Source organism: Boleophthalmus pectinirostris, unplaced genomic scaffold (assembly GCF_026225935.1).
Source record: "Boleophthalmus pectinirostris isolate CB_2022bp ecotype Guang Dong unplaced genomic scaffold, ASM2622593v1 HiC_scaffold_1, whole genome shotgun sequence".
NCBI lineage: Eukaryota > Metazoa > Chordata > Actinopteri > Gobiiformes > Gobiidae > Boleophthalmus > Boleophthalmus pectinirostris.
Window position 1 is genome coordinate 3,975,545 of NW_026570970.1, and position 72,089 is coordinate 4,047,633.

Consider the following 72,089-nt stretch of genomic DNA (forward strand, 5'->3'; position numbering starts at 1 on the left):
AGTTTCAGGAGCACATATCCAAGTGTCCTGGGTCACATTTGAAAAAATCTGATCTGTGTCGTTCAGACTGACATTAAAAGATCAGATACAGGAACATAGGCCAAAAAATCTGATTTGTGTCACTTCAGGCTGCAGTCTGAACGCAGCCTAAGGGAGACGCCCAGACACCCTGTGGAGGAAACTCATTTCGAGCGCTTGTATCCACGATCTGGTCCTTTCGGTCATGACCAGAGGTGAGGGGAGGAACAGAGACTGATGGTAAATCGAGAGATTGATCTTTCGGCTCAGCTCCTCTTCACCTCAACGATCCGATACAGCGACCGCATCACTGCAGACGCTGCACCTGTCCACCTGTCCAGCATATTTTTGAGCACCGTGTACCACATAAATTGGTTCAAGGTCAGTAAACACAACCAGAATAATACATTAACATTAACAATGTCGATTTTTGACATTCACATTGAAATCTGATTAGATTTTACTTCTACAAGACACTGAACCCACCTCACACTCTGCTGTATGAACGAGTGAGTGGTTCATACTCGCGCTCTCCTCGGGGTCACATTGACCTGAAGACATTTTTTTTCCCTTCTTTTTAGGGTCTGATTGACCCGCCCCAAGAGAGCGGGAAGGAAAAAAAAAATTCTTCAGATCAATGTGACCCAGAGGAGAGCGTGAGGGTAAAATAGGCGAGTTTCAGCTGACGTCATTGTTATTAAAAGCCCGCGTTGCTGCTGGGAAATATTTTGGTCGGAGGCAAGAAACACGGTAGCGTCAAACACAGTGCGTAACCTCGTGTATTTATCCCCGATAATGGTAAATTCCTGCTGCATTATCGGATGCACAAATAGAAGCACGAAAGAAGGAAAATGTCTTTTTCGTATTCTGAGTGAAAAGAACCACTAACGGTGAATTAAACGACTTTCAAACATCCGCAGAGCAAACGTAGAAGATCCTAACAAACCGTGGACTCCAACAAGTTCAACAACACATCGAGACTCTTGGAGGTTTTCATCTTTTCTGCTGTGAATGGCCCAGGAGTTTCCACCAAGTCATTGTGGATATCACCCAACGTGAATATTTGTCCAGGTAGTTGGAGATTCTGACCAGAAATTTGGTTTGGTCCACCTTTTGTCGGGGTTGAAAAGGGTGATTTGTCGTCCGTCGATGTTTATGACCAATTTCTGGTCAAATGGTCTTGGGTCCTCTGCCGTTAGAGTGGATAAATAACCAAAATAATTCCCAGCAGGCAACACGCGCTTCTGTCAACAATGAAACTCGCCTATAAGTAAAGCGTTTTGAGTCTTGAAGGCGGAAAAGCGCTGTATGAAAATGTGACTATTTACCTTTTATAAGCTTCGTAAAACAAAGTCAGCACGTTACAACAGCTGTTTAATGTTGATCTGTTATATTTTCAATCTTAATACTCAAAAAATATCAAAAAATGATTGCAAATATAATATTTACAGAGCAGCTTATAATTACAAGAATAATTTCATTTCATTTATTTCTTTGTTTGAGTCAGGTACAACAAAATTAAAAACAAAAACAAAAATAGTGATATGTACATGAACATATTTGGGACCTGGTGCTCAAAAGGAGGACGAGTCCTGCCCCAATTGTTTTACATGATCACATGGTTCACTTTTTAAAATTTATTTATTTTTTATTTTAATCACCTTTGGAGTGCTTACCTGTCATTTGCCAAAAAAAATATACCCACATATATACAAAAACATATCCACATATACTTACATACATATACAAGTACACACACTTGTACACACATATGTACATACAAACACACATATACACACATGCAGAAACATATTTCCATTTGTAGTCGTACAAACTAATAATAATGTTAATGTAGGCACAAAGTTTATCATTTTTGATCATATAAAACAGGAGAGTCAAACTCATTTTGTTCCGGGGGTCGTGTCCAACCGACTTTGATCCCAAAGTGTCCGGATCAGAAAACTCATGTCATATAAACCCCAAAAATAACAATAAGTTGAAATATTTGTGCAGAGAAACACAAATCTATTACAGAAATCTTTTTTAATTGATGAACTCTTTCATTTACAAAATATTATAATATGAACAACCTGAAACTTTAAGAAAAATTCAATCTCAACACAAAGTTTTAACATGAACTTGTATGTAAACAGGAATAAGTTCATTTTTGTTGTAAAATCCTGCACTCGGCTCCACTTTTCTCATGTTGGACATTTTTCTGATGAGGGTGTCACGGTCAACAGTCAAAACGATCGTCCTTTAAGAGCGTTTGGAAAGAGACAAGTCTTCATTTGTGCTGCTCTGGTGGGAGGGGCCACGTACAGAGACGCTGGAGACGCTGCTGTGATAAACACCACAGAAAATTAACACGATTTTAATAGAAAATAGAATTACAACACCTTTAATCTGGCCCTCAGATGACTTTCTACTAAAATAGAAAGTCAGCTGAGGGCCAGATTATAGGTCTTGGAGGGCCGGATCTGGCCCCCGGGCCTTATGTTTGACACCTGTGATATAAAATAAACAGCAATGAGAATGAAAAATGAAAGGATTTTTTGTTTTTGTTTATGGTCGTACAAACTAATAATAGTAATAAAGAAGGCACAAAGTTTATTGTTTACGGTCGTACAAAATCAACAGTAATGAGAATGAAAAATTTAAGGATTTAATTCATATGACTTAGATTTGGTTTATGAAGAAAACCTCTCAGCTGCAGTTTAAAGGTTGTATAGAGGATTTTTTTAAGGGAAGTGAAATACAGCAACAGTCCTTTTTCAAATGTTGTGCATGTGTGACACCACCTTCCTCCTCCACAGCTCCACAAGTAGAAACACCTCCTCCTCCCGCCTCTTTACTCTAGAAATCACGTTTGTTTACAGTCAGTGCGTGTTCAGATTTACCGTTGAAGTGACCTGTTTAGAAATAATTTAGCGACCGACGCGTCTTCAGTTTTTAGACCCTTCGTCTGCTTCAGTCGCGCCATCGCTGGAAGAAATCTCCAAGAATCACCTCAGTTTGTCTTCGCTCCTTTTCCCCTTCTCTTCTTCTTTCAGCGACCTCAAAAACCGACTTTCTTTTGCGGCGAACTGGTCGTGGATTCTCGTCCGACATCTCAACAAACTTTGTGCGAACTGCGAGGAAGCGACAGTTTGAAAAAGCCTCTAAGAACCGCTGCATAAACCACGTGATCCGATAAAACGAGTCAGTTACATTAGAAACGTAGGGAGTTTGACTGACAACCTAACAGCCAATAGAAAATGAGGGAGCCTCGTTTTCTATTGGCTGATGTTTATCTGGCCTCAACAGTTGATGGATTTTCATTCTTTTTTTTTTTTTTTTTGGTCATCATAATTACAAAGCTGCTGCGTCTCTGTAATGGTATTTTAAACTTTCATTCACAATTTGAAACTAAAACAAAAAAAAATCCTCCATACAACCTTTAAAGACGGACTCCCAGACTTCCCTCACCCCAGACACTTCCTCCAGCTCTTCTTCATCTGTTTTTTTTTTTTTTTTTTTTTTTTACTTTGTCACTTCATATTTGGGTTTTTCTGTAAATCCTCCGTGACCTGTGACTGGAAACGTAAATCGAGAGTGTGATCTCAGTGTCTTGTCTGAGGCCGGGATGGTTTGACCGACGACCCCTCCTCCTCCTCCTCCTCCTCCTCCTCCCTCCATCCATCCTCTGGTCCCGCCCCCCCCTCCTGGTCCCCGGGGCTGGTGGGAAGAACACATGTGCGGTGTGAGTGGAGCTGTATAATAAGAAGCTGCGGTCGCCTCTGGTCCGTGCGCGATCGTCCACGACCACATGAAGGGCCCCGGGTATTAAAGGACAAGCCTGGAACGAGAGGAACGAGAGAGAGGACGAGAGAGGACGAGAGAGGAGAGAGGAGAGAGGAGAGAGAGAGGAGAGGAGAGGAGAGAGAGAGGAGAGAGGAGAGGGAGGAAAGGGAAAGGACGGGAGAAGAGAGAGAGGGAGTGAGGAAAGGAGAGGGGAGGGAGGAGACAGAGAGAAGGGAGAGAGAAAGAGGGAGGAGAGGACAGAGGACAGGGCGAGAGAAGGAGGGAAAGAGGGATAGAGAGAGGGAGGAGAGAGAGAGGGAGAGAGAGGAAAGGAGAGAGAGGAAGGGAGGAGAGGGAGAGAGAGGGAAGGCGGGAGAGAGAGAGAGAGCGAGTGGAAGGAGAGGGAAAGGAGGGAGGAGAGAGAGAGAGAGAGAGAGAGGGATAGAGAGAGAGGGAAGGAGAAGAGAGAGAGAGGGAGATGGAGGGAGGAGAGAGGAGTAGAGGAGAGAAGGACGAGGGGAGGAGAAAGAAAGGGGGGGAGAGAGAGGGCAAGGTAGTGGAGAGAGAGAGAGGGAAAGAGACAGAGGGGCAGAGGAGAGAGAAAAGAAGGAGGAGGAGAGGGAAAGAGGGAGAGTGAGGGTGGAGAGGAGGAGAGAGAGAGAGAGGAGAAGAGAGAGCAAAGAGAGGGTGGGAGAAAGAGGGAAGAGGGAGGGAGAGAGAGAGTGAGGAGAGGGGAAGGGAAAGATGGATAGAGAGAGAAAGAGGAAAAGAGGCATACAGAGAGAGAGAGAGAGAGAGAGAGAGGAACAGAGAAAGAGAGGGAGAGCATGGATAAGAGGAGAGAGGGAGGGAAGGAGAGAGAGAGAGGGAGAAAAGAGGGTGAGAGGAAAGGAGGGAGAGAAAGAGGAGAAGGACAGAGGAGGGAATGAAGGAGAGTGAGAGAGAGGAAGGAGAAAGGGAGCAAGAGGGAGGTGGTAGAGAAAGGATAGAGAGAGGGGAAGAAGAGAGAGAAAGAGGAGATGAAGGAGGAAGAGAGCGGGGGAGAGGAGAGATGGAGGGAAAGGAGGATGGAGAGAGGGAGCAAAGAGGGTGAGAGGAAGGGAGGGAGAGAAAGAGGAGAAGGAGAGGGAGAGAGGGAAAGAAGAGAGGGAGAGAGGAGGGAGGAGAGAGGGAGAGAGGGAGAGAGAGAGGGATGGTCATGGAACAGGAAAACACTTTGCACCCATTTTTCCATTTCCACTTTGTGTTTCACTGCAAAAAAACAAAACAAAACAACAACAAAAAAAAACCCCAAAACCCTGAACTTGATGCTGTTTTCACTCAAGCAACAAGAAACAAAACAAAACACGACTCTACAACTCATTTCACTAAACGCAGGGATGGAACAATAACCGAAATATCGTGATATCGTATCGTCAAAAAGTCTCACAATAATATCGTGGACTGTCACAATATATCGAATTGTTAGTTTCTTTGCTTAAATGCAGGTTTTGTCGAAGGAACAACTTATAAACATCAGGAACTACATTTCCCATGATTCATTTCAGCTCAAACAACATGAAGAAATACGTTTTTGACTCGAATTCTTGGGATTATGACGGAAATAATTCACCCCAAAATCTTGTCAAGGTATTTTAAAAGCAAAAAATTATATCAGCCACTTCAAAATATCGCAATAAATATCGTATCGTAGATTTGGATATCGTTACAGCCCCACTGAAAGGTCAAAGGTCCATGTTATGTTATTTATTTTTGTCAATTTTAATTTATTTTTTCACAAACAGAGCTGGAGTTGTGTTTTTGTTGTTGTTTTGTTTTAGTCCTGTTTTAGTCCAGTTTTAGTCCTGGTTTAGTCCAGTTTTAATCCTGGTTTCGTCCAGTTTTAGTCCAGTTTTAGTCCTGTTTTAGTCCAGTTTTAGTCCAGTTTTAGTTTAGTTTTAGTCCAGTTTTAGTCCTGTTTTAGTCCAGTTTTAGTCCAGTTTTAATCCTGTTTTAGTCCAGTTTTAGTCCAGTTTTAGTCCTGTTTTAGTCCAGTTTTAGTCCAGTTTTAGTTTAGTTTTAGTCCAGTTTTAGTCCTGTTTTAGTCCAGTTTTAGTCCTGTTTTAGTCCAGTTTTAGTCCTGTTTTAGTCCAGTTTTAGTCCAGTTTTAGTCCAGTTTTAGTCCTGTTTTAGTCCAGTTTTAGTCCAGTTTTAGTCCAGTTTTAGTTTTTAGTCCAGTTTTAGTCCAGTTTTAGTCCTGTTTTAGTCCAGTTTTAGTCCTGTTTTAGTCCAGTTTTAGTCCAGTTTTAGTCCTGTTTTAGTCTTGTTTTAGTCCAGTTTTAGACCAGTTTTAGTCCAGTTTTAGTTCTGTTTTAGTCCAGTTTTAGTCCAGTTTTAGTCCAGTTTTAGTCCTGTTTTAGTCCTGTTTTAGTCCAGTTTTAGTCCAGTGTTTTAGTCCAGTTTTAGTCCTGTTTTAGTCCAGTTTAGTCCAGTTTTAGTCCTGTTTTAGTCCAGTTTTAGTCCAGTTTTAGTCCAGTTTTAGTCCTGTTTTAGTCCAGTTTTAGTCCTGTTTTAGTAGTTTTAGTCCTGTTTTAGTCCAGTTTTAGTCCAGTTTTAGTTTTAGTCCAGTTTTAGTCCAGTTTTAGTCCAGTTTTAGTCCAGTTTTAGTCCAGTTTTAGTCCAGTTTTAGTCCAGTTTTAGTCCTGTTTTAGTTCAGTTTTAGTCCAGTTTTAGTCCAGTTTTAGTCCTGTTTTAGTCCAGTTTTAGTTTTAGTCCTGTTTTAGTCCAGTTTTAGTCCTGTTTTAGTCCAGTTTTAGTCCAGTTTTAGTCCAGTTTTAGTCCAGTTTTAGTCCAGTTTTAGTCCTGTTTTAGTCCTGTTTTAGTCCAGTTTTAGTCCAGTTTTAGTCCAGTTTTAGTTTTAGTCCAGTTTTAGTTCAGTTTTAGTCCTGTTTTAGTCCTGTTTTAGTCCAGTTTTAGTCCTGTTTTAGTCCAGTTTTAGTCCAGTTTTAGTCCAGTTTTAGTCCTGTTTTAGTTTTAGTCCAGTTTTAGTCCAGTTTTAGTCCAGTTTTAGTTCAGTTTTAGTCAGTTTTAGTCCTGTTTTAGTCCAGTTTTAGTCCAGTTTTAGTTTTAGTCCTGTTTTAGTCCAGTTTTAGTCCAGTTTTAGTCCTGTTTTTAGTTTTAGTCCAGTTTTAGTCCAGTTTTAGTCCTGTTTTCAGTTTTAGTCCTGTTTTAGTCCAGTTTTAGTCCAGTTTTAGTCCAGTTTTAGTCCTGTTTTAGTCCAGTTTTAGTCCTGTTTTAGTCCAGTTTTAGTCCAGTTTTAGTCCAGTTTTAGTTTTAGTCCTGTTTTAGTCCTGTTTTAGTCCAGTTTTAGTCCTGTTTTAGTCCAGTTTTAGTCCAGTTTTAGTCCAGTTTTAGTCCAGTTTTAGTTCAGTTTTAGTCCAGTTTTAGTCCAGTTTTAGTCCAGTTTTAGTCCTGTTTTAGTCCAGTTTTAGTTTTAGTCCAGTTTTAGTCCAGTTTTAGTCCAGTTTTAGTCCTGTTTTAGTCCAGTTTTAGTCCTGTTTTAGTCCAGTTTTAGTCCAGTTTTAGTCCAGTTTTAGTCCAGTTTTAGTCCTGTTTTAGTCCAGTTTTAGTCCTGTTTTAGTCCAGTTTTAGTCCTGTTTTAGTCCAGTTTTAGTCCTGTTTTAGTCCAGTTTTAGTTCCAGTTTTAGTCCAGTTTTAGTCCAGTTTTAGTCCTGTTTTTAGTCCAGTTTTAGTTTAGTCCAGTTTTAGTCCTGTTTTAGTCCAGTTTTAGTCCAGTTTAGTCCAGTTTAGTCCAGTTTTAGTCCAGTTTTTAGTCCAGTTTTAGTCCAGTTTTAGTCCAGTTTTAGTCCATTTTAGTCCAGTTTTAGTCCAGTTTTAGTAGTTTTAGTCCAGTTTTAGTTTTTAGTCCAGTTTTAGTCCTGTTTTAGTCCAGTTTTAGTCCAGTTTTAGTCCAGTTTTAGTCCATTTTAGTCCAGTTTTAGTCCAGTTTTAGTTTTAGTCCAGTTTTAGTTCCAGTTTTAGTCCTGTTTTAGTCCAGTTTTAGTCCAGTTTTAGTCCAGTTTTAGTCCAGTTTTAGTCCAGTTTTAGTCCTGTTTTAGTCCAGTTTTAGTCCAGTTTTAGTCCAGTTTTAGTCCTGTTTTAGTTCAGTTTTAGTCCTGTTTTAGTCCAGTTTTAGTCCAGTTTTAGTCAGTTTTAGTTTTAGTTTTTCCAGTTTTAGTCCAGTTTTAGTCCAGTTTTAGTCCTGTTTTAGTCCAGTTTTAGTCCAGTTTAGTCCTGTTTTAGTCCAGTTTTAGTCCAGTTTTAGTCCTGTTTTTAGTCCAGTTTTAGTCCAGTTTTAGTCCTGTTTTAGTCCAGTTTTAGTCCAGTTTAGTCCAGTTTTAGTCCAGTTTTAGTCCTGTTTTAGTCCAGTTTTAGTCCAGTTTTAGTCCAGTTTTAGTCCTGTTTTAGTCCAGTTTTAGTCCAGTTTTTAGTTTTAGTCCAGTTTTAGTCCAGTTTTAGTCCAGTTTTAGTCCTGTTTTAGTCCAGTTTTAGTCCAGTTTTAGTCCTGTTTTAGTCCAGTTTTAGTCCAGTTTTAGTCCAGTTTTAGTCCTGTTTTAGTCCTATTTTAGTCCAGTTTTAGTCCAGTTTTAGTCCTGTTTTAGTCCAGTTTTAGTCCAGTTTTAGTCCAGTTTTAGTCCTGTTTTAGTCCAGTTTTAGTCCAGTTTTAGTCCAGTTTTAGTCCAGTTTTAGTCCTGTTTTAGTCCAGTTTTAGTCCTGTTTAGTCCAGTTTTAGTTCAGTTTTAGTCCTGTTTTAGTCCTGTTTTAGTCCAGTTTTAGTCCTGTTTTAGTCCTGTTTTAGTCCAGTTTTAGTCCAGTTTTAGTCCAGTTTTTTAGTTTTAGTCCAGTTTTAGTCCAGTTTTAGTTCCAGTTTTAGTTTAGTCCAGTTTTAGTCCAGTTTTAGTCCAGTTTTTAGTCCAGTTTTAGTCCTGTTTTAGTCCAGTTTTAGTCCAGTTTTAGTCCAGTTTTAGTCCATTTTAGTCCAGTTTTAGTCCTTTTTAGTTTTAGTCCTCAGTTTTAGTCCAGTTTTAGTCCATCCTGTTTTAGTCCTGTTTTAGTCCAGTTTTAGTCCAGTTTTTAGTCCAGTTTTAGTCCAGTTTTAGTCCAGTTTTAGTCCTGTTTTAGTCCAGTTTTAGTCCTGTTTTAGTCCAGTTTTAGTCCAGTTTTAGTCCTCAGTTTTAGTCCAGTTTTAGTTTTAGTCCAGTTTTAGTCCAGTTTTAGTCCTGTTTTAGTCCAGTTTTAGTCCTGTTTTAGTCCTGTTTTAGTCCAGTTTTAGTCCTGTTTTAGTCCAGTTTTAGTCCAGTTTTAGTCCAGTTTTAGTCCTGTTTTAGTTCAGTTTTAGTCCTGTTTTAGTGCAGTTTTAGTTCAGTTTTAGTCCTGTTTTAGTCCTGTTTTAGTCCAGTTTTAGTCCAGTTTTAGTCCTGTTTTAGTCCAGTTTTAGTCCTGTTTTAGTCCTGTTTTAGTCCAGTTTTAGTCCAGTTTTAGTCCGTTTGTCAGTTTTAGTCCAGTTTTAGTTTTAGTCCAGTTTTAGTTTTAGTCCAGTTTTAGTCCGTTTTTAGTTTTAGTCCAGTTTTAGTCCTTTTAGTCCAGTTTTAGTCCAGTTTTAGTCCAGTTTTTAGTAGTTTAGTCCTAGTTTTAGTCCTGTTTTAGTCCAGTTTTAGTCCTGTTTTAGTCCAGGTTTAGTCCAGTTTTAGGTCCAGTTTTTCCAGTTTAGTCAGTTTTAGTCCTGTTTTAGTCCAGTTTTAGTCAGTTTTAGTCCTGTTTTAGTTCCAGTTTTAGTCCCAGTTTTAGTCCAGTTTTGTCCAGTTTTAGTCCTGTTTTAGTTCCAGTTTTAGTCCTGTCCAGTTTTAGTCCAGTTTTAGTCCTGTTTTTAGCCAGTTTTAGTCAGTTTTAGTCCAGTTTTAGTCCAGTTTTAGTCCATGTTTTAGTCCAGTTTTAGTCCTGTTTTAGTCCAGTTTTAGTCCAGTTTTAGTCCAGTTTTAGTCCTGTTTTAGTCCAGTTTTAGTCCAGTTTTAGTCCAGTTTTAGTCCTGTTTTAGTCCAGTTTTAGTCCAGTTTTAGTTCAGTTTTAGTTCAGTTTTAGTCCAGTTTTAGTCCTGTTTTAGTCCAGTTTTAGTCCAGTTTTAGTCCAGTTTTAGTCCATTTTAGTCCAGTTTTAGTAGTCCAGTTTTAGTCCAGTTTTAGTCCAGTTTTAGTCCAGTTTTAGTCAGTTTATTTTTGTTTTTAGTCCAGTTTTAGTCCAGTTTTAGTCCAGTTTTAGTCCTTTAGTCCAGTTTTAGTCCAGTTTTAGTCCTGTTTTAGTCCAGTTTTAGTCCAAGTTTTAGTCCTGTTTTTAGTTTAGTCCTTTAGTCAGTTTTAGTCCAGTTTTAGTCCAGTTTTTAGTTCAGTTTTAGTCCAGTTTTAGTCCTGTTTTAGTCCAGTTTTAGTCTTAGTCCTTTTAGTCCTGTTTTTAGTCCAGCAGTTTTTGTCCTGTTTAGTCCAGTTTTAGTCCAGTTTTTAAGTCCAGTTTTTAGTCCAGTTTTAGTCCAGTTTTAGTCCAGTTTAGTCCAGTTTTAGTCCAGTTTTAGTCCAGTTTTAGTTTTTAGTCCAGTCCTTTTTAGTCCAGTTTTAGTCCAGTTTATCCAGTTTTAGTCCAGTTTTAGTCCAGTTTTAGTCCTGTCTTAGTCCAGTTTTAGTCCAGTTTTAGTCCAGTTTTAGTCCAGTTTTAAGTTTAGTCCAGTTTTTAGTCCTGTTTTAGTGTTTTTAGTCCAGTTTTAGTCCTTGTTTTAGTCCAGTTTTAGTCCAGTTTTAGTCCTGTTTTAGTCAGTTTTAGTCCAGTTTTAGTCCAGTTTAGTCCAGTTTTAGTCCAGTTTTAGTCCTGTTTAGTCCAGTTTTGTCCAGTTTTAGTATAGTTCTTTGTTTTAGTTCCAGTTTTAGTCCTTTTTAGTCCAGTTTTAGTCCAGTTTTAGTCCTGTTTTAGTCCTGTTTTTATCCCAGTTTTAGTCTTGTTTTAGTCCAGTTTTAGTTTTAGTCCAGTTTTAGTCCAGTTTAGTTAGTTTAGTCCTGTTNCAGAATCCTGCGACTGGAAACGTAAATCGAGAGTGTGATCTCAGTGTCTTGTCTGAGGCCGGGATGGTTTGACCGACGGCCCCTCCTCCTCCTCCTCCTCCTCCTCCCTCCATCCATCCTCTGGTCCTGCCCCCCCCCCCCCCCCCCCTCTGGTCCCCCCCCCCCTCTGGTCCCCGGGGCTGGTGGGAAGAACACATGTGCGGTGTGAGTGGAGCTGTATAATAAGAAGCTGCGGTCGCCTCTGGTCCGTGCGCGATCGTCCACGACCACATGAAGGGCCCCGGGTATTAAAGGACAAGCCTGGAACGAGGGAACGAGGGAGGAGAGGAGAGAGGAGAGAGGGAGGAAAGGGAAAGGACGGAGAAGAGAGAGAGGGAGTGAGGAAAGGAGAGGGGAGGGAGGAGACAGAGAGAAGGGAGAGAGAACGAGGGAGGAGAGGACAGAGGACAGGGCGAGAGAAGGAGGGAAAGAGGGATAGAGAGAGGGGAGGAGAGAGAGAGGGAGAGAGGAAAAGAGAGAGAGGAAGGGAGGAGAGGAGAGAGGGAAGGCGGGGAGAGAGAGAGAGCGAGTGGAAGGAGAGGGAAAGGAGGGAGGAGAGAGAGGAGAGAGGAGAGGACGAGAGGAGAGAGGGAAGAAAGGGAAAGGACGGAGAAGAGAGAGAGGGAGTGAGGAAAGGAGAGAGGAGGGAGGAGACAGAGAGGAGGGAGGAGACAGAGAGAAGGGAGGAGAGAGAGAAGGGAGAGAGAAAGAGGGAGGAGAGGAGAGAGGACAGGGCGAGAGAAGGAGGGAAAGAGGGATAGAGAGAGGGGAGGGAGAGAGAGGGAGAGAGGAAAGGAGAGAGAGAGAGAGGGAAAGGAGGGAGGAGAGGAAGGGAGGAGAGAGGGGAGGAGAGAGAGGAAGGGAGAGAGAGGAGAGAGGGAAGGCGGGGAGAGAGAGAGAGCGAGTGGAAGGAGAGGGAAAGGAGGGAGGAGAGAGGAGAGAGAAGAAAGAGAGAGGGATAGAGAGAGAGGGAAGGAGAAGAGAGAGAGAGAGAGGAGATGGAGGGAGGAGAGAGGAGTAGAGGAGAGAAGGACGAGGGGGGAGAGAGGGCAAGGTAGTGGAGAGAGAGAGAGGGAAAGAGACAGAGGGGCAGAGGAGAGAGAAAAGAAGGAGGAGAGAGGGAAAGAGGGAGAGTTAGGTTGGAGAGGAGGAGAGAGAGAGAGAGGAGAAGAGAGAGCAAAGAGAGGGTGGGAGAAAGAGGGAAGAGGGAGGGAGAGAGAGAGGGAGGAGAGGGGAAGGGAAAGATGGATAGAGAGAGAAAGAGGAAAAGAGGCATACAGAGAGAGAGAGAGAGAGAGGAACAGAGAAAGAGAGGGAGAGCATGGATAAGAGGAGAGAGGGAGGGAGGGAAGGAGAGAGAGAGAGGGAGAAAAGAGGGTGAGAGGAAGGGAGGGAGAGAAAGAGGAGAAGGACAGAGGAGGGAATGAAGGATAGTGAGAGAGAGGAAGGAGAAAGGGAGCAAGAGGGAGGTGGTAGAGAAAGGATAGAGAGAGGGGAAGAAGAGAGAGAAAGAGGAGATGAAGGAGGAAGAGAGAGGGGGAGAGGAGAGATGGAGGGAAAGGAGGATGGAGAGAGGGAGCAAAGAGGGTGAGAGGAAGGGAGGGAGAGAAAGAGGAGAAGGAGAGGGAGAGAGGGAAAGAAGAGAGGGAGAGAGGAGGGAGGAGAGAGGGATGGTCATGGAACAGGAAAACACTTTGCACCCATTTTTCCACTTCCACTTTGTGTTTCACTGCAAAAAAAACAAACAACAACAACAACAAAAAACCCAAAAAACCTGAACTTGATGCTGTTTTCACTCAAGCAACAAGAAACAAAACAAAACACGACTCTACAACTCATTTCACTAAACGCAGGGATGGAACAATAACCGAAATATCGTGATATCGTATCGTCAAAAAGTCTCACAATAATATCGTGGACTGTCACAATATATCGAATTGTTAGTTTCTTTGCTTAAATGCAGGTTTTGTCGAAGGAACAACTTATAAACATCAGGAACTACATTTCCCATGATTCATTTCAGCTCAAACAACATGAAGAAATACGTTTTTGACTCGAATTCTTGGGATTATGACGGAAATAATTCACCCCAAAATCTTGTCAAGGTATTTTAAAAGCAAAAAATTATATCAGCCACTTCAAAATATCGCAATAAATATCGTATCGTAGATTTGGATATCGTTACAGCCCCACTGAAAGGTCAAAGGTCCATGTTCTGTTATTTATTTTTGTCAATTTTTATTTATTTTTTCACAAACAGAGCTGGAGTTGTGTTTTTGTTGTTGTTTTGTTTTAGTCCTGTTTTAGTCCAGTTTTAGTCCTGGTTTTAGTCCTGTTTTAGTCCAGTTTTAGTCCAGTTTTAGTCCAGTTTTCCTGTTTTAGTCCAGTTTTAGTCCAGTTTTAGTTTTTTTAGTCCAGTTTTAGTCCAGTTTTAGTCCAGTTTTAGTCCTGTTTTAGTCCAGTTTTAGTCCAGTTTTAGTCCAGTTTTAGTCCTGTTTTTAGTCCAGTTTTAGTCCAGTTTTTAGTCCTGTTTTAGTCCAGTTTTAGTCCAGTTTTAGTCCAGTTTTAGTCCAGTTTTAGTCCAGTTTTAGTCCAGTTTTAGTCCAGTTTTAGTCCTGTTTTTGTCCAGTTTTAGTCCAGTTTTAGTCCTGTTTTAGTCCAGTTTTAGTCCTTTTAGTTTTTAGTCCTTTTAGTCCAGTTTTAGTTTTAGTCCAGTTTTAGTCCAGTTTTTAGTCCAGTTTTTAGTCCTTTTTAGTCCAGTTTTAGTTTTAGTCCAGTTTTAGTCCAGTTTTAGTCCAGTTTTAGTCCAGTTTTAGTCCAGTTTTAGTCCTGTTTTTTTTAGTCCAGTTTTAGTCCAGTTTTAGTCCAGTTTTTAGTCCTTTTTAGTCCAGTTTTAGTCCAGTTTTAGTCCAGTTTTAGTTTTTAGTCCAGTTTTAGTCCAGTTTTTTAGTCCTGTTTTAGTCCAGTTTTAGTCCTGTTTTAGTTTTTTAGTCCAGTTTTTCCAGTCCAGTTTTAGTCCAGTTTTTAGTCCAGTTTTAGCCAGTTTTAGTCCAGTTTTAGTCCAGTTTTTTGTCCAGTTTTAGTCCAGTTTTAGTCCAGTTTTAGTCCAGTTTTAGTCCTTTAGTTTTTAGTCCAGTTTTAGTCCTTTAGTCCAGTTTTAGTCCTTTTAGTCCAGTTTTAGTCCAGTTTTAGTCCAGTTTTAGTTTTAGTCCAGTTTTAGTCCAGTTTTCCTGTTTTAGTCCAGTTTTAGTCCAGTTTTTAGTCCAGTTTTAGTTCCAGTTTTAGTCCTTTTAGTTTTTAGTCCTGTTTTAGTTTTAGTCCAGTTTTAGTCCAGTTTTAGTCCAGTCCAGTTTTAGTGTCCTTTTAGTCCAGTTTTAGTCCAGTTTTAGTCCAGTTTTAGTCCTTTTAGTCCTTTTTAGTCCAGTTTTAGTCCCCAGTTTTAGTCCAGTTTTAGTCCTTTTAGTCCAGTTTTAGTCCAGTTTTAGTTTTTAGTCCAGTTTTAGTCCAGTTTTAGTCCAGTTTTAGTCCAGTTTTAGTTTTTAGTCCAGTCCAGTTTTAGTCCTGTTTTAGTCCAGTTTTAGTTTTTTAGTCCAGTTTTAGTCCTGTTTTAGTCCAGTTTTAGTCCAGTTTTTAGTCCAGTTTTAGTCCAGTTTTAGTCCAGTTTTAGTTTTTAGTCCAGTTTTAGTCCAGTTTTAGTCCAGTTTTAGTCCAGTTTTAGTCCAGTTTTAGTCCAGTTTTTAGTTTTAGTCCTTTTTAGTTTTTAGTCCAGTTTTGTCCTTTTTAGTCCAGTTTTTTAGTCCAGTTTTAGTCCAGTTTTAGTCCTTTTAGTCCTTTTTAGTCCAGTTTTAGTTCCAGTTTTAGTCCAGTTTTAGTCCAGTTTTAGTCCAGTTTTAGTCCAGTCCAGTTTTAGTCCAGTTTTAGTCCAGTTTTAGTCCAGTTTTAGTCCAGTTTTAGTCCTGTCCAGTTTTAGTCCAGTTTTAGTCCTTTTAGTCCAGTTTTAGTCCAGTTTTAGTCCAGTTTTTAGTCCTGTTTTAGTTTTTAGTCCAGTTTTTAGTCCAGTTTTAGTCCAGTTTTAGTCCAGTTTTAGTCCAGTCCAGTTTTAGTCCTTTTAGTCCAGTTTTAGTCCAGTTTTTAGTCCAGTTTTAGTCCCCAGTTTTAGTCCAGTCCAGTTTTAGTCCAGTGTCGTTTTTTAGTCCAGTGTTTTTAGTCCAGTTTTAGTCCAGTTTTTAGTCCAGTTTTAGTCCAGTTTTAGTCCAGTTTTAGTCCTGTTTTAGTCCAGTTTTAGTCCAGTTTTAGTCCTGTTTTAGTCCAGTTTTAGTCCAGTTTTTAGTCCAGTTTTAGTCCAGTTTTAGTCCAGTTTTAGTCCAGTTTTAGTCCAGTTTTTTAGTCCAGTTTTAGTCCTTTTAGTCCAGTTTTAGTCCAGTTTTAGTCCTTTTAGTTTTAGTCCAGTTTTAGTCCAGTTTTAGTCCAGTTTTTAGTCCTTTAGTCCAGTTTTAGTCCAGTTTTAGTAGTCCCAGTTTTAGTTTTAGTCCAGTTTTAGTCCAGTTTTAGTTTTTAGTCCAGTTTTAGTCCTTTTAGTCCAGTTTTAGTCCAGTTTTAGTCCAGTTTTAGTCCTGTTTTAGTCCAGTTTTAGTCCTGTTTTAGTCCAGTTTTAGTCCAGTTTTAGTCCAGTTTTAGTCCAGTTTTAGTCCAGTCCAGTTTTTCCAGTCCAGTTTTAGTCCTGTCTTAGTCCAGTTTTAGTCCAGTTTTAGTCCTGTTTTAGTCCAGTTTTAGTCCAGTTTTAGTTTTTAGTCCTTTAGTCCAGTTTTAGTCCAGTTTTAGTCCAGTTTTAGTCCAGTTTTAGTCCAGTTTTAGTCCAGTTTTAGTCCAGTCCAGTTTTTAGTCAGTTTTAGTCCAGTTTTAGTCCAGTTTTAGTCCTGTTTTAGTTTTTAGTCCAGTTTTAGTCCTTTTTAGTCCAGTTTTAGTCCAGTTTTAGTCCCCAGTTTTAGTCCAGTTTTAGTCCAGTTTTAGTCCAGTTTTAGTCCAGTTTAGTCCAGTTTTAGTCCAGTCCAGTTTTAGTCCTGTTTTAGTTTTAGTCCAGTTTTAGTCCTGTTTTAGTCCATTTTTAGTCCAGTTTTAGTCCAGTTTTAGTCCTGGTACAGTCCTAGTTTAGTCCTGTTGTGTTTCTCACTATCTCATGTGTAAAAAAATAAATAATAATTTGTAAAAATATTAAGGCTGTAACGGTACAATATTTATTGCGATATTTTGAAGAGGCTGATTTATTTGTAGATGTGACACTTTTTTGTTTTTAAAATACCCTGACAAGATTTTAGTGTGAATTATTTCCGTCATAATCCCAAGAATTCAAATCATATTTCTTCATGTTGTTTGAGCTGAAATGAATCATGGGAAATGTAGTTCTTGATGTTTTTAAGCTGTAGCTTCTATAAAACCTGCATCTAAGCAAATAAACTCACAATTCGATATATTGTGACAGTCTGCGATATTATTGTGAGACTTTTGACGATACGATATCACGATATTTCGGTTTTTGTTACACTCCTAGTAAATAATGCAAAAACACAAGAGACACATGCTGCGCTCATGGTGGCATTTTGGGCAAGTTTTATTTCATAATTTATTTATTACACATGTGAATAAAACAAAAACTCTAAACCCAAATACAGTTACATTTTAAAAACGCTCATGACGCTATTTTCTGATCTATTCTAATGTCGTTTCCTCGTCACAAACAGACCTGGAGTTGTGTTTTGTTTCATTCACACATGTTTAAAGGTTGTATGGAGGATTTTTTTTTGTTTCAAACTGTCAGTGAAAGATTAAAATATCATTACAGAGACGCAGCAGCTTTGTAATTATGATGACCAAAAAAAAAAAAAAAAAAGAAAATCTATCAACTGTGGACGTGTTGAGGCCAGATAAACATCAGCCAATAGAAAACGAGGCTCCCTCATTTTCTATTGGCTGTTGAGGTTGTCAATCAAACTCCCTAGTGTAACTGACTCGTCGGAGCGCGGGGATTACGTGGTTTACGCAGCGGTTCTTAGAGGCTTTTTCGAACTGTCGCTTCCTCGCAATTCACACAAAGTTTGTCGCGACGGCGGACGAGAATCCACGACCGGTTCGCCCCAAAAGAAAGTCCGTTTTTTGAGGTCACTGAATGAAGAAGAGAAGGGGAAAAGGAGCAAAGCCAAACTGAGGTGATTCTTGGAGATCTCGTCCAGCGATGGCGCGACCGAAGCAGACGAAGGGTCTAAAAACTGACGCGTCGGTCGCTGAATTACTTCTAAACAGGAAACTTCAACAGTCATTCTGAATGCGCACAAGGACTGTCGCTGTATTTCTCTTCCCTTAAAAAAAATCCTCTATACAACCTTTAACTCACAAACCCTCAGACGTGTGTAAAGTCACTCAGTCATCGAGGTAGAATCCAAGGCAAAAGAGAAATTCAGTTTGTCAGCCGGACAAAGTTGACAAAGGACGAAACACCGAGGCACAAACAAAGCAACGTGAAGACGGCAGCGAGCGCGAAACTGGAGAAACGAAACAGACGCTTCACAAGAGGATGAACCAGCACAGACGAGAGCGCAACACAGGACCACAGTCTGATGTTCATCTTCATCTGAAAAAACACGGGTCGCTCCTCTGAGGACAGTGAGGAACAGATCTGAGCCAAAGAAAATATAACTGGTTTGAGAGGAGAGTTAAAGAAGCTGTTTTTGTCAAGAAAGAGAATCCAACATTGAACAGAAACGGACTCAGACGACATTTATCTCCTATTTACAACTCCATCCTCAAACCTAAATCAAAACAAAACAAAAAACAAAAACAAAACAGCTGTAGCCAGGTCAGGCCTGAACCAGGACTAAACCAGGTCTAAACCAGTATAACTCGACCCAACACTCAGTCCTGTTCAGTCCTGGTTTAGACCTGGTTTAGACCTGGTTTAGACCTGGTTTAGATCTGGTTTAGATCTGGTTTCTAATCCTGTTTTAGTCCTGGTTTATTCCTAGTTTAGACCTATTTTAGTCCTGATTTAGACTTGGTTTAGTCTTAGTTTAGTCCTAGTTTAGACCTGGTTTAGACTTGGTTTATTCCTGTTTTAGTCCTCCTGGTTCAGTTCTGGTTTAGTCCTGGCGTAGACCTGGTTTAGTCTTGGTTTAGTTCTGGTTTAGTCCTCCTGGTTTAGTCCTGGTTTAGTCCTGGTTTAGTTCTGGTTCAGTCTTGGTTTAGTCTTGGTTTAGTTCTGGTTTAGTCCTCCTGGTTTAGTCCTGGTTTAGTCCTGGTTCAGTTTTGGTTCAGTCCTGGTTTAGTCCTGGTTTAGTTCTGGTTTAGTCCTGGTTTAGTCCTGGTTTAGTCCTGGTTCAGTTCTGGTTCAGTCCTGGTTCAGTCCTGGTTCAGTTCTGGTTCAGTCCTGGTTTAGTCCTGGTTCAGTTCTGGTTCAGTTCTGGTTCAGTCCTGGTTTAGTCCTGGTGTAGACCTGGTTCAGTCTTGGTTCATGTGTTTTTTGTTCTGTATCTGATTATAAACAACATTCACATTAATAACACAATAATAATAATAATTCTCTTTTATTTATTTATTTTTTACAGTGCATGTTCTCATCTCTTCTTCTTCTCTCATCCGCTTCCTACTTTTTTTTTTTTTTCCCCTTTTCCATCGTTTCTTTCATTTCATCGAGCGCCGTCGTAATCCCGCGCAGCCCCAAAATGCCCCAAACCGCCGGAATGCGCCGTCCAAAGGAGGAAAAAGGGGGGGTGGGCGGGGCCGGCCGGCGGGGGGGGCGGGGCTAACCAACATAACCAATTAAGGAGGAGATTGAGGTGAGACGGACAGCTCGGTAAATGGTGTAATAACAACCTACTAAAATGTAATTACAACTCCACGGCAATAGACACGTGTAATGAGAGGATGGTGGGGCCAGTGCGAGTGCTTAATGAGGGCCCTGGGACGGAGCGAGCCTGTTAACATGCACCCAGATTATAGAGAGGTGTCTGGGACCGGCGCTCCGGCCACAAAACCTTGTAACGCCGGGCGAGGGAGCGGGAGGAGGAGCGGAGAGAGAGGGCCCAGGCACCGCGGAAAAAACATGAGACGACTGTTTAAATTGTGATTAGACGAGAGTTTTTGTTGTTGTTGTTGTTGTTGTTTGTTACGTTTGGGTGAGAGTTTTGTTGTTGGCTTGAAAACGATGGGGACATGAAGTGAAACTGAGGCTGGTCTGAGTGTTGAGGATCCATGTGTTGTTTGTTTTTCAAAATAAAAGTAAAAATAAGAAAATGACTATATATACATATATATATATATATATACATACATATATATATATTATATATATACATACATATATATATTATATATATACATACATATATATACATATATATATATATATATATATATATATATATATATATATATATATATATATATATATATATATATATATATATATATATATATATATATATATATATATATATATATATATATATATAGGTATAGCTGGAGGGACCATCATGGCAGGACAAGCCTCTACATGGGGCAAACCACTGGAACAGAACTGAAGAAATCCTCCCAATGTCTTGAGAGGGTCTGAAGGACACACAGAGACACTGATCCTGGAGCTCAGGAGCAGGACCTGGGTACTCGAGTAACAGAGGCCCAGATCCACCACACCAGACCAGAGCCACAGTGTCGACTGTGCACAGAGGCTCCTGAGACTCTCCAGCACAGACCTGCAGGTGTGAGACGCTGCAGGGAAACAAACATGGAACCACAGAACCAAGTGGAGCCATAGTGTACAGAAACATCTGTGTGTGTGTGTGTGTGTGTGTGTGTGTGGAGTACTGAGGCTGGAGACCCCAGGATCAAGGTGGAAAACACCTCCAAAGGTTGTGGAGAACGACTGAACCAAGACCCTGTGGGACTTCAGATACAGACGGACAGGATGGAGATGGACCAACCACACATAGAGGAGGTGGAGAAGAAACAGAGCAGAGCCGTGGTGGAACATCACAACACTGAGAGAAGGAACATCAGGAAAAAGGAACACGAGAAACTAAAGAAATACCAGGGGCTCAAGGAGGAGCTGGAGAAGGTCTGGAAAGTGAAGGCATCAGTGGTGCCTGTATATATATATATATATATATATATATATATATATATATATATATATATATATAGTATATATATTATAGAATTGATTTTTTAAGATTTTATTGTTTGTTTTTAAAGCTTTGAATGGACTGGCTCCACAGTACGTCTCGGACCTCATCCAAATGTATCCCTGCGCCCCGTTCTGAGGTCCGAGGTCCAGCTCCAGCTCAGGGCCTAAGACGAGACTTAAAACCAGGAGGACAGGAGCTTCTCTGTGGTCGACCCTAAACTCTGGAACGATCTGCCGCTTCACGTTGGAGCAGCTCCACACTGGAGAGTTTTAAATCTCGTCTGAAGACTTTTACTCTCTGGCTTTTAACACCGCGGGAGTCGTGTGCCTCTGTGTTATTGGTTTTACTGATTTCATTTATTTATTGGTTTATTTATTTCTATTCTATGATTTTGTTTTTATTTTTATTTTACTGGTTTTATTATTTTAAGACTAGTATTATTTTAGTAGTTTACTTTATCATCTTATTGTTGTTATTTTTTTTATGTATTTGTGCAGCACTTTGGAAACAGTTTGTTTGTGAAATGTGCTATAGAAATAAAGTGGATTGAATTGGATATATATATATATATATATATATATATATATATATATATATATATATATATATATATATATATATATATATATATATATATATATATATATATATATATATTCTTTGTTATTTGTCTCCAAAACCAAAATGTTTCAGGTTTCGATTTTGTCTTTAAATGAATGATGGAAGTTTACCTGCCGTTAAGCAGCACGGTGGCTGAGTGATTAGCACTCATGCCTCACAGCGACCTGGGGATCAAATCCAGAAACTTCTTTCTGATTGTCACGGCAGCTGCTCTTCTGTCAGTCGTTTACATCAGCCAGGTACAGAGTGAATGAAAAATGCTCTGTACAGTGTCTTTGTGACAAAAAAAAAAAAGCACTATAGAAATAAAGAGTTACTCACGTGACTTAAACTGGACTGAACCTGAACCGTTTCCCTGGTTCAGTCCCACATCTCAGTCACAGAAGTCACGTAAACGGGAAAAAAGGATGTTATCCGTTTTTTCCATTTTTCATTTAAACACAAAATCGAAAACATTATCTGTTTTTTTCATTTTGGTTTTGGAAGACAAATAATTTTTCATTTTCTTATTTTTGGTTTTATATTGAAAAATAAATGAACGAAACGACACACAGATTCATTCCCTCCATCAGAAAAGTTACACAATGCACCTTTAAGAACGTTTCAGACTGAGGAACTACTTAATTAAAGGTACCAGTTTAAAAACCTCGTCCTTCTCCTTCTCAATCTCCTCCTTAAAACAAGTAAGTTGTTCATGTTCTGGCTCCGGTACGAGAGGAACTTTAAAATCTCCAGGTGCTCGATGCTGCGTCCATGTTTGGACAACTTCCGTAAACACAGAGACGCTCGCTGCGGTTGACGTCGTCGTGTCTCCAGTGTCACATGTGGGACACTTTTGGACTGTTTAATGTTCACACTGGAGTCACATACAAGTCACATTTAACTGGAAATGTGAACGACCTCGAAAAAACATCGGATTTCACAATAAAAGAAAAGCTCTGAGCGTCAAAACTTCAACAGGAACGTCCACAACAGCTTCCGGAGCTCCAAACTCAGCTGTCCGTCAAACATAAATGAGCCAATAGGAATGAACCCGTGGAAATCCCGCCCACCGGACTTATTTGTGCCAAAACTGGAACCAAAAAGTCGTCGAGCGCAAACGAGAGAACTGGAACAGAACCAAAAACAAAAACTGAGAAAGGTGTGGAACAGAAACAAAAGAGGCAAAGACAGATGTTTTACACAAATAATTTGATAGCAGTTTTATCTATTTTATTTATTTATTTTTTGGTTGTTTTTTAAAATTTGGTATTTTGATTTATAATGTTATTCTTGATGTTTTAAAAGCAAAATCCACCTGAAATCAGTGTAAGAAGAGACTACATCTACACACGGCAACAAGACCCACAGAGACAAGCAGGAGGAAGAACCTGAACCTGAACTGAGACTTAGACCTGGTTTAGACCTGGTTTAGACCTGGTTTAGACCTGGTTTAGACCTGGTTTAGACCTGGTTTAGACCTGGTTTAGACCTGGTTTAGACCTGGTTTAGACCTAGTTTAGACCTGGTTTAGTCCTGATTTAGACCTGGTTTAGACCTGTTTTAGTCCTAGTTTAATCCTGGTTTAGTCCTGGTTTAGTTCTGGTTCAGTCCTGGTTTAGACCTGTTCAGTCCTGGTTTAGTTCTGGTTTAGTCCTGGTTTAGTTCTGGTTTAGTTCTGGTTTAGTTCTGGTTTAGTCCAGATTTAGACCTGGTTTAGTTCTGGTTTAGACCTGGTTTAGATCTGGTTTAGTCCTGGTTTAGTCCTCTTTTAGACCTGGTTTAGTCCTGGTTTAGACCTGGTTTAGTCCTCTTTTAGACCTGGTTTAGATCTGGTTTAGTCCTGGTTTAGACCTGGTTTAGACCTGGTTTAGACCTGGTTTAGATCTGGTTTAGTCCAGGTTTAGACCTGGTTTAGTCCTGGTTTAGACCTGGTTTAGTCCTGGTTTAGTCCTGGTTTAGACCTGGTTTAGACCTGGTTTAGTCCTGGTTTAGTCTGGTTTAGTCCTGGTTTAGACCTGGTTTAGTCCTGGTTTAGTCCTCTTTTAGACCTGGTTTAGTCCTGGTTTAGATCTGGTTTAGTCCTGGTTTAGTCCTGGTTTAGTCCTGGTTTAGTCCTGGTTTAGACCTGGTTTAGTCCTGGTTTAGTCCTCTTTTAGACCTGGTTTAGACCTGGTTTAGTCCTGGTTTAGTCCTGGTTTAGACCTGGTTTAGTCCTGGTTTAGTCCTGGTTTAGTCCTGGTTCAGACCTGGTTTAGTCCTGGTTTAGTCCTGGTTTAGTCCTCTTTTAGACCTGGTTTAGTCCTGGTTTAGTTCTGGTTTAGTCCTGGTTTAGTCCTGGTTTAGTCCTGGTTTAGACCTGGTTTAGTCCTGGTTTAGTCCTCTTTTAGACCTGGTTTAGTCCTGGTTTAGTCCTCTTTTAGACCTGGTTTAGTCCTGGTTTAGTCCTGGTTTAGTTCTGGTTTCTGTTTGCGTGAATGAAACAAAAACACAGCTCCAGATCTTGTTTTTGTCGAGAAAACTGCATCAGAACTTCAGAAAATCTCGTCGTGTCGATTCTTTTTTTTTTTTAAAACCTGCGCCCGTGTCCTGGAGCTCGGACCCCGGGCAGGTGCGGATCCCGGTCCCCCCCCCCGTCCCCCCCGTCCCCCCCGTCCCCCCCGTCCCCCGTCCAACGATGTCCATCTGTCCTTCCGTCCCTAACAAGAGGAGTGGCGGCCATTATTACAGAGCGTCCCAGAATAGTCTCCCGTTTTATTACAAGTCCCTCTGGTCGCCGTGGTCGCCCAAATTACAGGCCAGCCTTCTCACACATAAAAAAGGTTGTGCTGCCGAAACCCGGCCACCTCAATAAAGGATGGATTAGAAAATGCTTTGCCTTCTTTCCCTGGCGTCCCCTTCGGAGCGACATTTTTTGGGGCTGTTTTTGCTTTATGTCGGCTGCGGCGGGCTCCTCTCGTGGTTTTGCTCCCCGACCCTGCGGCGGGAAAATACGCTCACTGTGGCATTCTGGGAAGGCAGCGGTGGACAAAACATCTGCGCTCCGAGCTGCGAGTGTGTGTGTGTGTGTGTGTGTGTGTGTGTGTGTGTGTGTGTGCGTGTGTGTGTGTGAGAGGGAGAGGAAGAGGAAGGGAGGGGGTCTCGAGTCGCATCTGGAAGGAGAAAAAGTTTTTTGGATCAAATCGGGTTGTAACCGGGACAAAACCGGGTCATGATGTCACGCTGGGCCGACGTTACACGACAACAACAACAAACATCACGACACAAAATCTGAAATCAGCAGAATCTTGTTTCCATGGAGATATTTTACACCAGTGTTTGGAAACAGAGATTCATGACGTCATAAATCTGTAAAATTTGATGTTTTTTTTTTTTACTTAAAGTGATTAAGAATCATGTTTATAAACCTACAGAACATAAATTATATGAACCAGGACTAAACCAGGACTAAACCAGGACTAAACCAGGACTAAAACAGAACTAAAGCAGGACTAAACCAGAAATAAAACAGGATTAAACCAGGTCTAAACCAGGACTGAACCAGGACTAAACCAGGACTAAACCAGGACTGAACCAGGTCTAAACCAGGACTGAACCAGGTCTAAACCAGGACTGAACCAGGTCTAAACCAAGACTAAACCAGGACTAAATCAGGTCTAAACCAGGTCTAAACCAGGACTGAACCAGATCTAAACCAGGACTAAACCAGGACTAAATCAGGTCTAAACCAGGTCTAAACCAGGACTGAACCAGGACTGAACCAGGTCTAAACCAAGACTAAACCAGGAATAAATCAGGTCTAAACCAGGACTAAACCAGGACTAAATCAGGTCTAAACCAGGTCTAAACCAGGACTGAACCAGGTCTAAACCAGGACTGAACCAGGACTAAATCAGGTCTAAATTGGGACTAAAATAGGACTAAACCAGGACTAAACATAATTATATAAATATATATAAATGAATATATATATACAAAATATATAAATGTAAATGTAAATGTACATTTGTAAATGTCAGTATAAAATAGAAAGAAGTAATAAAATATAAAATTCACAGATTTGGCCACACCACTATTCAAAGTGTGCGATGTTGTACAGTTGTAGGGAGTATTATCTGTTCCGTAAGGGTGAGTTGTTGGAGGTGGTGGAGCGGGGGAGGGGGGGGGGGGGAGGGGGCAGGTGTGTCACAGGTGAATCTGCCGCGTCATCGTTGTAGCGGCTTTAGTTCGTTGTCACGTGGGAGGGCGGCAGAAATACACTGCAATTTGTTAAAAAAAAACACAGAATCAATTTAAAAAACACTTCGGCGACAAATACAAGACCCACACATCACTCGTAAGGCCAATTTACATTTCCTGTACTCCACTTTCCTTTCTTTTATTATAAAACACATTACACACATAGAAATAATGTGTTTAATGCAGCTTTGTGCATATGTGTTTACGTTTTACAGAAATGAAACTTAATACCACATGAGTCATTTGCATAAACTAAGTGCTCAAAAAAAACAGCTCTTTCCTTGTGTCATTGATGTGGTTCAGTTTCTGTTGGAGTAAAGGACACGACTCAGTGGAATATGAGTGTTCTCTCTGTGACAGAGGGGTGTTCTCTCTGTGACAGAGGGGTGTTCTCTCTGTGACAGAGGGACAGAGGTGTTCTCTCTGTGACAGAGGGGTGTCTCTCTGTGACAGAGGGGTGTTCTCTCTGTGACAGAGGGATGTTCTCTCTGTGACAGAGGGATGTTCTCTCTGTGACAGAGGGATGTTCTCTCTGTGACAGAGGGGTGTTCTCTCTGTGACAGAGGGATGTTCTCTCTGTGACAGAGGGATGTTCTCTCTGTGACAGAGGGTGTTCTCTCTGTGACAGAGGGTGTGTGACAGAGGGACAGAGGGATGTTCTCTCTGTGACAGAGGGTGTTCTCTCTGTGACAGAGGGATGTTCTCTCTGTGACAGAGGGGTGTTCTCTCTGTGACAGAGGGGTGTTCTCTCTGTGACTGTTCTCTCTGTGACAGAGGGGTGTATGTTCTCTCTGTGACAGAGGGATGTTCTCTCTGTGATGGTGAGTCTGTTCTGTGTTTCTCTCTGTCAGAGGGGTGTTGGAGAGGGATGTTCTCTCTGTTCTCTCTGTGATGTGAAACTTCTGTCTGCAGGTGTTCGTCCTCGTGACACACAGACACACGTTTATATGAATGGACAGATATCGTCGTCCTCTATCGTTGTGGTGGTGAATCACTTCGCGGTGCACAGACCCCGACGCAGATCCATAAATCAAAAACAACAACGACAAGGCGACAAGGCGCCGGCGGCAGTGCACAATGAGTCGACGCAGAACTGTACTTCACCCTTTAGAACAGCGGTCGGGAACGTATGACAGGTGTGGCTCTTTTGATGATTGCATCTGGCAGATAAAACATAAAATATTCTCACTTGTTTTAGGCTACGTTTACACACACCGGGTATTTTGAAAAACAAATATTTCCCTCCCTCCTTTTTCCAAAATAACATCGTGCAGCATCGTTTTAAAAAAGTTTTCGTTTACATCGACCCGCATAAATTCGCCATCGAGCGCCGTCATAACTACACCAAACCTCTGGGCGCAGCTGGATTAGACTCAAAGTGAGCGGCTCGCCTCTCCACAGATCTGTTAAAGAAAATCACTGACCTCCGAGCCCTTGTTTATCTCTGGTCATGGATCTGAAACATCAGCTGTGTGAAAATACAAACACATGGAAAGTGTTTGCATCAGAAGAAATAGATGAGCTGAAGTGGCGTCCAGTGCCTCAACCTGAGAAGTTCTTTCCCCAGGAAAAAACAAAACACGTGCGCAGACGGACGCTCAGAACAACATAACGAACCAAACGGGATTCACACTTCTGTCTGGATCCTTTGCACCACCTCGGAACCAGCCGCGGTCGAGCGAAGGACAGAAGCAGCCCGGACCTGTGGTCCACAGCACATTCTCACTTTCCCCGCACAGAACCAGCGCACAGACGACGGCACTGAAGCACTCGGACCCAGTTCTTTGCGTACTGGTCTTGCTCACCTCCGTCTGGCACCAGGACCTCTGGACCGATCGGACCAACACTGGACCCCCAGCCCCGTCTTGAGGAGCGGCGCTCTGCAGTAACTGCTCGCGTGTGTTTAGTGCGTTTGTACGAACTCAGAGCTTCTGCTCCGGGCTGTTGTGCGGTGAGTTTGTAAGGTTCTACATGCTGCTGTTTTATGAGTTTGTGGTGATAAGTTGACATGGGGAACATAGATTCCTTTCACAATAGGAGGAACATTGGAAACATTGGTGTGACCTTGTCCAGGTCCGTATGAGTTGGCGTCTGGACTACAAAGACATCAGCAAATCAATGCAGCACCAGAAGTCACATTAATGGTGAGTATTGTAACAACATTATTTAAAAGAATAAATTCAGAGGCTTATTATACTCGCATTTAGTTGATTTCAGCCTTAAAATATATTATATGACTCTCACTGAAATAAATTTCCAAATATTTTGCTTTCATGGCTCTGAGTCAAAAAGGTTCCTGACCCCTGCTTTAGAAGGTAGGAAGCTCTGAAAAGTTGATTTTGCATGAGATGGGCCTTTTATGTTGCGCCTTATAGTCTGAAAAATACGGTAATCATGTTTGTTGTCATTTCGTGTTCCTCCGTGTTTGAAGTGATCGAACAGTTCACTGTTTCAAACTGTTACACTTCTACGGAAGCCGAGAGGGTCACAACAAACGCAAACGCTGCAACAAGTACAAATGCGACAACACAACAAAAAGCCACAACACACACACAAAAAAAGCCACAACGGAGATGACCGTGGGACTTAATGCAAACACCGCAACAAATACAAACGCCGCAACATGAACGCAAAAGCCACAATTCATTAAAAAGCCACAACACATTAAAAAGCCACAACGGAAGTGACCGCGGGACTCTATTTTCCGACGGACCGATCAAGCGGCAAGTGAAGAAGAAGAAGAACTACAATGTGAAAAGTAAAGGAACGGAGAAGTTGGAAACGTAAGTAAAAGTAATTTATTGTTTTATCATTATTCATTTTACGTTGTAGTTCTTCTTCTTCTTCACTTGCCGCTTGATCGGTCCGTCGGAAAATAGAGTCCTACGGTCACTTCCGTTGTGGCTTTTTAATGTGTTGTGGCTTTTTTTTTGGTGTGTTGTGGCTTTTTTAGGTGTGTTGTGGCTTTTTTTTTGGGTGTGTTGTGGCTTTTTTGGTGTGTTGTGGCTTTGTGTGTGTGTGTTGTGGCTTTTTTTTTTGGTGTGTTGTGGCTTTTTTTTGGCATATTGTAGCTTTTTTTGTTTGTTGTGGCTTTTTTTTTGGCATATTGTAGCTTTTTTGGTTTGTTGTGGCTTTTTTTTTTGGTTTGTTGTGGCTTTTTTTGGTGTGTTGTGGCTTTTTTTGGCATATTGTAGCTTTTTTGGTTCGTTGTGGCTTTTTTTTTTGGTTTGTTGTGGCTTTTTGTCGCGTTGTCGCATTTGTATTTGCTGCGGCGTTTGCGTTTGTCGCGACCCCCCTCGGCTTCCGTACCCTGCTCATCTCGCCGCCTTTAAAGTGAATTAAAACACGTCCCGTCCCAAGTCGTTCCAATAAATACAGAGTTTCTGTCGTTTCTGTCGCGTCTTCGTAAACACGGAGGAACTTTTCACTTTTAATCCCGTCGAACATGTGCCGCACCAAAATGTCCCGGGGTTAAACATTCCAAACACGCACAATACAGAACCGCCGAACGTCCATTTTAAACAAAATGTAGAACAAATAATAAACTGGAGTTATATTTATGGTCGGACAGTTTGGGCGCTTTGGAGACGCTCCTCTGCGGCTCCGGGCTGCGGTCGAACGTACGTGAGTCAAATGTCACGCTGCACGACCGTTTATTTACACAAGGCTGAGTCAAACGTGAAATAAGAACAGAAAGAGGCCGAGAGGAAGTGAGAGGTCACCCCCGGAACGACACAAACCGTCTGTCTCCACGGGCAACGCTGCAAACTTTATCTGGGGTTTCCTCCATCGACCCAAAACCCTGTGTCAGTCGTTTTTCAAAATAAAATCAAAAAATAAGAAAATTAAAATGAATAATAATTTGTTTTTTTCAGTTTTCGATTGTGTGTTTAAATGAAAAATGGAAAAAAAAAAAAGGATAACGGACTGAATCAGGACTAAAACAGGTCCGGAACCAGACCAGAACCAGACCGGGACAGAGACCAGGACTTAGAGACCAGGACTGAGGCCAGACCAGGACCAGACTGTGAGTGAGACTGGGACCAGGACCAGGACTGAGACTGGGAACAGGACCAGGACCAGGACTGAGACTGGGAACAGGACCAGGATTGAGACCGTGACTGAGGCCAGATCCAGACCAGGACCAGACCGTGATTGAGACCGGGACCAGAGCGGGACCAGACCAGGACTGAGACTGGGACCAGGACCAAGACTGAGACTGGGAACAGGACCAGGACTGAGACCGAGACTTAGACTGGGAACAGGACCAGGACTGAGACCGAGACTGAGACCAAAACCAGGACCAGATCGGGACCAGACCGGGACCAGACTGGGACTGAAACCGAGACTGAGACCAGGACCAGACCAGGACCAGACCAGAACTAAGACCAGGAACAGGACCGAGACTGAAACTGGGAATGGAACCAGGACTGAGACTGGGACCAGACCAGGACCAGACCAGAACTAAGATCAGGAACAGGACCAAGACTGAGTCCGGGACCAGGACCCGGACCAGGACCAGAACTGAGATCGGGACTGAAACCAGGACTGAGGCCGGACCCAGACCAGGACCAGACCAGAACTGAGACTGGTCAGATGACCCACGGCCCGGTACCAGTCCCTGACCCGGGGGTTGGGGATCCCTGGACTTAAGGACACGACTCACTTTAGTCCGTGATGTTCCTGACCACAGTGCGGTGCGTCTTCGTAGTTTACAAAAGTCGTACTGAAACATTTTGTCAGATTTTTCTTCCACATTTGAGAAACATGTGCTTCGGTTTTAGACCCAGTTTTAGACCCGGTTTTAGACCTGGTTTTAGATCTATTTTAGACCTGTTTTGGACTTGTTTTAGACCCAGTTTCAGACCCGGTTTTAGACTTGTTTTAGACCCAGTTCTAGATCTATTTTAGACCTGTTTTAGACTTGTTTTAGACCCGGTTTTAGACCCAGTTTTAGATCTATTTTAGACCTGTTTTAGACCTGTTTTAGACCTGTTTTAGACCCAGTTTTACCCAGTTTAGACCCGGTTTAGACTTGTTTTAGACCCAGTTTAGATCTATTTTAGACCTGTTTTAGACTTGTTTTAGACCCGGTTTTAGACCCAGTTTTAGATCTATTTTAGACCTGTTTTAGACCTGTTTTAGACCTGTTTTAGACCCAGTTTTAGACCCAGTTTTAGACCTGGTTTTAGACTTGTTTTAAGACCTGTTTTGGACTTGTTTTAAGACCTGTTTTGGACTTGTTTTTGACCCAGTTTCAGACCCAGTTTTAGATCTGTTTTAAGACCTGTTTTAGACCCAGTTTCAGACCCAGTTTTAGACCTGGTTTTAGACCTGGTTTTAGACCCGTTTTAGACACAGTTTTAGACCCAGTTTTAGATCTATTTTAGTCTGGTTTAGATCTGATCTAGTCCTGGTTTGGGGGCGGGGAGACGGTCCGCCCAATTTATGTTCGCGCTTTCGTGGTCCGGTATCAAATGACCCACGACCCAGGGGACCGAGACCGGAACGAGACCAAAACTGAGACCAGGAGTGAGACTGGGAGCAGGACTATAGGACTGAGACCGGGACTAAGACCAAGACCAGGACTTAGACTGGGACTGAGACCAAGATCGGGACTGAAACTGGGACCAAGACCTGGACCAGACCAGGACTGAGACTGGGAACAGGACTAGGACTGAGACCAGAACTGAGACCAGGACTGAGACCGGAAACAGGACCAGGATGGAGACCAGGACCAGACCGGGACCAGACCAGAACTGAGACCAGAACTGAGACTGGGAACAGAACTAGGACTGAGACTGGGACTGAGACCAAAACCAGGACTGAAACTGGGACCAAGACCAGGACCAGTCCAGAACTGAGACCAGAACTGAGACCAGAACTGAGACCAGGACTGAGACCGGAAACAGGACCAGGACGGAGACCAGGACCGGACCGGGACCAGACCAGAACTGAGACCAGGACTGAGACTGGGAACAGGACCAGGACGGAGACCAGGACTGAGACTGGGAATAGGACTAGGACTGAGACTGGGACTGAGACCAGGACCAGGACTGAGACCGGGACTGAGACCAAGACCAGGACTGAAACTGGGACCAAGACCGGGACCAGTCCAGAACTGAGACCAGAACTGAGACCAGAACTGAGACCAGGACTGAGACTGGGAACAGGACCAGGACGGAGACCAGGGCCAGACTGGGAATAGGACTTGGACTAAGACCGGGACTGAGACCAGGACCAGTCCAGAACTGAGACCAGAATTGAGACCAGGACTGAGACCGGAAACAGGACCAGGATGGAGCTCAGGACCAGACCGGGACCAGACCAGAACTGAGACCAGGACCCAGACCAGGACCCTCCCATCCCTGATTTCAGAGGACGTGATTGACAGGCGGATCGACCAATCAGAGAGACACACGGTTCATTCTCGTTCTTCGAAAACAAACACATAAAAAACATTTGAAAAAAACATCGTAAAGGACTGAGAAACAGCGTGAAGTTTCTCAGAATCAACAATCGAAACACCAAACTATTATTTATCTGCAGTAAAAGAAGTGAAATATTTTGCTGTGAACGTTACGAGAGTTTTGGAGGAAATTTCTTCCACATTTGAGAAACACGTGCAGCTGTGGTCGGATCATCTCAAGTTTGGACCGAGGTTTTTCACGCTCCACGGTCCAGTTCAGGTTTCTTTTGGATTCAAACAGACTGTAGAAGGGACTGGCTGCTCAAACAGAAATGTTGCCACACTCAAGGTTCCACAGTGCAGCTTTAAACGGACGCCTATTCCGCTAAATGGACTTTTCAGAGTTTTTTATTACGAGTTCTTTTTCCATTTTCTCATTTAACCTCTGAAGTTGTGTTTGGAGTGATTCATAAACACTGTCGGGCAAGTGACTTTAAAACTGTAATGTTTTATTTATGACTTGTTACTGTCATTTCAAAATTATTTGTTACATTAGAAATATTACTTTAAAATATAAGGCATTACTTTTAAGTTACTCTCACCAAAATAACTGCGAAAATGCTGAACTTTTGCGCCGTATTTGGACTGAACCAGGACTAAACCAGGACTAAACCAGGACTAAACCAGGACTGAACCAGGACTGAACCAGGACTAAACCAGGACTAAACCAGGACTGAACCAGGACTGAACCAGGACTAAAACCAGGACTGAACCAGGACTAAACCAGGACTGAACCAGGTCTAAACCAGGACTAAAACCAGGACTGAACCAGGACTAAACCAAACCAGGACTAAACCAGGACTGAAAGGACTGAACCAGGACTAAACCAGGACTGAACCAGGACTAAACCAGGACTAAACCAGGACTGAACCAGGACTGAACAGGACTAAACCAGGACTGAACCAGGACTAAACCAGGACTAACCAGGTCTAAACCAGGACTAAACCAGGACTGAACCAGGACTAAACCAGGACTGAAACCAGGTCTAAAACCAGGACTGAACCAGGACTAACCAGGACTAAACCAGGACTGAACCAGGTCTAAACCAGGTCTAAACCAGGACTAAACCAGGACTGAACCAGGTCTAAACCAGGACTAACCAGGTAAAGGACCAGGAACCAGGACTAAACCAGGACTGAACCAGGTCTAAACCAGGACTAACCAGGACTAAACCAGGTCTAAACCAGGTAAAACCAGGAGGTCTAAACCAGGACTGAACCAGAAACCAGGACTAAACCAGGACTGAACCAGGTCTAAACCAGGACTGAAACCAGGTCTAAACCAGGAAAACCAGGACTAAACAGGACTAGGTCTAAACCAGGTCTAAACCAGGACTGAACCAGGTCTAAACCAGGACTGAACCAGGTCTAAACCAGGACTAAACCAGGACTAACCAGGTCTAAACCAGGACTAACCAGGAACTAAACCAGGTCTAAACCAGGACTAAACAGGTCTAAACCAGGTCTAAACCAGGACTGAACCAGGTCTAAACCAGGACTGAACCAGGTCTAAACCAGGACTAAACCAGGACAGGTCTAAACAGGACTGAACCAGGTCTAAACCAGGGACTGAAACCAGGACTAAACCAGACTAAACTAAACCAGGACTGAACCAGGTCTAAACCAGGACTAACCAGGACTAAACCAGGTCTAAAACCAGGTCTAAACCAGGACTGAACCAGGTCTAAACCAGGACTAACCAGGACTAAACCAGGAACTAAACCAGGACTAACCAGGTCTAAACCAGGACTGAACCAGGTCTAACCAGGTCTAAACCAGGAACCAGGTCTAAAACCAGCTAAACCAGGACTAAACCAGGACTAAACCAGGTCTAAACAGCTAAACAGGACTGAACCAGGTCTAAACCAGGACTAAGGTCTAAACCAGGACTAAACCAGGACTAAACAGGTCTAAACCAGGACTCCAGGTCTAAACCAGGACTAAACCAGGACTAAACCAGGTCTAACCAGGTCTAAACCAGGACTGAACCAGGTCTAAACCAGGACTGAACCAGGTCTAAACCAGGACTAAACCAGGACTAAACCAGGTCTAAACCAGGTCTAAACCAGGACTGAACCAGAGCTGAACCAGAGCTGAAACCAGGACTAAATCAGGTCTAAACCAGGTCTAAACCAGGACTGAACCAGGACTAATCTTGGACTAGAACTTGGAATCTGGGACCCCCGAGCGCGATTGGGCGTCAGCTGCATTTAGTTCCGGGGAGTGTGGAGTTCTGCGTCGGTCCTTTCGCTCACGATCACTACACGGTCTACACCACAGGTGTCAAACATAAGGCCCGGGGGCCAGATCCGGCCCTCCAAGACCTTTAATGTGGCCCTTGGCTGATTTTCTACTAAAATATTTTAATTATATTTTCTATTAAAATCTTGTTAATTTTCTGTGGTGTTTATCACAGCAGCGTCTCCAGCGTCTCTGTACGTGGCCCCTCCCACCAGAGCAGCACAAATGAAGACTTGTCTCTTTCCAAACGCTCTTAAAGGACGATCGTTTTGACTGTTGACCGTGACACCCTCATCAGAAAAATGTCCAACATGAGAAAAGTGGAGCCGAGTGCAGGATTTTACAACAAAAATGGACTCATTCCTGTTTACAGACAAGTTCATGTTAAAACTTTGTGTTGAAATGGAATTTTTCTTAAAGTTTCAGGTCGTTCATAATATTATAATATTATAATAATAAACAGTTCATCAATTAAAATAGATTTGCATTTCTCTGCACAAATATTTGAACTTATTGTTATTTTTGGGGTTTAAATGACATGAGTTTTCTGATACGGCCCCCGGACCAAAAATGAGTTTGACACACCTGGTCTACACAGTCTACACAGTTACACGTTACACAGTTACACGGTTACACAGTCTACACGGTTACACGGGCGAACCTCCGGCGTTTCACCGCTGCTGATATCATGGTGATTTTTGTGAACTTGTATGAAGAAAAACGAAAATCCACCACTTCAGTCCAGGTAAAAAAAAACAAACATTGTAACATGCATTACTGACATTTGTACCGTGTTAAATATTATATTTTTTTCCCTGTAATTCCACATTACTGCGTCACAGCAAAAAGCAACTCTCTTCTGTAACATCTGATTTATTTGCACAAAAAGTAAAAATTAAAATAAAACTAAATTAGAGATTTAAAATTGAGATTTAAAATGTGTAAATATTAACATAATGATTCATAACGACCGGAAGATCTACAGAAGATCTACAGCTCTACAGAAGATCTACAGCTCTACAGAAGATCTACAGCTCTACAGAAAGATCTACAGCTCTACAGAAGATCTACAGCTCTACAGAAAGATCTACAGCTCTACAGAAAAAGATCTACAGCTCTACAGAAGATCTACAGCTCTGCAGAAGATCTACAACTCTACAAAAAGATCTACAGCTCTACGGAAGATCTACAGCTCTACAGAAGATCTACAGCTCTACAGAAGATCTACAGCTCTACAGAAGATCTACAACTCTACAAAAAAGATCACAGCTCTACAGAAAGATCTACAGCTCTACAGAAGATCTACAACTCTACAAAAAGATCTACAGCTCTACAGAAGATCTACAGCTCTACAGATCTACAGCTCTACAGAAGATCTACAGCTCTACAGAAGATCTACAGCTCTACAGAAGATCTACAGCTCTACGGAAGATCTACAACTACTCTCAAAAGATCTACAGCTCTACAGAAAGATCTACAGCTCTACAGAAGATCTACAGCTCTACAGAAGATCTACAACTCTACAGAAAGATCTACAGCTCTACAGAAAGATCTACAGCTCTACAGAAGATCTACAACTCTACAAAAAGATCTACAGCTCTACAGAAAGATCTACAGCTCTACAAAGATCTACAGCTCTACAGAAGATCTACAGCTCTACAGAAGATCTACAGCTCTACAGAAGATCTACAGCTCTACAGAAGATCTACAGCTCTACAGAAGATCTACAGCTCTACAGAAGATCTACAGCTCTACGGAAGATCTACAACTCTACACAAAAGATCTACAGCTCTACAGAAAGATCTACAGCTCTACAGAAGATCTACAGCTCTACAGGAAGATCTACAGCTCTACAAGACTCTACAGAAGATCTACAGCTCTACAGAAAGATCTACAGCTCTACAAAAAGATCTACAGCTCTACAGAAGATCTACAGCTCTACAGAAGATCTACAGCTCTACAAAAAGATCTACAGCTCTACAAAAAGATCTACAGCTCTACAGAAGATCTACAACTCTACAGAAGATCTACAGCTCTACAGAAGATCTACAGCTCTACAGAAGATCTACAGCTCTACAGAAGATCTACAGCTCTACAGAAAGATCTACAGCTCTACAGAAGATCTACAGCTCTACAGAAAGATCTACAGCTCTACAGAAGATCTACAGCTCTACAGAAAGATCTACAGCTCTAGATCTACAGCTCTACAAAAGATCTACAGCTCTACAGAAGATCTACAGCTCTACAGAAGATCTACAGCTCTACAGAAAGATCTACAACTCTACAGAAAGATCTACAGCTCTACAGAAGATCTACACTCTACAGAAGATCTACAGCTCTACAGAAGATCTACAGCTCTACAGAAGATCTACAGCTCTACAGAAGATCTACAGCTCTACAGAAGATCCACATGAGATCTTGAAACGGTCTTTAAATGCATCGGTGGAACAGTTTGAGCTTAAACCTTACGGTCTTACGCTCGTTCCCTCTCACGTTGTAAACTGCGTCCGAGTCGGTTGTTTTTGAGGAGTAAATGGACCGGAACCTCGCGCGCACGTCCCCTGTTTGAGACGTTTCCACGGCGACCGTTTGAGGCGGAATCGAGAAATTACAGAGGCCGGACGGGAGGATGATGAGAGGACGACGAAGACGACGACGGAGGAGGAGGAGGAGGAGGAGGAGGAGGAGAGGAGCGACCGAAGAGTGTCACTGATAAAAGAGAGAAAGAGTTTAGTGGGACTTTGGAGCCGGTCTCATTAAACAATATGAGGTTGTGTATCACGTGGGCCCCGGCGGAAGCAGCCCCGGTGAGGCATCCCGGGGCCCCGCACACCGCAGCTTTACGGGAAGTGTGAATGTGGTGTGTGTGTGTGTGTGTGTGTGTGTGTGTGTGTCATTATGTCTGTGGTGGGACATGATGTCAGGCCGCGCTGGAGTAAACAACAGCAGCAGAAGAAGAAGAAGAAAAACGACAATATAAAGCTCTACATAAGATAAATGTTTAATCTGTGTGTCATTCGTTAATTTGTTTTTCAAAATAAAACCGAAAAAAAGAAAATGAAAAAAAAACAACTATTTTCTTAATTATTTGTCTCCAAAATCAAAATGAAAAAACAGAAAATGATTTATTTTTTATCAGTTTTTGATTTTGTGTTGAAATGAAAAATGGAAAAAACTGATAATGATGCCGGACTAAACCAGGACTAAACCAGGACTAAACCAGGACTAAACCAGGACTAAACCAGGACTAAACCAGGACTAAACTGTTTTCAATCCTGGCCTGGTCCCAGTCTGGTCCCAGTTTCAGTCCTGGTCTCAGTCTCGTTCTCAGTCCCGGATCTGGTCCTGATCACAGTCCTGGTCTCAGTTCCGGTCTCAATCCTGGTCTCAGCCTGGTCCTGGTCCCAGACTCAACCCTGGTCTGGTCCCAGTCTAAGTCCTGCTCTCAGTCCCGGTCTGGTCTTGGTCTCAGCCCCAGGCTCAGTCCTGGTCTCAGTCCCAGTCTGGTCCCAGTCTCAGTTCCGGTCTCAATCACGGTCTGGTCCTGGTCTGGTCCCAGTCTCAATCCCGGTCTCAGCCCGGTCTTGGTTCCAGACTCAATCCCGGTCTCAGTCCCAGTCTAAGTCCTGCTCTCAGTCCCAGTCTCAGTCCTGGTCTGGTCCCATTCTGGTCCGGGTCTCCGTCCTGATCTCAGTCCCAGTCTTGATCCCGGTCTGGTCCTGGTCTCAGTCCCGGTCTGGTCCCGGTTTCAGTCCTGGTCTCAGCCTGGTCATGGTCCCACTCTCAATCCTGGTCTGGTCCCAGTCTAAGTCCTACTGTCAGTCCCTGTCTCAGTCCTGGTCTGGTCCCGGTCTCAATCACAGTTTGATCCTGATCTGGCCCCAGCTTCAGTCTTGGTCTCAGTCTCAGTCTGGTCCCGGACCTGTTTTAGTCCTGTTTTAGTCCGGCATCGCAGTTTCATTTAAACAAAACAAACAAACAAAAAAAAAACTGAAAAAAACTAATAATTATCTGTTTTTTCATTTTGTTTTGGAGACAAATAATGAAGAAAATAGTTGTTTTTTTCATTTCTCATTTTTAATTTTATATCGAAAAAATGATTAAACGAACGACACACCGATTCTGTTTCACAATAATTGCACCGTTTAGAAAGGATTTGACGAACCATCCACCAGAAAAACTGCACAATGTTTCTTTAAGTCATTTTCTAATGTTGTTCCCTCCTCAAAACCAGACCTGGACTTGAGTTGAGTTTAGTTTTACTCACACACTTTTGACAAATCCTGCATGATTCACTTTATTTTACTTCGTGGTGTCATGAAGTGGTAGTTTTCAAGTTAAAGGTCGTATAGAGGATTTTTTAAGGGAAGAGAAATACAGCGACAGTCCTTTTTCAAATGTTGTGCGTGTGTGACACCACCTTCCTCCTCCACAGCTCCACAAGTAGAAACACCTCCTCCTCCCGCCTCTTTACTCTAGAAATCACGCTTGTTTACAGCCGGTGCGCGTTCAAGAATTCCCGTTGAAGTGACCTGTCTAGAAATAATTTAGCGACCGACGCATCTTCAGTTTTTAGATCCTTCGTCTGCTTCAGTCGCGCCATCGCTGGAAGGAATCTCCAAGAATCACCTCAGTTTGTCTTCGCTCCTTTTCCCCTTCTCTTCTTCTTTCAGCGACCTCAAAAACCGACTTTCTTTTGCGGCGAACTGGTCGTGGATTCTCGTCCGACATCTCAACAAACTTTGTGCGAACTGCGAGGAAGCTACAGTTTGAAAAAGCCTCTAAGAACCGCTGCATAAACCACGTGATCCGATAAAACGAGTCAGTTACATTAGAAACGTAGGGAGTTTGACTGACAACCTAACAGCCAATAGAAAATGAGGGAGCCTCGTTTTCTATTGGCTGATGTTTATCTGGCCTCCACAGTTGATGGATTTTCATTCTTTTTTTTCTTTTTTTTGGGTCATCATAATTACAAAGCTGCTGCGTCTCTGTAATGGTATTTTAAACTTTCATTCACAATTTGAAACTAAAACAAAAAAAAATCCTCCATACAACCTTTAAAGACGGACTCCCAGACTTCCCTCACCCCTGACCTGTCTAGAAATAAAATCCTTCGTCCGCTTCAGTCGCGCCGTCGCTGTAAGAAATCTCCAAGACTCACCTCAGTTTTGTTTTGCTCCTTTTTCCCTTCTCTTCACGACTTCAAAAACCGAGTTTATTTCGCGGCGAACCGGTCGTGGATTCTCGTCCGCCGTCGCAGCAAACTTTGTGCGAACTGCGAGGACGCTACAGATTAAAAAAGCCTCGAAGAACCGCCGCATAAACCACGTGATCCCCGCGCGCCGGCGAGTCAGCTACACTAGAAACGTAGGGAGTTTGATTGACGACCTAACAGCCAATAGAAAATGAGGGAGCCTCGTTTTGTATTGGCTGATGTTTATCTGGCCTCATTATGTCCACGGTTGATAGATTTTCATTCTTTTTTTTTTTGGTCATCATAATTACAAAACTGCTGCATCTCTGTAATGGTGTTTTAAACTTTTACTGACAATTTGAAACAAAAAAAAAATCCTCCATACAACCTTTAACAACGCCTTTTTTTAAATTTTTTATCTTTTGTTCAGTAGAAAAAAGCAACCTCAGGACTGAAATTATCCAAATGATTCTAGTGATGGTGGTTTTTTTTTGCGTTTGAGAGAAGAACTCGGTCTAAACGTACAGGATTTGTCTGTTAAACGTTGCGAATGAAACAAAAAAACAACAACCACGAAACATTAGAAAATAGATCAGAAAATTTCAGAATATTGGACCTTTAAACGTTTGTATTTTATGAAGACAACGTGCTGCGGTCCGTTTTGTCCTTTAAAAACGTTCCGAAACGGTTTAATAACGTGATAATCCTGTATGTCGTAAGGGCTTAGTGTGGCTGAGACAATAAAAAGTGATTTGATTGATTGTTTTGGGGGTTTATAAATGGTGGGCGGAGGAGTGGGCTCTCTGTTCTCTCTCTGTTCTGTTCTTTTCTCTCTGTTCCCTCTGTTCTCTGGTGGGGTCTCTCCGTAGGCGGTTGCGGTCGGTCCTCCCGAAGTTCACACATGTGGTCCAGAAAGTCATGACTGAACTTTATGAATGAATGTGTGAGTGGACTTGTTAACACGTTTCTGCGCCGGCTTCGGCTCAGAGTCTCAGTACGTGGCCCTGCGATAGTCCAACTTTAGGAGTTATAGAAGATCGTTAAGAGTTATATATAGGATTATTAAGAGTTATGAAGGATCTTTAAGGGGGACAGAGGATCTTTAAGGGGTACAGAAGATCTTTAAGAGGTACAGAAGATCTTCAAGAGGTACAGAAGATCTTTCAAGAGGTACAGAAGATCTTTCAGAGGTAAAGAAGATCTTTCAGAGGTACAGAGGATCTTTCAGAGGTACAGAAGATCTTTCAGAGGTACAGAGGATCTTTCAGAGGTACAGAGGATCTTTCAGAGGTACAGAGGATCTTTCAGAGGTACAGAAGATCTTTCAGAGGTACAGAGGATCTTTCGAGATCTTTCAGAGGTACAGAGGATCTTTCAGAGGTACAGAGATCTTTCAGAGGTACAGAGGATCTTTCAGAGGTACAGAGGATCTTTAAGAGGTACAGAAGAACTTCAAGAGGTACAGAAGATCTTTCAGAGGTACAGAGGATCTTTCAGAGGTACAGAAGATCTTTCAGAGGTAAAGAAGATCTTTCAGAGGTACAGAGGATCTTTAAGAGTTATAGAGGATCTTTTAAGAGGTACAGAAGATCTTTCAGAGGTACAGAAGATCTTTCAGAGGTACAGAAGATCTTTCAGAGGTACAGAAGATCTTTCAGAGGTACAGAGGATCTTTCAGAGGTACAGAAGATCTTTCAGAGGTACAGAGGATCTTTCAGAGGTACAGAGGATCTTTCAGAGGTACAGAAGATCTTTCAGAGGTACAGAAGATCTTTCAGAGGTACAGAGGATCTTTCAGAGGTACAGAAGAAGATCTTTCAAGAGGTACAGAGGATCTTTCAGAGGTACAGAGGATCTTTAAGAGGTACAGAAGAATCTTTCAGAGGTACAGAAGATCTTTCAGAGGTACAGAAGATCTTTCAGAGGTACAGAAGATCTTTCAGAGGTACAGAGGATCTTTAAGAGTTATAGAGGATCTTTAAGGGGTACAGAGGATCTTTCAGAGGTACAGAGGATCTTTCAGAGGTACAGAAGATCTTTCAGAGGTACAGAGGATCTTTCAGAGGTACAGAGGATCTTTTCAGAGGTACAGAGAAGAGATACTTTCAAGAGAGGTACAGAAGATCTTTCAGAGGTACAGAGGATCTTTAAGAGTTATAGAGGATCTTTAAGAGGTACAGAGGATCTTTAAGAGGTACAGAGGATCTTTTCAGAGGTACAGAAGATCTTTCAGAGGTACACTTTAGAGGATCTTTTAAGAGGTTATACAGAGGATCTTTCAGAGGTAAAGAAGATCTTTCAGAGGTAAAGAAGATCTTTCAGAGAAGATCTTTCAGAGAAGATCTTTCAGAGGTACAGAGGATCTTTCAGAGGTACAGAGGATCTTTCAGAGGTACAGAAAGAGGATTCTTTCAAGAGGTACAGAAGGATCTTTCAGAGGTACAGAGGATCTTTCAGAGGTACAGAGGAAGAAGATCTTTCAGAGGTACAGAAGATCTTTCAGAGGTACAGAAGAAGAGGTACTTTCAGAGGTACAGAGAAGAGGTCTTTCAGAGGTCTTTCAGAGGTACAGAAGATCTTTCAGAGGTAAGAGAAGAGGTCTTTCAGAGGTACAGAAGATCTTTCAGAGGTAAAGAAGATTTTCAGAGGTACAGAAGATCTTTCAAGAGGTACAGAAGATCTTTCAGAGGTACAGAAGATCTTTCTGAGGTACAGAGGATTTTTAAAAGTTATAGAGGAACTTTCAGAGGTACAGAAGATCTTTCAGAGGTACAGAGGATCTTTCAGAGGTACAGAAGAACTTCAAGAGGTACAGAGGATCTTTCAGAGGTACAGAAGATCTTTCAGAGGTACAGAGGATCTTTCAGAGTTAAGGTAGAGGATCTTTAACAGAAAACTCCACTGGTGCACAGAAATAAGCAGACGTGCTGCGTGTGGTAAAACGTGCAGCTGCTCTCCAGACGGACTCGATGTTCACCTCGTTTTTACTCCTGTTCGTAGGAAATCACCGTCTGCTGATCATCAGGAACTTCAGCTGATAGAACACAGTCTGTATTTTCTCTATTTCAGATTTTAAACCAGGACTAAACCTGGACTAAACCAGGACTAAACCAGGACTAAAACAGGACTAAAACAGGACTAAACCAGGACTAAACCAGGACTAAACCAGGACTAAACCAGGACTAAACCAGGACTAAACCTAGGACTAAACCAGGACTAAACAGGACTAAACCAGGACTAAAAACCAGGACTAAACCAGGACTAAACCAGGACTAAAACAGGACTAAACCTAAACCAGGACTAAACCTGGACTAAACCAGGACTAAACCTGGACTAAACCAGGACTAAAACTAAACCAGGACTAAACCAGGACTGGAGGACTAAACCTAAACCAGGACTAAACCAGGACTAAACCAGGACTAAACCAGGACTAAACCAGGACTAAACCAGGACTTAAACTGGACTTCAGTCCAGGTTTAGTCCTGGTTTAGTCCAGGTTTTAGTCCTGGTTTAGTCCTGGTTTTAGTCCTGGTTTTAGTCCTGTTTAGTCCTGTTTTAGTCCTGTTTTAAACCCTGTTTAGTTCCTGGTTCAGTCCTGTTTTAGTCCTGTTTTAGACCTGGTTTAGTCCTGTTTTTAGTCCTGTTTTAGACCTGGTTTTAGTTCTGGTTCAGTTCCTGTTTTAGTCCTGTTTTAGACCTGGTTTAGTCCTGTTTTAGTCCCAGTTTAGTCCTGTTTTAGTCCTGTTTTAGACCCGGTTTAGTCCTGGTTTAGTCCTGTTTTAGACCTGGTTTAGTCCTGTTTTAGACCTGGTTCCTGGTTCAGTCCTGTTTTAGTCCTGTTTAGTCCTGTTTTAGTCCTGTTTTAGACCTGGTTTAGTCCTGTTTTAGTCCTGGTTTAGTCCTGTTTTAGTCCTGTTTTAGACCTGGTTTAGTCCTGGTTAGTCCTGGTTTAGTCTTGTTTTAGTCCTGTTTTAGTCCTGTTTTAGACCTGGTTTAGTTCTGGTTTAGTCCTGTTTTAGTCCTGTTTTAGACCTGGTTTAGTCCTGTTTTAGTCCTGGTTTAGTTCTGGTTCAGTCCTGGTTCAGTTCGTCATCACAGTTTAAGTTATAAAAAAGGGAAACAGCTCTTATCCGTTTTTTCCATTCTTCATTTAAACACAAAATTGAAAACTGAAAAAACTAATCGTTATCTGTTTTTTCATTTTGGTTTTGGAGACAAATAATGAAGAATTGGTTTTATTTTGAAAAACGAATAAACGAATGATACACAGATTAAAAACATTTACATGATCAAGGAATAAATTAATTCATCTTTAAAATTGGAATAAACCACCCACTTACTTTGGAATCATGTTTAATTCCGTATAATCATTTACATTAGGAAGTTTTACATGGTCTTTTTAAAGCAGAATACAATTTTTTATTTTGAATTAAATTATTTTAAAGCTTTCATGTAAACGTGGTGACTGTGAAATAATCCAGACAAAGCAAGAACATCTCCCTGGAGAAAAGTGTTTAATGGACACTCCACACACACTGCAGCTTTGCACTAGTCTGATTCATCAGACGGTTTCACTTGGTGGAAACCGTGTGACCCGGCAACATTAGGATTCGTTCTCTGGACTGTAGACAGGTACTTTTTAAAAATTTAACCAAACTCTGCTAGATAAGAAAACACGATGATGTCATGTTAGTCATTTTCGTTGGCAAAAAGCGTCCGTATCAACGAGTCAACATCAATGGCGTCAACAGTTATCGGCGAGTTTTAACTTTTCAAAGTAACAAAATGTTTGATCCTCAACATTCAGCGACTTAGAGTAAAATGATGAAGTCATGTCAAAACTATTAAATGCAAAACCTACTTCAAAATAAGATGAGTGTCTCATGACAGACAAACACAACACAACTGTCAACACTGGACGTAAACAAAAGTAGAAAATCAGCCGAGGGCCAGATTAAAGGTCTTGAAGGGCCGGATCTGGCCCCCGGGCCGTATGTTTGACACTCCTGCACTAGTGTGTTCTGATTCCTGATCGAGTCGCTGGAGAGAAATGAAACTTGATAAAAAATTAAGAGTTAAAAGTTGTTAATCTGAAACAGCTCAAACTAATAATCCAAAGAGTCGTGTGAGGAAACTCATTGTCCTCCTCAGCTCCTGCTCCCTCTCTCTCCTCTCCTCCTCCTCGGCTCCTGCTTCCCTCCTCGGCTCCTCTCCCTTCTCTGCTCCTCTCCCTCTCCTCCTCGGCTCCTCTGGCTCCTCCCTGCTCCCTCCTCCCTCCTCCTCCTCGGCTCCCTCCTCGTCGGCTCCTGCTTCCTCATCCTCGGCTCCTGCTCTCTCCTCCTCAGCTCCTCCTCATCCTTGGCTCCCGCTCCCTCTTCCTCCTCCTCCTCCTCCTCCTCCTCGGCTCCTCCTTGGCCCCCCCTCCTTCCTCCTCTGTTCCTCAGCTCCCGCTCCCTCCTCCTCTCCGGCTCCCTCTCCCTCCTCCTCGTCGGCTCCTCGGCTCCCGCTCCCTCCTCCTCAGCTCCCTCTTCCTCCTCCTCCTCCTCGGCTCCTTGTCCCTCCTCCTCGGCTCCTTGGCTCCCACTCCCTCCTCCTCCTCAGCTCCTACTCCCTTCTCGTCAGCTCCTGCTTCTCCTCCTCGGCTCCTGCTCCTCCCTCCTCGCTCCCTCCTCCTCCTCGCTCCCCTCCTCCTCCTCCTGGCTCCTGCTCCCTCCTCCTCGGCTCCTGCTCCCTCCTCCTCGGCTCCTCCTCCTCCTCCTTGGCTCCTGCTCCCTCCTCCTCCTTGGCTCCTGCTCCTTCCACCTCCTTGGCTCCTGCTCCGGTCCTGCTCCCTCTTCCTCGGCTCCTGCTTCCTCCTCCTTTGCTCCTCAGCTCCCGCTCCCTCCTGCTAGGCTCCCTCCTCTTCCTTGGTGGCTCCCGCTCCCTCCTCCTTGGCTCCCGCTCCCTCCCTCCTACTCGGCTCCTGCTCCCTCCTCAGCTCCTGCTTCTCCTCCTCGTCCCTCCTCCTCGGCTCCTCCTCGGCTCCTCCTCTCCTGGCTCCTCCTTGGCTCCTCCTCGGCTCCTGCTCCCTCGTCCTTGGCTCCTCGGCTCCCTCTTCCTCCTCGGCTCCTTGGCTCCTGCTCCCTCCTCAGCTCCTGCTTCTCCTCCTCGGCTCCTTCCTCGTCGGCTCCTCGTCCCTCCTCCTCGGCTTCCTCTTCCTCCTCGGCTCTTGCTCCCTCCTCCTCTTCCTCTCCTCCTCTCCTCTCTCCTCCTCTCCTTCCTCCTCTCCTCCTCTCCGGCTCCCTCATCCCTCCTCCTCGGCTCCCACTCCCTCCTCCTCCTCCTCTCCTCCTCCTTTCCGGCGCCTTCTCCTCCTCCTCCTTTCCGGCTCCCTCATCCCTCCTCCTCCTCCTCTCCGGCTCCCTCCCTCCTCCTCCTCCTCTCCCTCTCCTCCTCCCTCCTCTCCTTCTCCTCCTCCTCCTTCTCCGGCTCCCACTCCTCCTCCTCCTCCTCTCCCTCTCCTCCTCCTCCTCCTCCTCCTCTCCTTCTCCTCCTCCTCCCTCTTCCGGCTCCCTCTCCCTCCTCCTCCTCCTCCTCCTCCTCCTCCTCCTCCTCCTCCTCCTCCTCCTCCTCTCCTCTCCCTCTCCCTCCTCCTCTCCTCTCCTCCTCCTCCTCCTCCCTCCTCCTCCTCCTCTCCGGCTCCCTCATCCCTCCTCCTCCTCCTCCTCCTCTCTCCTCCTCTCCTCCTCCTCTCCTCCTCTCCCTCTCCTCCTCCTCCTCCTCCTCCTCCTCCTCCTCTCCTCCTCTCCTCCTCTCCTCCTCCTCCTCTCCGGCTCCTTCTCCTCTCCTCCTCCTCCTCTCTCCTCCTCCTCCTCCTCCTCTCCCTCCTCCTCCTCGTCGTCTCCGAGCCGCACTTGTCAATCAGGAGGAAAGAGTCATTAAACGCTCGTCTGTAATTACAGTGTACTGGTCATGTCCGCCCTCCCCCCGGCCCTGCTTCAAGACGTCTAATTGACCCAGGCAGCGTGTGGGGATTAGAGGCTGCTGGTTTGAAGCCCTCCCTTTGCCCATGAGCAAACCAGAGACCCCAAACCGCAGCTCATTTTACTGGGCATGTCGAGGGAATATCATAAATGCTGCGCTGTAAACAGGCTGGAGCGGGGGTGGCCGGCGCTGTGAGAAACCAGCGCGGAATTATGAGAATGCTGTTTGGGAAATTTGATGGTTTTATTGTGAAAATGTGGCGCACAAGTGGAAAAGTCCTGCGGTCTGTTATTAAAGGGCCCATATTACGCTATTTTCTGATCTCGGTTATAATGTTGTATCCTCGTCAAAAACACGCCCGGGGGTTGTGTTTTGTTTCATTCACACATGTTTAACACTCGCTGCACATTAAGGCCGAGTTTTTGTCGCAAACAGGAAACTCTCTGTGCGAAGAAGAGCTCCACCGTGTTTTTAAACTCCAAACGCTTTCACTAGAAGAATTATTTGGACCATTTCAGCCTTGGAATTGCCAAACGCTGCTGGACAAAAGGTAAAAAAAGAAACTGTTAAATTGAAAACTTCATGACGTCGCAAGGTGGAACGGTACGGAAGCCCTGAGAGGCAAGAAAAAAAAAAAAAAAAAGAGGCTGGTCATTTGGGCTCTTTCTAAGTGTTTTTTTTTTTTTTTTTTTTTTTTTCACCAACTCAAAAAAACAACAACAAAAAAACAACAAAAAAGACAAAAAATAAAACAATATTTTTTTTATCGTTGATGTGGCTGCTGAAAACCCCCCCCAAAAAAACAGTATATGCCTGGGCCTGGAAAGAAATAAGCTTCACTGAGCACTTTAAGCGCCACTCCACGAGGAAAACACGAGCAAAGACAAAAAAAACAAACAACTCATCTACCTTAAAAGTCAAACTCCGGCCCCTTCACGTGAGTGCAGCCCTTTGTCACATAAACTAACCAGGAGCACATCGACAAAGTACAACAGCACAACTAAAGCACAACAGAGAAACAGCGTCTTGTGCCTGTGGTGTGATCAGTGATGCAACGAGTTTACTTCTTTTATTACTCATAAAAGAGAACTCAAAAGTAAAAGTCATGAAAACACTATTTTCAGCGAGAATGAATTCACACATAACCAGAAGCAGGTGAGTTTTGAATCCTGGTCTCTCGTGTCTTAACCCGGCGCCTAACGCCATGAGCGAATGATGCTCCACTGGAAGTTTGATATTTACAGGAATATACTGGGAAAACACAGGTACTGAGCGGTGTTTTTTTTTTATCAGCCACATCAACAGTGAAAAAGAAACACAAGAGAAAAAAAAAAAAATAAAATAGAAAAAAAAAAAACTTTTTTTTTTGAAAAAAAAATTAATTTTTAGGAAAAAAAAAATATATATATATATTATTTTTAGAAAACTATTATTATTATGATTATGATTATTATTATTATTATTTTTTTTTTTATTTAATTTAATTTTTATTTTTTTTGAGTTGGTGAAAAAAAAAAAAAAAACACTTAGAAAATAAAGCTCAAATGACCTGCCTTATTTTTTTTTTTTTTTTTTTCCTTGCCTCTCGGGGCTTCTGTATAATGGAGTATTTTGAGCTTTGGAGATGTAGACAGACCAATAACAAAGAGTTGCTCAAACATGTGAATGAAACAAAACTCAACTCCAGGTCTGTTTATGAGGAGGGAACGACATCAGAACATGACTTAAGTTACGTTTACATTGAAACAAATCACCGTATCGTATGTTTTGTCTCCAGACACGTTGTTTATGTTTCCTCAATCAAAGCCTTCCCTCCACACAGTAACACAGAACCTCCTGAAACGCTCGTCACATGACCAGGCTGACGTCGCGTCGTCACAATGTCACGTGGACGGTAGAGAGAGACCTGTCCCCTCACCGGGGTCAACTCCAACACACGGCGGCTGAGCTGTGGGGCAATGAGCCCCGCCCCCCACGCCCCCGCCCCCCCCCCCCACACCAGCCCGCCGCCGCTCCCCCCCCACACCAGCTCGCCGCCGCTCCCCGCGGCCAACGCCAGAGAAATGGAGAGTCCAGCCCCTCTCAAGGAGTTTGAGATATGTAACGTTAAACCTTTTCTTATTCAAATAAATGTTTAAAAATTGTTTTGCTTAAACATTGAATCCAGAACAAACATAAAATACAATAATAACAACACTTTAAATAAATCATGTCTCTATAGTCGATCTGTGTGTAGCTTTAATACAGATTTGATACGATCTCGCGGGCCAAATATAATCATATTGTGGGCCAAATTTGGCCCCTGGGCCTGAGTTTGACATGTCTGTTCTAGTGTATTCTGATTCCTGATCTAGTCGATGGAGAGAAATGAGATTGAGCGGAGGCACCAGGTGGCACCAGTCTGGATACAGCAGCAGAACGTCCAGGGCAAATAAACCAGAGAGAATAAAATATCAGAATTAAAATAGGCACAGAAACAGTTTTTTGATCGGTGTTGGTCGAAATCTGTTTTGTTTGAGAAAAATTTAATAAAGTGTCTTTCCATTTTACAGTTTTTTGTTCTTAATTGAAATTCAAAAGAACAAATGATACACAGACTTTTTATTTGTGTAAAATGTTCAATGTTCACGTGCACCAACAAGTCACACTGTGTTTAAAGTTTAGTTTTTAAATGTTTAATTAGAATAAAGTGATTAAAGCAAAAAAAAAACAAAAAAACATCCACATGAAAACTTTCAGGGACTAAACCAGAACTACACGAGGACTAAACTGGGACTAAAACAGATTTAAACCAAGTCTAAACCAGGATTAAACCAGGACTAAACCAGGACTAAACCAGATCTAAACCGGGACTAAACCAGGACCAAACCAGGACTAAACCAGGACTAAAACAGATTTAAACCAAGTCTAAACCAGGATTAAACCAGAACTAAACCAGGACTAAACCAGCTCTAAACCGGGACTAAACCGGGAATAAACCAGGACTAAACCAGGTCTAAACCAGGACTAAACCGGGTCTAAACCGGGACTAAACCGGGACTAAACCGGGAATAAACCAGGACTAAACCGGGTCTAAACCAGGTCTAAACCGGGAATAAACCAGGACTAAACCTGGACTAAACCGGGTTAAACAGGGAAAACCGGGAATAAACCGGGACTAAACCAGGACTAAACCAGGACTAAACAGGACTAAACCAGACTAAACCTAACCAGGACTAAACCAGGGACTAAACCAGGATAAACCAGGACTAAACGAGGACTAAAGGACTAAACCGGGACTAAACCAAACCAGGACTAAACCAGGACTAAGGACTAAACCAGGACTAAACGAGGACTGAACCGGGACTAAACCAGGACTAAACCGGGACTAAACCAGGACTAAACCAGGACTAAACCAGATCTAAACTGGGACTAAACCAGGACTAAACCAGGACTAAATGAGGACTAAACTGGGACTAAACCAGGACTTAAACAGATTTAAACCAAGTCTAAACCAGGACTGAACCAGATCTAAACCAGGACTAAACCAGGACGAAACAAGATTTAAACCAGGATTAAACCAGGATTAAACTGGGACTAAACCAGGACTGAACCTGACATTAATATAACACAACCTGGATGATGGTAGCGTCGTCCACGTCCGCGTGTGTAAAAAGTGGTGCCGTGTGCAGAGTTGTTCTTCAGTGATCCAGGTCGGGGCCTTATCTCCCCGCGAGGCTGCGTCAGGCCCAGGCTCAATGACAGTGTCAGGCCTGTAAACTTTTACAGCTCTTAATTAAAGTCAGGGTATATTTGCCTGGAGCCTGCAGGACGCCTGTGGTCACTGTCTCCATCTCTCATCTCACACAACACGCTTATTCATGACAACCAACCTGGCAACCACGGCTAAAAACAGCCACGCTCCGACTGGAAAAGTGCCATTTTATTCTCAGAGATCAGAGGTGGTGAAGCAGCCAAAAATTGTACTCACATAAGAAGGCAGTCAGTCAGGAGTCAGAGAAACAAGTCCAAGAAACAGCTCAGGTAAAAAAAAAAAAAACGTATTTGGAGACACTGCGACTCAAGAGTTGTAGTATTTCATTTTAGTCCGTGTAGTTTCTCTCTCCACAGAACAGATATATTATAAAATCATAATTGGGATGTTCGGAAATCCATGTGTCATTCGTTCATTCATTTTTCAATATAAAACCAAAAACAAGAAAACGAAAAAGCAACAGTTTTCTTCATTATTTGTCTCCAAAACCAAAATGAAAAAACAGATAATGATTTGTTTTTGCAGTTTTCGATTTTGTGCTTAAATGAAAAATGGAAAAAAACGGAAAACCCTTCCCCTTCAGTGACGCTAACCCTTCCCGTTTACGTGACGTCCGTGACTGTGATGCCGGACTTTTGCACTGCATACGGACTGAACCAGGACTGGATCAGGTCCGGGACCAGACCAGAACCAGAGCGGGACCAGAGCGGGATCAGACCGGGACCAGAGCGAGACTGGTCTCGGTCTGGTCCCAGTCTGGTCTCGGTCTGGTCTCGGTCTCATTCCTGGTCTCCGTCTCAGTCTTGGTCTGGTCCCGGCCTAATCTCGGTCTCAATCCCAGTCTCAGTCTCGGTCTCAGTCTCAGTCTGGTCCCGATCTGGTCCTGGTCTGGTCTCAGTCTCAGTCTCGGTCTCAGTCTCAGTCTGGTCCCGATCTGGTCCTGGTCTGGTCCCAGACCTGGGTCAGTCCTGGTTCAGTCCGGTATCACAGTCACAGAAGTCACGTAAACGGTCATTATCTGTTTTTTTCCATTTTTCATTTAAACACAAAATCGAAAACTGAAAAAACAAATCATTATCTGTTTTTCATTTTGGTTTTGGAGACAAATAATGAAGAAAACTGTTGTTTTTTTGTTTTCTTATTTTTGGTTTTATATTGAAAATATTCTCAGAATCATCGGGCGGCAGTAGTTCAGTTGGTAGATCATTCGCCCAACATCACAGGTTGAGCGGTCAGATCCACTGACCCACAGATCATCCCACAGATGAATGCTGCCGTTGTGTCCTTGGGCAAGACACTTAACCCACCTTGCCCACAGTGTCTGCGTACACTGGTGTGTGAATGGGTGAGTGGTTCCTTGTTGTAAAGCTTTGAGCCTTGAAGGTGGAAAAGTGCTATAGAAAAATGTGATCATTTACCATCAGAGGACCAGATCGTGATTCAGACCAGGACCAGATCGTGATTCAGACCAGGACCAGATCGTGATTCAGACCAGGACCAGATCGTGATTCAGACCAGGACCAGATCGTGATTCAGACCAGGACCAGATCGTGATTCAGACCAGGACCAGATCGTGATTCAGACCAGGACCAGACCAGGACTGAGACTGGTTCAGTCCGGCCTTGCAGTTTAAGTCACAGAAACAGGAAACGTGCCGTTATCTATTTTTTCCATTTTTCATTTAAACACAAAATCGAAAAACTGAAAAAAACAAATCATTATCTGTTTTTTACATTTAGATTTTGGAGACAAATAACGAAGAAAATCGCTGTTTTTTTCATTTTCGTATTTTTGATTTTATCTTGAAAAAACGAGTGAACGAACGACACGCGGATTTAACAGCATCACAACCTGGATTAACAGCACTTTATTCTACACTTTTTGAACCAAACGGGACAAAATAAAAGTGAACTTAACCGTTTTTTTGTGAGCAGTAGGCGAGGGTGAACCGGTGAGAGCGGCGTCGGCTTGTGGTCGGGCCTAATGGAGGTCGGGGAAGGGTTCAAAGTGGACGGTCAGGAGGAGCCGCGTGACTCATGCTTCTCTCTGGTCACACGCAACATATATTTATCAGTCCACCAGCGCCGCTTTTGGAAGCTCCCTCAAAACGCCTTACACATCGTCTGCGCCGTCTCGCTCGCTTCCTGCTCGAAGACGGAAAAAAAAAGTCCGCAATATTTGGTGGAAATGCTCCGGCTGTCACGGTAATTACTATATTGACTTCGGCGGATGATGGATGCGCACGGTTTTAGGTTCAGGATTTATCGTGTGTATCTGGTCTCTGCAGGGTCGGGGAGTAGCAGATTACAAGTACCGGAGTTATGTAATCAGAGTACAAATGATGAGTAACTGTATTCGGTTACAGTTACAGTTTCAGTGAGAGGGAATTGGATTACAGTTACTTTGTTGGAATAAATGGATTACACAGAGGGATTTTACTGTTTTCACATTTTGGGCTAAATCCCTTTTTTTTTTTTTTTTTCTTGGTAATTTCACTCATTGCCGGACACTAAACCAGGACTAAATGAGGTCTAAAGCAGGGCTAAATCAGGTCTAAACCAGAACTAAAACCAGGTCTAAACCAGGTCTAAACCAAGTCTAAACTAGGACTAAACCAGGACTAAACTAGGACTAAAACCAGGTCTAAACTAGGACTAAACCAGGGTTAAAACCAGGTCTAAATCAGGTCTAAATCAGAACTAAAACCAGGTCTAAACCAGGTCTAAACTAGGACTAAACCAGGACTAAACTAGGACTAAAACCAGGTCTAAACTAGGACTAAACCAGGGTTAAAACCAGGTCTAAATCAGGTCTAAATCAGAACTAAAACCAGGTCTAAAACCATCTCTAAACTAGGACTAAACCAGGACTAAACAAGGACTAAACCAGGTCTAAACCACGACTAAAGCAGGACTAAAACTAGGTCTAAATCAAGTCTAAATTAGAACTAAAACCAGGATTAAAACCAGGTCTAAACTAGGACTAAACCAGGGTTAAAACCAGGTCTAAACCAGGTCCAAACCAGGTCTAAACCAGGTCTAAACCAGGTCTAAACCAGGTTTAAAACCAGGTCTAAACCAGGACTAAAACCAAGTCTAAACCAAGACTAAACCAGGCCTAACCAGGTCCAAACCAGGTCTAAACTATGTCTCAAACAGGACTAAACCCTGCTGCATGGACCGTGTTTCCTCTTCTTCTATCAATAATATTTTTAATTTGGTTCAGTAAAGTCTGGGCTTTTTCTTTTCTTTTATCAGACAAAACTTCTTATGTGAAGATTTCCTCGTCTTTGCTTCTCTACAGTAAACCAAGTAATCCAAAGTATTCAGATTACATTACTCACCTAAAGTAATTTATTGGATTCTGTTACAAACTACATTTTGGTGAGTGTAATCTGTAATCTGTAGGGGATTACATTTTAAAAGTAAACTTCCCAACACTGTTTCTCTGTGACGAGCTTTTCTTACTTTTCTTGAGAACATCTGAGCAGAAGAATATTTCATACAGATTTAACTGTATCAAATCTCACGGTTCAGTATTTATTGTGAGACTTCGGTTGTGTCAAAATCCAAAGAATGAAGATTTAAAAGTGTTTGTAACTGTTATTTCTTCATGTAACTGGCGCTGAAAACGGAGCAAAGGATCATGGTCTATGTAGTTCCCTTTGTTTTGGTCTATATCGCTGTGTGGGGGAAGCTGGCCCAAGTGGTCAAAATGAGAGTCCAGTGCAAAGTTGTCCTTCACCAAACCAAATTCTTTATTGGATCTTTCCAAGTCGTGGGCAAAATTATACACATATTTACAAAAAAAGAACTGTGCTTAACTAAACAAAAGCAACAGAAAATAACGCAACAAAAGAAAATACCCACAGGCACCTGGCTGCACTGATGGTGACCTCCTACTGATTAAACTGCCTCTACTTATATACCCCCCAGAGAGGAAGTCCCTCCCCCTGGGTTCACACCAACTTACGGGGAAAACTGTAGCAATTTCCTTTCCTTACTGGTGTGCTGCCTTAAATTATTTACTGAAGCCTAATCCCCCCTTTTAAACTGAACAGTGCTCCAACTTAACTAGATACACTGAAACCAAAATTCTAATAACCCATTTGATAAAACAAAGAGAACCATTTCCGAGGCTTCCCTCCACATGGTCTGGGCCAACACCTCCCCCTGAGCCTAGAAATATGGCTGCCAAAGGACACGCCCCCTCTTTTGTTCCCAGACCATGTGGAGTCACAGGTAAAGGTGGTAAGTTTAAACAAAAATGAAGGGATATAACCAAATAAAATGAATTTAAAGTAACTGTGTGAATGTGATCAATTAAACAAAGACTAAATAAAACAAACCCGGGATAGTTATTATTTAGCTGTTTAGTTGATATAGATGTAACTGAACTAAGGTGAAAAATGGGGACAAAGGCCGTCTTTGTCACACGCTGCATTATAACTTAAGAGACTTGGAATTTGATATGTTGTGATGGTCTACGATATTATTATGGGTCTTTTGACGATACGATATCACAATATTTCAGTTATTCCTAATATTTAATAATCCATGATTATAAAAAACTAACTAATTTGTATGAAGTAATGTTGTCATGATATTAAGATTTCAGAAAAAGGCCAAAATGGCGGAAGGTGGAGGACGGTGGTGCTCGGTGTGCGCACAGCGATGCAGACAGGAAGTGACCTTACAAGCCACGTTCAGCTGATCTAATTGTAGACGGGACACTTTTTTACTTTTAAAATACGTTGACAAGGTGTTAATTTGAATTATTTCCGTCATAATCTGAAGAATTCAGTCAAAAACACATTTCTTCATGTTGTTTGCGCTGAAATGAATCATGGGAAACGTAGTTCTCAATGTTTATAAGATGTTGTTACTATAAAACCTGCATTTAAGCAAAGAAACTTGTAATTCGATATATTGTGACAGCCTGCGATATTATTGAGACTTTTGACGAGTTATTGTTACATCCATAATAAACTCTAATCTATTTATCTATCAATTTTAGTACGTTCTCTTGGAAAAATTATTATTATTTTTTATATATATTTAATATTTATTGTGATTTTAGTCAAGCGTGATGGATGAATTTGATTAATTGTTTATGGAACAAACGATTCTGCGCTGGAGCTCTGTAACACTTGATTTTGTAATTGTGTTTTTATGTGTTTATTGTTCATAATGTGGATGAATGAAATGTGAAATGTGGGACCAAATTCTCAAATCTGCAAAACAAATTTACAAATAAAGCAACCGAACCTAACCTAACCTGAAACTTCTCACCTCAATGAGCTTCATTTGACTGCGGGTGACGTCACACTCCCTCACTCTGCTTCTTTAAACCGTCCAAATATTCACACTTCAGCCTCATCGTCGTCCCCACATTTACAAGCGTTTTGGTGACTCAGTTTAAGTCGGACGAGGCCGGTTTTCCAGTTTTCCTGTCGTGCCTCTGAACGCAGCGTGGACCTCGTCCCGTGTGAGTCTGACGAGCGTTCGGGCCTCGACACTTCAGAGTTAGAGCCTCCACACTTCATTAAAGCCACATTAAAGCCACGAGTAAAGAAGAGTCACAGAGAAGCGGCCGATGAGTCACAAACAACAACACGAGAGGATCTGAGGCGGAGGAGGAGAGCTGACGTCAAAGAGGAGATCCCAGGAGGAAACCCGCTCGGACACACGCAGAACATGCAAACTTAAAGGGCCCGTCTCATGCAAAATCAACTTTTCAGATCTTTCTACCTTCTCAGAGTGATGTGTGGGCCTTGTATTTGTCACCCAAGTGTTTTTTAGATTGATTCTGCGTTTTATTTTAACAAATTGCAGTGTATTTCCTTCACCCTCCCACAAGGTAAGGGAAGTTTATTTGTACAGCACAATTCGTACACAAAGTAATTCAAAGTGCTTTACAGAATAAGAAATACATTAAAATCATAATAAAAACAAATCAAAACATAAATAACTAGAAAAACACTCAGAGAGCGCAGACCTCCGCCAAGGACTACAGTCCCCCTCATATTAATTGTGTTTTCCATAAATATTTGTCTCGTATCTTTCAATTTGGAATATGAAAGAGGATCATTGTCCATCCCTGAGTCAAATTTCATGGGGTTTGGTCAATAATTAACCCAGATATTGAGAAACTAAATTTTTTACCCCATTTACCACAATGTTAACAAAAATTTCAGAGTGATCCAGAATCCAGGATTTCTTCCGGATCAACCCCAAAATGAAATCAGTTCTTCCTTTTCACATTTCCAACAAATCCTGAAAATTTCATCAAAATCGGTCCATAACTTTTTGAGTTATGTTGCTAACAGACAAACAAACAGACAAACAAACAAACAAACAAACAAACAGACAAACAAACAAACAGACAAACAGACAAACAGACAAACAGACAAACAAACAAACGCCGGCAAAAACATAACCTCCTTGGCGGAGGTAATCATGAAGATTAAAATTAAAAAAGAGAGACATAAATTGGAGAGAAGAGTGCAGAATGAAAACCTTTCAGTTATTTGCACAGTTAAACAGAAATGTTTAGAGTCTGGATTTAAACAGCGTCACAGAAGAGTCTGTCTCACATGTTCAGACTGTTCCAGGTTTTAGCTGCATGAACCTGAAACTCTGACTCCCCTTGTTTAGTCGTGACTCTGGGCACCAGCAGGAGTTGGTCCCTGAGCTCCTCAGAGTGTGAGATGTTCATATATGACACTAACATGTCACAGATGGACTTTGGTGCTCGGACCATGGAGACACTTGTACAAACAGAGACGCTTTAAAGTCTCTGAGCCACAGGAGCCAGAGCAGAGACCTGAGACCAGGACTTATGTGCTCGTACTTCCTAGTTCGAGTCAGGACCCGAGCTGCAGCGTTCTGGATGTTCTGGATGTTCTGGATGTTCTGGATGTTCTGGATGTTCTGGATGTTCTGGATGTTCTGGATGTTCTGGATGTTCTGGCTGGATGTTCTGGATGTTCTGGATGTTCTGTGTTGGATGTTCTGAGATGTTCCAGTGAGCAGAACATTACAGTATCTAATCTACTGGAGACAAACACATGGATAAGTTTCTCCAAGTCTGATTTAGACAGTAAACCTTTGATTTTTGCTCTGTTTTTTAGATGGTAAAAGGCTGCAGATGTTATTGATTTGATGTGGCTGTTAAAGTTCAAGTCTGAGTCCATTATTACCCTGAGATTTCTTGCCTGATTTGAAGGTTTTAGAGAGAGAGACTGGAGGTGATGCTGACACTGTCCCTTTGTTTCTGTGGACCAAACACTATGACTTCAGTCTTGTCAGAGTTTAGCTGGAGAAAGTTGTTTTGCATCCACACACTGATCTGTTGGATGCAGTGACAAAGTGAGTCCACTGGTCCATAGTCTCCTGCTGCCAGAGAGACGTGGATCTGAGTGTCGTCTGCATAATTGTGGTAGGACACGTTATTGCTGCTTATTAACTGGCCTAATGGCAGCATGTAGAGACAACGAACTAAAGCTGCTACGACGATGACACGGCAGGTACACCTATACCATACCAACTTTATTTATAAAGCACTTTAAAAACTTTACAGTTCGCCAAAGTGCTGTACACAAGCACAGGACAGACAATAGAAGAAAATATATGATACACATACAATACAACCATTAAAAAACATAAAAAACAGCAAAATACTCGACAAGAAATATACATGTCACTTATTAAAAGCCAGTGAAAAAAGATACGTTTTTAAGAGTGATTTAAAAACAGGTCCAGACTCGGCCTCTAATCACTAATGGCAACTGGTTCCACAGCCGAGGGGCAGAAACAGAAAACACACAGTCCCCACGAAGTTTACGTTTAGCTTTTGGGACGGAGAGCTGGAGTTGGTCTGCAGACCTGAGAGAGCGAGACGGGACGTAAGGGTGGATCAAGTCAGTGAGGCAGGAGGGCGCTAGGCCGTGTAAACACTTAAAAGTGAATAAAAGAATTTTAAAATCAACTCTAAAAGACACTGGGAGCCAATGAAGTGAAGCTAAAACAGGTGAGACGCTCTCGTGACCTATGACGTGTTTGACTCCCTCCCCCGCTCCACCACATCTAAACAAAAGTGACATCATAAGCTCATCGTTCTCCACTGCAGTGAACACGATATAATAAGTTCATCTACTAGTGTTTATTAATACTTTACCAATCAGTAGTGATGGTCAAATGAGTCAGAGCTCCGGAGCACGTCTCGATCTTTCTGAAACAAATCGCTCTGAAGCGCTGCCTCGGAGCTCATCTCGCTGCAGCCGCTCACGTGACCGAAGTGCGGAAGTGTCGGCCCCTCCCCCTACTGCTTCGCTCTGCGTGTCGATCGCTTCAGCGTATCGAAGCGTTTCATTGGCTCAGCGAATGTTCTGCTCCGCGATTGGTTCAGAGCTTCAGAGTGTTCAGCGCACTTCTGTGGTTTGACGAGCGCTAAACTTCTACAGTATAAAAGATGCACCGATATTTCTTAAAAATGTTGGGTCATGAGGAGTATTGTGTGACGTTAGTGGTGATTTTGGCGACTTTTGGCATTTGTTTCATTTTCAACGGCGTCTACAAGTGGAAAAAAAGCGATCCATGGTTTGGGATCACTTTGATCTAATTCCACCGAACAAGGTCACATCTATTTTCTTATTTACAACTGCTATTTATGTTGCTCTTTACATATTATTTTAAATCAACATCATTATTATTGTTGTTGTTGTTAGGTACGGTGTCGCTCTGCACACAAGTATTGTCTTATTGTTAAATTTGTCCAGTAGAGGTCAGTGTTTCTCCGAGGTCTCTAACACGTCGAACCTTTTGAGACAATATTGCGACTGAGGTGTCAACGCTTCACGAGGCTCCGTTCGCCCGTCACTGCCAATCAGTAATGTTCAGCTGACGTTGACGCGGTGCTTGTGCTTCGTGCTCTTCAAAGTCCTCGTCCGATTCCGGGTCCAACACATGCGGCTGAACATGCTGAATCTCCATGATGAATAAAAGTTTATTCAGGGCGCACGTCTGTCTCCCCCTCCCTCCCTGAGATGGCGGAGGAAGGGCGGCTCACTCAGAGCCTACGTCACGTTTGGAGGGCGGAGCCTGTGCTTTTTCAGGACGGGCGGGGGGAGGAGCAATAGAGGCTTTGCACTGTCACGTGACCCCTATAGCAACGGTACCTACGCCGCCATGACACCGGGCACAATATGTCATTGACTTCAGCAGCATCGGAGAAACATGGGCAGGTTTTGTTGTGTATTTGGTTGTTCTAGACGCTCTGAAAGGGATAAAAATGATTTGTTTCTTTCCTCAGGAAATGACTCAAACAAGGGAATTATCGGGAAAAAAAAAAGACCGGGAATTATGTCTAGAGAACATAAAACCACGAAGAGATTTCCAATGGTCCCATCAAGACACACTCACGTCACTTTCATCAAGGTATTTACTATTTAAATTGTTTCATAGTTTATTTAATGAGAGAAGCACATTTACTGAACTAAAATGTAAAAAGAAAACATCTGCAGTAGAAACTGTATCTTCCAACGCACATACAAACATGTCACTCGTCGTAGGACCCATGTTTTCTTTATTGTCTTGTTTATCCACAACTTTGTCTTCTAGAATTAATCGTTTTTTGTGAGTGGATCTTTCTAACGTTCGCGAGGATCTTTTCATGGTCGATTCTTTCGAGGTTCGGCTCACAGACTCTTCAACTCGTGCGTCGTGTTGATCACAGGAGCCCAGTGTGGGTTCGTTGAATCGTAAACTAGTGCAGGTTTTAATGGATAAATGAATAAAATTTTAGTTCAGTAAATGTGCTTCTTACATTAAATAAGTTATGAAACATTTTAAATAGCAAATACCTTGATGAAACTTCATGTGTCTTGATGGTACAATAGGAAATCTCTTCGTGGTTTATTTTTGCGAGCTATAATCCACGTCTTTTTTCGATAATTTCCTTGTTTGATCCTGATGAGTCATTTCCAGAGAAACAGTGAAGAAACGAATCATTTTATCCCTTTCAGAGCATCTAGACCAGGGGTGTCCAAACTTTTTTCATCAAGGGCCACAGTTCTAAACACAGACGAAGCAGAGGGCCGATCAAGGGCCGTAGACCGGTGCTCAAAATTAAAATATGTGTATGTTTAACAAGTTAGAAAGAGCCATCAGTCTTTATTCAGGCTAAAATCCTTAAAACCACAAATTAATTATTAAATATGAGCTTTATCAAGATAGATTTTCAAAAAACTTGCAATAAAAAGCTCATTTATAATTGACGCAAGATAATTTGGGCCAATTCACCTGGAAGCCTGAGGGCCAAGAAAAATTTGTCTGAGGGCCGCATTTGGCCGCCGGGCCATAGTTTGGACATGCCTGGTCTAGAACAACCAAATACACAACAAAACCTGCCAATGTTTCTCCGATGCTGCTGAAGTCTATGAGTGCGTTTACATGCACATCAGTAACCCGGTTATGATCGGGTTTTTTGAGTTTCCCGGTTTCTTGATGGTGCATGTAAACGCAGTAACCCGGTTTCAGTAACCCGGTTATGGCAGTGTCCCGGTTATTAGAAACCGGGTTACTGTAGCTGGTTTATTCCGATAGTAACCGGGATACTTGTGGCATGTAAACGCAGTATCCCGGTTACTGCAACATAAAGTTGAGTCGCATGCGTCCAAAAGACACTTTCCAGCCTTTCACCACAACAGTAGCGACATAAATAAATTGACCAACATAAATAAAGTGACCAAACGAGTGAAATGACTGTAAAATAAAGAGCTGCGCTAAACCTGCACACGTACAATCTGCACTCGGACCTGCACTCGTACGACCTGCACTCGTACGACCTGCACTCGTACGACCTGCACTCGTGTGACGCTGAAAAGCTAAAACATGAACTATCTCCTGTACAACACACACACAGAACACACTCACCATCATCAGCACCTCTTCTGTCACAGAAATAACACACATAATCCACAGAGTCGTGTCATTTAGTCCAAAAGAAACTGATCGCATCAGTGACACAAGGAGCGAGTTGTTTTTATCGCCGCTAACAGTTTATGCTAATTAGCCAAACGGTCTTAAGTTTCGTTTCTGTAAAACGTAAACAAATGTGATCAGAGCTGAATGATCTGATCAAACGGGCTGATGTGTCTATAGTGTTTATGGTTTATATGTTGTAAAGTTGAGTTTATTTATGCAGAAGATTTGAATGAAGAATCTGCACAGTGGATTGTGGGAGATCTCGTAGCTCCTTAGCTTCTTATGCTAAAGGAGCTCACGGTTTGTATTTTTCCTGGTTTATGAAATTGATTTAAGTTAATTTTTGCGCCTGCGCATTTGTAAGATTATGTCAAGAAACCAGGATACTCCATTTGATCATGTACACGCGGATATGAGTGTCCCGGTTTCTCAATGCTCATGTAAACACAGTAACACGAACACTGACAGAACCGGGATATGGATCATAACCGGGTTATTGATGTGCATGTGACACACTCAATGACATATTGTGCCCGGTGTCATGGCGGCGTAGGTACCGTTGCCATGGGGACACGTCTATAGTCGGCCTTTCATAGTTCCTGCTCTGTGAATCAGTAAGATTTCACAACTACTGTGTCATGGATGTTCCAAAACCCAAATTGTGCTTGTTTATGTGCAGAAGATACAATGTGAAAAGAGTTATTTTGCATGAGACGGACACTTTAAAGGTCTGTTTTAGCTCAAGAATCAAACCCAGGACCTTCTTTCTGAGGACAATAGAAAGTCCAGACTCGCCCCGTGGCCTTTTCACCCCGAGGTCGGCACGTAGACTCAGGATGTGTCTCCATTGTGCCCGCGGCAGAACAATGAGGAGTATCTGACAGAGCATCAGACGAGCGTGGATCCGTGGAGTAAACAGAAGAACAATGGAGCGCCGGGCTTTTCCTCCCGAACCCCTCGGACTCTGGAGGAGACTCGCTCTGCCACCGAGGCCCGTGAGCTCCTCCAGATCCTCCTCGTGTGCGTCTCTGTGAACGTCTCCACATCAGCAGCTGTTCTCACGCTTTCTGCACCGAAACGCCGCTTTATTTTCTTTCTGAATTCCATCAGGACGAAAGAAAATCTAAGTAAACAAAGCAATAAATAACAGAGCGCAGCGAGACGGACGCTCCCGACGTTTGAGCTCACAAACGTCACATGATCCGTGCGGCCTGGCTCCTGCTTCGAGTTCGGTTCGGGCCAATCACAGAGCAGCGTTTCTCTCCGAGCCAATCAAACATGTGGACGTGGACGGATCAGGTTCGGTCTAAGTGAGCAAAAAAATACAGAATATTTCGGGGAATATTTTTTGTTTTTTTTTCATGCGGAGGGAAATGCTTTGTGCATTTGTGGACGGTCTGGCTCTGGTTTGTGGGATTCACTGAACAGATCTTTGTCTCTTAAACGCCCGTCCACTCTGCTCCAGTTTAAAAAAGACACTAAACTTCACATTAAAGTCATTTTCACGATTATTTTGATCAATATTTAAATCACGATCATTTAAACAATTATTTTTTAGTTACATGATGGATTAATTCAGCATTTCTCTCTCAGAAAACCACTTTGTTATTGATAATTTACACAAAACTTTCAAATTGAAAATAAATTCAAGCTACAAACATGAATCTTAAAGCAGTTTTACGATGTATAAAACAAAAAATGAATAAAATAAACTTTGAACATGAAATAAGACAGAAAAACATAAATGTGTCCAAAATAAACTCATATCCAGCTGTTCTACAATCTTTACATTTAAAAAAAATAAAATAAATATACTTATTTATATAAAAATATATATATAATAAAATATATTAAACTTTTTTAGCTTTAGATCATTTTAACTCTATTATATGAGTTTGGAGTTTGAAGCACAAATCGAAATCGTGATCAAAGTTCGATTAATTGTACAGACTTACTTCACACACACACACACACAGACACACACACACACAGACACACACACACACACAGACACACACACACACACACAGACACACACACACACACACAGACACACACACACACACACACAGACACACACACACAGACACACACACACAGACACACACACACAGACACACACACACACACAGACACACACACAGACACACACACACAGACACACACACACACACACACACACAGACACACACACAGACACACACACACAGACACACACACACACAGACACACACACACACACACACACACACAGACACACACACACACAGACACACACACACACAGACACACACACACAGACACACACACACACAGACACACACACACACACAGACACACACACACACACACACACACAGACACACACACACACAGACACACACACAGACACACACACACACACACACAGACACACACACACACAGACACACACACACAGACACACACACACAGACACACACACACAGACACACACACACACACACAGACACACACACACACAGACACACACACAGACACACACACACACACACAGACACACACACACACACACGACACACACACACACACACACACACACACACACAGACACACACACACAGACACACACACACACACACACACAGACACACACACACACACACACACACACACACACACACAGACACACACACAGACACACACACACACACACACACAGACACACACACACACACACACACACACACACACACACACAGACACACACACACAGACACACACACACACACACACAGACACACACACACACAGACACACACACAGACACACACACACACACACACACACAGACACACACACACACACACACACAGACACACACACACACAGACACACACACACACACACACACACACACACAGACACACACACACACACACACACACACACACACACACACACAGACACACACACACACACACACAGACACACACACACACACGACACACACACACACACAGACACACACACACACAGACACACACAGACACACACACAGACACACACACACACACACACACACACACACACAGACACACACACACACACAGACACACACACAGACACACACACACACACACACAGACACACACACACAGACACACACACACACACACACACACACACACACAGACACACACACACACACACACACACACGACACACACACACACACGACACACACACACACACACACACACGACACACACACACACACACAGACACACACACACACACACACACACAGACACACACACACACACACAGACACACACACACACACACACACACACACACACACACACACACACACAGACACACACACACACACACACACACACACACACAGACACACACACACACAGACACACACACACACACACACACACACACACACACAGACACACACACACACACACACACACACACACACACACACAGACACACACACACAGACACACACACACACACACACACACACACACACACACACAGAACTACTGATACTAAATCATGTCACTGACCTGTTGATACAAAGACTCAAGTGAAGTGAGGCTCCAGGAGAAGTGGAGCTTCATTCTGGGTTTTGGTGTTTGCTTCTGTTCACCAACACTTGTCTGTGTCTGCGTTTATACGACGAGGGTCTGAACAGAAGACACAAAAGTGGCGTCGCGTCTTCACTTTTTATTCCGCGTTTAGACGAGTGTTTTCGGTGCATACGGTGACGCAAAACACCAGGTGCACTCCAGGCTCGATGGTGATGATGTCTGTGACGTAAACGTGTACACGACCTGAGCACATCTGACCAGAGTTTTGCATCTTGGGCAGTGTGGACAGAAACGCTGCGCCGGTGCGTATTCAACTTTTACACTCTGGAGGTGGTTTCAGATGTTTGTGTTTTTAAGCCGCAAAAACGCCGTCACCGTCTAAACGAAAGACACTTCCCATAAAATACTGACTGAGATCAGAACTTAGATCGGGAACAGAACCAGGCCTGAGACTGGGACTGAGACCGGGATTAGACCGGGATCAAACTAGGATCAGACCAGGACTGAGCCTGGGACTAGACCAGGACCAGATAGAGACTGAGATTCGGGACTGAGACCAGGACTGAGACTGGGACCAGACCAGGACTGAAAACGGTTTAGTCCTGGTTCAGTTCAGCATCGCAGTTTAAGTCATGTAAACGGGAAACAGCCATTATCCATTTTTCCTTCATTAATTTAAACACAAAATCGAAAAATGTTGGTTTTGGAGACAAATAATGAAGAAAATAGTTGTTTTCTCATTTTTGGTTTTATATTATATATTATATTATATTTTATATTTTATATTTGGGGCTTGAATGTGTCACAGATGATAACTGATGCAAACACAAGCACTTCTTCAGTCTTTTTTAATTTAACTTGACTCTTTCTCTTCAGACTAGAATGGTCCTCGATCTGGTCTCTGGTCTTAGGGCGAGAGAGCGACTCAGATCTGTTTTCACACACTCTTCCGTTGTGTTTTCTTGTGTTTTTGGGTCGTTTCTTGTCGTTTGTCTGGTCTTGGAGCGAGAGAGCGGCTCCAGATCTGTTTTCACACACTCTCGTGTCGTGTTTTTTGGTGTTTTCTTGTCGTTTCTTGTCGTTTGTCTGGTCTTACGGCGAGAGAGCGGACTCAGATCTGTTTTCACACACTCTTCCGTTGTGTTTTCTTGTGTTTTCTTGTCGTTTCTTGTCGTTTGTCTGGTCTTGGAGCGAGAGAGCGGCTCCAGATCTGTTTTCACACACTCTCGTGTCGTGTTTTTTGGTGTTTTCTTGTGTTTTTGGGTCGTTTCTTGTCGTTTGTCTGGTCTTGGGGCGAGAGAGCGGCTCCAGATCTGTTTTCACACACTCTTCCGTTGTGTTTTTTGGTGTTTTCTTGTGTTTTCTTGTCGTTTGTCTGGTCTTGGAGCGAGAGAGCGGCTCAGATCTGTTTTCACACACTCTTCCGTTGTATTTTTTTGTGTTTTTCTTGTCGTTTCTTGTCATTTGTCTGGTCTTGGAGCGAGAGAGCGGCTCCAGATCTGTTTTCACACACTTTTCCGTTGTGTTTTCTTGTCGTTTTCTTGTGTTTTCTTGTCGTTTGTCTGGTCTTGGAGCGAGAGAGCGGCTCCAGATCTGTTTTCACACACTCTCGCGTCGTGTTTTTTTGTGTTTTTGGGTCGTTTCTTGTCGTTTGTCTGGTCTTGGGGCGAGAGAGCGGCTCCAGATCTGTTTTCACACACTCTTGCCATTGTGTTTTTTTTGTGTTTTCTTGTCGTTTGTCTGGTCTTGGGGCGAGAGAGCAGCTCAGATCTGTTTTCACACACTTTTCCGTTGTGTTTTCTTGTCGTTTTCTTGTCGTTTCTTGTCATTTGTCTGGTCTTACGGCGAGAGAGCGGCTCCAGATCTGTTTTCACACACTCTCGCGTCGTGTTTTTTGGTGTTTTCTTGTGTTTTCTTGTGTTTTTGGGTCGTTTCTTGTCGTTTGTCTGGTCTTGGAGCGAGAGAGCGGCTCCAGATCTGTTTTCACACACTCTCGCGTCGTGTTTTTGGGTCGCGGCGTCGTCCTCGGGCTCACAGATCTGCGTCAGAGCCTCGCCGCAGCCCTGTAAGCGTGTCCTGAATAGTCCTGGTAAACTGACACTGCGCAGGGCCGGAGAGGAACGCGGCCGCTCTTCAGATCCCGTGTACCGCGCGTACCCCGTGTACCGCGCGTACCCCGTGTACTGATGTGTTGCCCGTGCAGCCGGCCCCGGTGGAGCCGCAGTGGTGAACCAGTGTGGTGCCCTTGAAGTGGTGCTGAGGGATTGTGGGTAAGCATGTTGTGAGTTAAGCATCTGACCAATCACAGCGTCCCATCGCAGCGGCTCCTGATCACCAACAGACCTCTCCACTTCTCTCTCTCTTTCTCTGTCTATCCCTCTATCCTGCTCCACTTCTCTCTCTCTCTACATCTGTCCTCCTCACTCCATCTATCCTGTTCTCTTTCTCTCTTTCTCCCTCTATCCTGCTCTCTCTCTTTCTCTCTCTTTTTCTCCCAGTCCCTCTATCCTGTCCTCCCCTCTCTCTTTCTCTATCCTTCACTCTCCCTCTATCCTGCTCTTTTTCTCTTTCTTTCTCTCTTTCTCTGTCTATCCCTCTATCCTGCTCCACTTCTCTCTCTCTACATCTGTCCTCCTCGCTCCATCTATCCTTCTCTCTTTCTCTCTTTTTTTTCTCTCTCTCTCTGTCCTTCTTTCTTTCTCTCTCTCTGTCCTGCTCTCTCTCTCTCTCTGTCCTGTTCTCTTTCTGTCTATCCTGCTCTCTCTCTCTCTCTGTCCTGCTCTCTCTCTCTCTCTCTCTCTGTCCTGCTCTCTTTCTCTCTCTCCCTGTATCCTGTTCTCTTTCTCTCTCTCTGTCCTCTCACTCTTTTTCTCTCTCTCTCTTTACATACATGTTTTTCACTTGACTTTGTTTTTCACTTTGTTCTAATGTTTGTGTGAACTAATAATAAAGTGTTACTTTATTAGTTTTACATAATAAAGAACCTTTAAAACATGCTTCAGTCCCAATATTAAAATTATTAATCATGTCATTTGCCATGTTTCATTCTAAAAAAAAAAAAAATAATGAATGAATAAAAATAAAAATTTACTCCTCTTTAAAAAGACCATGTAAACACTTAATAACCTCCGCCAAGGAGGTTATGTTTTTGCGTTTGTCTGTCTGTCTGTTTGTTTGTTTGTCTGTTTGTTTGTTGTTGTTGTGTTTGTCTTGTTGTTTGTTTGTTTGTTTGTTGTTTGTTTGTTGTTTGTTTGTTTGTTTGTTTGTCTTGTTTGTCTGTTTGTCTGTTTGTTTGTTTGTTTGTTTGTTAGCAACATAACTCAAAAAGTTATGGATCGATTTTGATTAAATTTTCAGGATTTGTTGGAAATGTGAAAAGGAAGAACTGATTTCATTTTGGGGCTGATCCGGAAGAAATCCTGGATTCTGGATCACTTTGAAATTTTAGTTAACATTGTGATAAATGGGGCCAAAAATTTTGTTTCTCAATATCTGGGTTAATTATTGACCAAACCCCATGAAATTTGACTCAGGGATGGACAATGGGATCCTCTTTCATATTCCAAATTGAAAGACGAGACAAATATTTATGGAAAACACAATTAATATGAGGGGGACTGTAGTCCTTGGCGGAGGTCTGCGCTCTCTGACTGCTTTACTAGTTCCTAATGAAAATGATGATTCTGATTCAACTTAATCCTGAAGTAAGTGGGTAGTTTATTCTGATTTTAAACCCGAACTAGAAAAGCAGTCAGAGAGCGCAGACCTCCGCCAAGGACTACCCCCATTTTTTATATAAATTGCGATAAAATCAGTCTTCTGGATCAGATCCGGATCAGCCTTTGGAATATGAAAGAAGATCCCATTGTCCATCCCTGAGTCAAATTTCATGGGGTTTGGTCAATAATTAACCCAGATATTGAGAAACAACATTTTTGGCCCCATTTATCACAATGTTAACTAAAATTTCAAAGTGATCCAGAATCCAGGATTTCTTCCGGATCAGCCCCAAAATGAAATCAGTTCTTCCTTTTCACATTTCCAACAAATCCTGAAAATTTCATCAAAATCGGTCCATAACTTTTTGAGTTATGTTGCTAACAGACAAACAAACAAACAAACAAACAAACAAACAAAGAGACAAATGCCGGCAAAAACATAACCTCCTTGGTGGGGGTAATTAATGTTTTCCTGGATCATGTTTCATGTTTTTTCTTTTTTTAAATGAATCCCGGTCGTTTGGCTCACGCTCATTGAGTCGCTCATCTGACTCAATCAAAGGCCACGAAACAAACCTTAACACTGTGCACTTTTGATTCAATACGATATCTTTCAGATCGATTCAATAAAAAATTTAAGGTGAAATCATGTCTGTGAAACTAAAAGTCTTTGTTAAACCATTTCTTCTGGTGCAAAGTTCATGTAAAACACAAACATTTTAATCATCAAAACAGTGAAAATGTCAAATGTGTCGCATAAACGAGTTTTCTTCCTCTGAACAAACAACAAAACTGTAGCTGGAACAAAATAATTAAGTAAAATAAACCAAAAAATACTCTTGGTGATATATCGATGCAGCAATTCACGATATCGATACTGTATCAGCACATTAAACAATACAATCTATTGATATTTTTGATATTTTTTCACACCCCTATTTACACAACTTTCTTACACATTGGTCTTGTTCAGTGTTGGGAGGAATGTGTTATAAAAGTAATCAATTACTGTAATGCGTTGCGTTTTGCTGTGACGCAGTAATGTGGCGTTACAGGGAAAAAAAATGTAATATTTTACTGTGTACAAATGTGAGTAACGCGCGTTACAATGCTTTTTAACCTGGATTGAAGTGGTGGGTTTTTCTTCATAGAAATTCGCTAAAATCACAGTAATATCAGCAGCGGTGAAACGCCGGAGACGCGGCCGCTTAGACCGATACAGAACTCCACACTGACCTGGTTTAGACCTGGTTTAGACCTGGGTCAGTTCTGGTTTAGACCAGGTTTACAGTCGTCCCTCGCTCTATCGTGCTTTCACCTTTCGTGGTCTCGCTGTTTCGCAGATTTTTTTGTGTGCAATTTTGCATGCTTTTTGTTTTTACAGTGTATGAACACGTATTGCGTTCCTCCCTCTGAGTCCTGATTGGCTGAGGGACTCCTGTCTCCTGTACAGTACAGAATGTGTTCAGCTGCCAAATTTAAATAAATGTTGGATCTGTATCAGTGTGATTCTGAAGTGCTGTATGTTTACAAGTTTTCTCCTCGACAAAATCCAGTCGACGAAACGTTCTGCACTGAACAAAGTCTCCTGCGCTCGCATTCAAAAGACAGAGGAAGATGCAGCCATTGTACAAAAAGTTGGACTTCTGGACACGTTGAAGGAAGGTAGAAGTTAGACGCTGTAGCAGAGTCTTGCGTAAAGTGCGATTGGGCGACAGCCGCTCTTACCTCCGTGAGGAGCAGAGCCGCTCCTTTCTCCTGCGTCACCTTCGAGCCCGTCCCGACAGTGAGTCCTGTTTTAGTCCTAGTTCATTCCTGGTTTAGTCCTGGTTTAGTCCTAGTTCAGTCCTGATTTAGTCCTCCTCTTCAGTCCTGGAATAAGTCCGAGGTTAGTACTGTTATAGTCCTGGTTTAGTCCATATATGGTTCAAAAGTTCAGCATTTTCGCAGTTATTTTGGTGAGAGTAACTTAAAGTAATGCAATAGTCATGTAATGCCTTATATTTTAAATGCAACGAAATACTTTGAAATGACAGTAACAAGTCATAAATAACACATTACAGTTTCAAAGTAACTTGCCCAACATTGGTCTTGGTGTGTATTTCTAAATAAGATCAGTCGTAGAGAAACTCTTCCACAGACACTGGGCCTTTGTTCGTGGAGTTTTATTGGGAGTCGTCGCTCTCGCTTCCTTTGATAACGTCCCTCCTCAGATCTGTGTTTAATCCATAAAACCGCTCATGGAGTCCAGCTTCCTCCTTCGGCCGACGATCTGCACTTTATGAAAATATGAACCCGACAAGAGGCAGGAAACACTGGTGTTTGTGGAGCTCTTTTATTGGTTGATAAGTAAACCGTTAACTCTGTGGTGATGTATTCATTTTGTTTTCTAGTAAATTCTAAACCTCCTCGATCCGCTGATGTCGTAAAGACTCTTATGACAAGTCCAGACCGTAAAAAGTACAACATAAAGTTTTATTTCGCGTCCAACAAATGTAGGCTAGACAAACAAAACACACAAAAATATTTAGTTGTCATGGTGCTTCCTGAATAATGTCCTAGTTTTGGGAATTATACCGAATTTTACCACAGTTCACACGGGGAAGGATCCTCCGAAAAAGTGAGCATCAAACCTCCATGTTTGTTTTCCCAGTGGGATTTTGTCTATTGTCAAAGTGGATCTTTTCAAGTCTTTTGAACCATATCACTTTTGTTTCTGGTTCTGATATTGTCATATTTTAGTTTTGGGATTCGGACATCGTAATTGTGTGGTTGTTGGATCCTAACAGCGGAAAATGACTCCAGAAAATGGGCTTCGGAAGTTTGCGAACTCCATAAATGCAAAAGTGAATCAGATGTGTGTGACTCAAACCTCTGTTCAAACTGTTTCTCTTCCCAACGGAATTGAAAAATAGTGAAAGGTGAAGGTGATGGGCAGGATTGATCCACAGGAAGAACCAAAAAGGAAACATTTCACTGACTAAATCATCCCGAGTTTGCAGAGAACATTTTGTATGTGGAGCGACGACAAAACAAAACCTCGATCCCTCGCTCAACCTCGGTTACGAATTTAAAAAGTCAACGCCAAAGCGAAAGGCTCCAACTGTTCACCAAGAAACACCTTCCACTGCAAAGAGACCAAGACGTGATGTTGCTGTAAAACCACAAGAACAAGAAAGTGCAGCTCAGTCTGTTTGTCTTCTGCTCCTCTCACTTAACAAACGGGATTTTGTTTTGTTGTCGCTCCACGTACAAAATGTTCTCTGTAAACTCGGGATGATTTCTTAGGCAGACAAGTGTTTCCTTTTTGGTTCTTCCTGTGGATCAATCCTGCCCATCACCTTCACCTTTCACTATTTTTCAATTCCGTTGGGAAGAGAAACAGTTTGAACAGTTATGGAGTTCGCAAACTTCCGAAGCCCGTTTCTCCAGCTGTTTTCCGCTGTTAGGATCCAACAACCACACAATTAACGATGTCCGAATCCCAAAACTAAAATATGACAATATCAGAACCAGAAACAAAAGTGATATGGTTCAAAAGACTTGAAAAGATCGACTTTGACAATAGACAAAATCCCACTGGGAAAACAAACATGGAGGTTTGATGCTAAATTTTTCGGAGGATCCTTCCGAGTGTGGATTGTACGATGACCAGAAGAATGTACTGGTGCAGGTAAAATTGGTATAATTCCAAAAACCAGGACATTATTCAGGAAGAACTATGACAACTATATATTTTTGTTTGTTTTGTTTGTCTAACCTACGTTTGTTGGACGTGAAATAAAATTTTTATGAAACATTGAGGTTTATTGCTCACTTTTTCAGAAAATCCTTCCCAGCATGCATTGCGCGATGACCAGAAGTCCGAAATACAGGATGCATGTATTATTTTTTGGACTAAGGTGCACTTAAAATCCTTAAATTTTCTCAAAAATCAACAGTGCGTCTTATGTATTATGAACTGATTTTCTGTGGTGCACGGCGCTCAAAAATCTGTCAAAATGTTTTAGTGTGACTTTGGTAAACTACGAAGCCGCGCCTCTTGATGGATTGTTGGAGCATTATGACGAACATAGTCAAGCGCCTCGCGGAGTAAAAGGCGAAGTTTAGCTCTGTGTCAACTCAGCCGTCGTCTTGTCGCAGAAAGAACAATTATATTCCACTGAGTCATGTCCTGGATTTATATTTTCTCTCTATTATATTGTGATGTTTGAGCTTCTGTGTCCAAATAATTTCCC